The sequence below is a fragment of the Geotrypetes seraphini genome, chromosome 11 (assembly GCF_902459505.1).
Source record: "Geotrypetes seraphini chromosome 11, aGeoSer1.1, whole genome shotgun sequence".
Taxonomy (NCBI): Eukaryota; Metazoa; Chordata; class Amphibia; order Gymnophiona; family Dermophiidae; genus Geotrypetes; species Geotrypetes seraphini.
In genome coordinates, this window is record NC_047094.1 from 47,661,823 (window position 1) to 47,733,911 (window position 72,089).

The following is a 72,089-nucleotide window of genomic DNA, read 5'->3' on the forward strand; positions in this document are numbered from 1 at the left end:
GAACATAAGAATTGCTGCTGCTGGGTCAGACCAGTGGTCCATCGTGCCCAGCAGTCCGCTCACGCAGCGGCCCTTAAGTCAAAGACCAGTGCCCTGAGTCTAGCTTTACCTGCGTACATTCTGGTTCAGCAGGAACTTGTCTAACTTTGTTTTGAATCCCTGGAGGGTGTTTTTCCCTATAACAGCCTCCGGAAAAGCGTTCCAGATTTCTATCACTCTCTGGGTGAAGAAGAACTTCCTTTGTACAGAATCTATCCCCTTTGAACTTTAGAGAGTGCCCTCTCGTTCTCTCTACCTTGGAGAGGGTAAATAGCCTGTCTTTATCTACTAAATCTATTCCCTTCAGTATCTTGAATGTTTCGATCATGTCCCCTCTCGGTCTCCTCTTTTCAAGGGAAAAGAGGCCCAGTTTCTCTTATCTCTCAGTGTACAGCAACTCCTCCAGTCCCTTAACCATTTTAGTCGCTCTTCTCTGGACCCTTTCGAGTAGTACCATGTCCTTCTTCATGTAAGGTGACCATTGTAGTAGGGAGACTCAACTTGCACAATTCCAGTGTCTTTGTGCTGCTCCAGCCCCCCACCCCCCAACATATGTTCTGTCTCTACCTACTACTACTGCCATTATTCTAACCACTACAGCCCTAGGGAGAGATATATATGAAAAATAATGTAGGGAGAAGGAGCCTAGGTTGGGAAAAAGGGGTAGAGGCAGGAGAGGAACATGAATCTGGGAGGTGACTGTGGTTGCTGCAGATCTGTGTGAGAATTGCCTGCTCTTCTTTGTTACCTAGAACAATTTATAGTCTGCTTTGATGCTATATGAATGGTGTTCTTATCAAGTCCCAGAATAAACATAAATCTGATAGGAGGAGGCAGGAACGAACATATGAGTAGCCATACTGGGTCAGACCAATGGTCCATCTGGTCCTGCATCCTCTTTCCAACAGTGGCCAATCCAGGTCACAAGTACCTGACCCAAAGAGCAGCTTCATTCCATGCTGCGAAGCTGAGAAATTGAGATAGGGGTTGATGGAAGGAGAATGGCCTAAGCCATGAAACATAGCATTGGACTCCAATTGCCTAAGCATATTAGACACAGAATGGGAGAAAAGCCTTGGTGAATCCAGCCTGAACTGTGCACAGCTCAATATTGAATGTACAGCAGAGCTAAGGCTAAGTATTGGTGTTCCTGCATTTTGTTCATGAAAGGTAGATTTGTGGTCCACAGCAGCATACCACAACTGTAGTATAAAAGTGCTCTTCTGATCTTCCAGACGCTCAGCATCATTCATCAATTACAGTAATGCAATTTACCTTCAATAACCCAGTGGTAGCTTCTCTTGTAATCTGCCACAACATATAGCTGTGAGTTGTGTCATGAAACCTTAAACACAGTAAAGTGGTATTTTAGGCTATTATGCACAGTGGTGTAGTGAGGGTAGGAGGTGCCCTAGGCAGTGGCGCCCTCCCGCTTGCATCCTCATCTCTGCCCTTCCTGCTCCTTCCCTGCCCCTCCCCCACCCCCGCATGCCACACTCGTACTCTCCCTTCCCCTCCATACCTCTTTAAATCTTCGTTAATGTGAGCAGCTTCTCTGGCCTTCTGCTTGTGCTGGTGTTGGCATTTCCTCTGACATCACTTCCTGGCCCTGAAACCCGGAAATGATTTCAGAGGGAAGCCAGGCTGGTGCGAACAGTAGACCAGAGAGGTTTCTTGTGCTGATGAAGATTTAAAGAGGTATGGGGGAGGGGAAGGGAGGATGCAAGCGTGGCATGGGGGAGTGAAGAGGTGCCAGCACCCCAACCAAGACAACACCTGGGGTGGTCTGCCCCCTCTTCCTCCAACTTCCTTTACTACGCCACTGATTATGCATGTTTATAAACATTGGTCCTGCCAGCGGCAGTGAGCAATTTTTATTTTTATAGCTTTATGCCTAGATGTCGAGGCTCCGGCATTGAATAGCCAGGTATATGTGGACAACTGGCACTTTCCAGTTAAGGTTAATATTCAGCCCTTAAGTGAAATCAGACAAAGAGAGGACGTTGTTTTATGTGGTCCGATTTGTTTGTTTCATAGGCAGTGGAACTCTTTTTTGTTTGGAGAACGGGCCAAAAGCTCTACCCTATCCCAAGCAGGATCCTGCGACATGACGATTCCCCCATCTACCTTCCCCAGTTGCTGTAATTGTAAATTTTGGGGCATCCGCTGCTCAGCATCAACGAGCAGGCCTGCCCCAGAAGTATTCATTCTACAGCAACGTTGAGTAGCAGCTGCTCACAGATTTAAAATTACAGTGGCCGGGAAGAGGTGGGTGGGGGAACAGACCCATAACTGACTCTTCTGACAGCCAGTTTTTGGGGAGGCCGTGGCCCTTCTGTCCTCCCCATTCCGACACCTATGGTCTGGTTATGTTATCTAGATAAGAGCTGAATATCGGCACGTAACCACAGAAGCGCCAACTCTTCTCTATGTCCCCAGACCACCCCCAACATAGGCAGTTTTGGCTTAGGTGGTTAGAGGGGCTATTAGGTGGTACATAAGTGTCATTTGGTAGCCCCGTACAGGCGATGAAAACGGGCAGAAGCATCTCCTTCCCAGTTAAATCACTATTAATATCGACCCACAGCATTTGCAGGCTGCAGAAAATAATGTATGTTGTATGTGGAGAAAATATTAAATGTAGATAATGGCAGTTGGATGTCACTTTAATTTTATGAATGTTTGCTACTTGGAAACCGCTTAGCGCTTAGGCAGTATACAAATTTTTAAATAAATAAATATAACAGGCCAATCTGTTCAGAATTCTGCTGTGTGCCTTGTATTCCGCCAGGATCATTATGCTCATGTTACCCCTCTCCTCAAGTCGCTTCATTGGCTCCCTGTCTCTTTCCGCATACAGTTCAAACTCCTCTTACTGTCCTACAAGGGTACCCACTCTGCGGCTCCTCAATATCTCTCCTCTCTTATCTCTCCCTACATCCCACCCCAGGAGTTCCGTTCTTCGGTCTCTCATTTGTACCCTTCTCCTCTACCGCCAACTCCTGACTCCGCCCCCTTCTGGATTGCTGCGCCGTATGCCTGGAACAACCTGCCTGAATCAGTACGCCGGGCTCCACCTCTGGTGGTCTTCAAATCCAGGCTCATAGCCCACTTTTTTTGAAGCTGTGTTTAGGTTCTAAAGCTTCCAAATGTGCAATACACCACATCTGTTTCTCATTCCCCCTGTAGACCCTAACCTCTCTACCTCTTCATCCCTTTGTATGTCCCTTCATGAGCACCATCTGTTGAGCCACCCTGTGTCCTTTGTGTCTGTCATAATTTAGATTGTAAACTCTTTCGTACAGGGACCGTCTCTTGCGCGTTTAATGTACAGCACTGCATACATCTGGTAACTCTATATAGTAGCAGTAGATGAGCTACATTAATAAAAACAACCAAATACCCTTTGAATATGTACTCATATGTGCTCTTTCAAAATATGGGAATTTCTGCAGCCAGCCTCAACATCTGCAAGGGGAAATCTAGTAAAATCAATATGGCCACTGTGAATGCAGCCGACCCATATACTAATTTTGAAAATCCATATATTTTAAATATATGGTATGTCAGTATATGCATACATAAATAATACCTGTGCATGAATATATTATCTAGGCATTTATCATCTGGACTCTATATTGTTAACATCAGTTATAAATCTCAAAGGGAAGCCTCAGCCCCACCACTCTACCGCAAAGCCGCTTTTCAAATTGCGGGAAGCCTTAAGTATCGCCTCATCATAGGCTGTCACCTTATTGATAATAAACTTTTCTTTGTTCTGTTTTTTATGTGGTGAAATTTTCTAAAAATTTTTTTGTTGCATAATAGCATTTCCTCTAATAAATATATATAAATATAAAGTGCTTAAATAGTGCATTTGTACTTAGCTTATATCACAGCCAAAACCTAGGAGTCTGTGATATAAGCTAAGTACAAATGCACTATTTTAGCACTTTATATTTATATATATTTATTAGAGGAGATGCTATTATGCAACAAAAAGTTTTTTAGATAATTTCACCACATAAAAAGCAGAACAAAGAAAAGTTTACTATCAAGAAGGTGACAGCCAATGATGAGGCACCACGTAAGGCTTCCCGCAATTTGAAAAGCGGCTTTGCGGTGGAGTGGTGGGGCTGAGGCTTCCCTTTGAGATTTATTACTGATATTAACAATATAGAATCCAGATGATAAACGCCTATATGAGATAGTACTGGACTTTAAGGAACATTCTAACTTATGCCACAGTTTATTTGGGCTTCTGAATATATTATCTAGGCATTATTCATACACCATATCGGATGACAATTACAATAAAGATGGCACGAAAAGAGGCAATGCAGATGTCAAAATCAACTGATGGTCACGTGTCCTTTAATAATGAACTTGTAACGTACTGCAATTAGTGCTTGTGATCATGTTGGCGTCTCTACTTTTTTTGGGCGCCTCTTTTGCGAAGTAGAGACGCTGACACGATCACACGCACTAATCGCAGTACGTTACAAGTTCATTATTGTCCCCTGAGGAAGGCGACGTTTGTCGCCGAAACTTAGATCCTAGTCGGGACTTAATTTGTTGTATACTTTTTAGATGTTTTAATTTTATTAAAGGACAAGTGACCATCAGTTGATTTTGACATCTCCATTGTCTCTTTTAGTTGCTTGCTCCATTGTAGTTTGAGGCTTGGTTCCTTCTTTCCTTTTTTCCCCAATAAAGATGACACCAAATATGTACATACATATATTACATATCTACAGATTCATGATTGTCTCTGTCTTCGTATTTAGGTCCTTTCTCTGTCCCTCTTAAATGTCTCTATCTTCCCCATCTACCACCATATCTCTGCTATTCCAAATTTGCTTCAAGTGTGCCTTGGTTTGACTTCCAAATGATTGACTTGTGTATCAGACAGTTGTCTCACTAAGAGAAATAACACAATGAGAGGCATTTGATGCTGCTGGTGCCAATCCCTGGTGCAATTGCTTAGGGTCTAGTTTCTTCTTCAAAGAGACCCCACACCAGATGTGCGGATTCCAGGCTAACTAAACACAATAAAGTTCCTCTGTTGTCTCTTGAATTGTTCTAGGACGCACTGAAACGCCTATACCTAGCGATGGAAAAGGTCTTCGGCTCTTTAGGCAGGATTCTCAAAAAAGCCAACGAAAGTTAGGCGCCTAAATTGCACCTACCTAACTTAAATATTTTAATTGGTTTAAGCGGAGCACCTAGTAATGCCAAAGCCTGGAAGTGGGTGTGTTTAGGGGGCGGCACAAGACTTTGGCATCACTAAACGCCGCTGGCCATGATTTTACAAGGACCCTAGGTGCTGGAAATATAGGCCTGTAAAACCCTGGCCTACGTTTCTGAGGCCTAGGATCCTTGCTAGCTGCAATTCTGTAAGTGGCGTTTGTCCATGATTGACAGGCAGCAGGTGCCACTTTTCTAGGTATCTACTGTGTCAGGTGCCACTTACAAAATGAGCCCCTTTGTGCCCACAGCCTCATGGAAGACTGTATTCCTACTCAGCTTAATGTTTTCTCCCAGTCAAAAGGACACAACAATCGCCAATGCTAAGGGGCAGTCAGAGGTTTGGAGGAGTCAGACGGATTCACTATAGGTCCTGCTCCCAGTTCATGCCTGTTCTGCTTCACGTTCTCCTCTTTCATTTGGGATACCTCTGTGGACACAGCCTCAAAACCTGGCACAGTGTTAGCCACATTGACAGCATGAACCTTGTTGCGGGTTTTCTTCCTCGTGAGACAGCTGAAGACTTTCTTGAAGCCTTTGCGGAAGTGCTTGGAGACCAGAGCATAGACAATGGGGTTGAGGCAGGAGTTTGCATAGGCCATACAATGAGAAAGGAGCCGCAAGGCATATGTAGTCTGATTGAAGGGGAAGTCTCCATAGAGGTAGCACAGAATCACCACATGATAGGGCAGCCAGCAGAGGCAAAAAAGTACAGTCACTATGATGATCATCTTAGTGACCTTGCGCTTCGCTTTTTTAGATTCAGACATGTCTTCTAGAGGATCTACTGCTGTCCATAGGTACTTGATTGTCCGGGTATAAGACAGACTGACAATCAGCACTGGAACCACATAGCCTAGGACAAATGTGCTAGTGTCCATAATCTTACGTTTCCATCCTTCCCAGTTGGGCATGCAGATGTGTCTAGCATTGTAGTCTATAGAGTCATAGTAACTCAGGTAGGGCCCAGCAAATACCAGAGAAAAGCCCCAGATCAAAGCCATGGTGGCTACTGCGTTGCAAGGGGTGCGTAGCTCTCGAGAGCGCAGTGGGTATCGGATGGCCAAGTATCTAGAAAACAAAAAGAAGAACTCAGAAGTGCCGGAAATATAAACCGTGCTCTCAATGCTGTTTTCATTTCTGATGACTAGTACTCACGATTAAGACCTTGGCCAAAGCTTTCTACTCATGTTTCAAATTTTCTTTAAAATTTGATGAATCGCTTAATCGTAATACAAAGCGATGAACAAATCTAAAACATATAATAACACAACTACAAATACAAATACAAGGTTTAAGTATAAATAACATAGACAGAATACTTAACATAAACAGGACCAAAAGGGAAACGGGGGAGGAAATACAGTGAATGACAGTAAATGAGACGCATAAGGGATATTAACGATAGGGAGGGGTAAAAAGATGGAAACTTAAGATCAAGGCTGGAATTAGAAGGTGTCTCTTAGCTATAAAAAAAAAAAAAAGCTGGCGGCCAAAAGCATCTTTAAAAAGAAGGTTCCAACTCTTCACTTAGTGATAATGTGCAATTTGATTTTGTGAGACAGTGGAAGGTAAAGACAGTCAAAGACAATAAGAAAATATCACAAAATACTGAAGAATGCTAGATTGCAAGGCTATACCGATTGATCGTATTTAATATGATTCGGTTCCCAAATAGTTCCCTGAGTGCAATATTTGTTTTCAGCCAAATAGTGATTTAATTTATAACATTTTTATTGAAGAAATCAGTAAATATACAATATTATAATACAATAAAATAGTCATTAAATTAAAATTCATCATATTAATTTCCATCAAATATCTTTCATTTCTTCAAAATATATTTCCAAAATACCCATTACATCTCTCAATACCCTCCCTCTAATTCCTACCCCCCTTCCCTTTTCCTATTGACCTCTCCCCCCTATCCTCCCCCAAAATTTAAATTGCAATGTGAATAATCCAGAGCTCTGCTGTGCTTAATACTACTGAAATAAAACACTTGACCTCTGATTTCATAGTGCTTCTTTTATTATTTGTTATCAGTGGCGTAGTGCATGGGGGGGGGGGCGGTCCACCACGGTGCCATCTTACTAAGGGTGAGGTAACCCCTGCTCCTCTCCTTGCTGTGTGTGTGCACCCCTTGCCTTTTCCCGCACCTTTCTTACTTCCCCGGCGTGAGGTTGCTGCCCGCTTCGGCACTGGCGCTCTCTCTGAAGTCCCTTACAGGACCCATGCTTCAGTAAGGCTTGCGATTTGCTTTTAGATTTTGTTTGCAATGTTGTTTTGCGTTCGTTTCGATTGTGCATGTATTTTCGTTCCTTGCCTAGACTCGCGGATGGGCGGGTCATAAATGATTTCAAATAAAATAAGTGATGGCAAAGGGCAAGCTGACACCGTTGTGGGCATGCTGCTCACGCCGGAGAAGTTAAAAACGTACGGGGGAAGAGAAGGGAGCGCACGTGCAGCAGGAATGGGCAGAGGAAAGGCGCCACTGCCCTGGGCGCTGCTCACCCGTACTATGCCACTTTTTGTTATGCTAAAGCTCAATGCCCATTATTCGTATTTGGTCAAATAATATTTTTCATTTTTTTGTATTTGGCCAAATAGTAAAATTTGCTATTCGGTACAGTAAACTATAGAAGGAGAGTGTGAGGCAGTGGTTAGAGCTACAGCCTCAGCACCCTGAGGTTGTGGGTTCAAATCTCGTGCTACTCCTTGTGATCCTGGGCAAGTCACTTAATCCTCCACTGCCCCAGGTATGTTAGATAGATTGTGAGCCCACTGGGACAGACAGGGGAAAATGTTTGAGTACCTGAATGTAAACCACTTAGATAACATTGAAAGGCGATATATAAATGCCTAATAAATAAATATGGGACTCAGTGGCTTCTGGTGACCCCTCTATTTCCCCAAATTCAGGAAAAAAAATGTGCAAAGCAAATGTTTTAATATTTTGGGGCTGCCATGTGAAAACATTAACCCTTTGATGACTGCTTTCAGCAGTCTTTGCCATACCCGAGTGTAACCCCTCCCTCTTTGAAACTCACTATTTTCAGTCTCTTGAGAGGGAAAAGTTAAACATAAAATCTAAAATTACCTTTAAAAAAAATTACAAGAAATAAGAGTTTTTGTTATTTTATTATTACAATTCTAAAAGATATATATCCAAATAGCTTTAACATAAAATCCCAAATAAACTTTTCCTCGTAGAATTTAGTCCTTTCAAAAGATTTTTCTCACAGATTTCAAATGTAAATTTTCTCACAGGACTCCGTTGTTTATTTTACACCGCCGTTGGGTACCAGCGCTTCTTCTTTCTTCTTTTGAGATTCAGTTCTGATCAACAGCAAACCTACTTCCTAACTTAAAGAAATCAAAGGGAGCAAAACCCTAACACCCTGAAAAATATGCTTGTTGCTTTAATTTTCTCTAACTACCCATAGAAAAGAAAAAATAATTGAAATTCCCTAACTTTTCCAACCCTGATGTATTTTAAACTATTCTCAAACAAACCCCAGACCAACCTGTCTTTCAAACTGAACTCTTCCCAACTCCTTTTTTTTTTTCTCTCTCTCTGGCAGTTATAGAATCCTGACCTGCCCTGCTCACTGATGCAGACATAAACATCCCATAATTCTCACTCTCAGGCAGGCAAATACAGCATTAAATTACCCAGCTAACAAACAAAACTTTTCACTTCAAAATAAAAACTTCTATCAGATCTTCTGCCCTATCAGCTATAACATATTTCAAACTTATTTTTGTAACCCATGGTTACACGAGTATGCACAGTCAGCAACAGTCAAAAAAACTCAGAGCTAGATCTGAATTGCAAGGTTGTAAGCCATACCCAAAATCAGAAGGTACCCACTGTGCTACTCATTGTAGATGCAGTCATCCCAGGAGGTGTGGTACCTTTTATCTTTCACAGTTGTTCCACAAATCCATTCATGTTTCATTTCGGTTAGCCTTTCCTATGCAGCAAAAGGCAACCCACTGCTTAGAAAGAACTAAGTAGAGGGGTCACGTGATGCCGAGCAGTTGATCGGACGTGCCTCTGCACAGCTCTGGGCCATGCTGCCCTGAAACCTGCTAATTTGCACACAATCGAGCTCCAATATTTTCCATCTCCCCTCCACTGTCATCCCGGAGTTATTGGGTGCTATCGCAGCGAATTTTGAGGGGTTTTGTGCAGGGAATGTCGGCGAGAGCACAAAGGGACACCCGTGGGAAGGTGAGGCTCCCTGACTCTAAGATGGCGGAGAGCCACGAGGTGCCGATGTTTACGATACAGGAGGCGGCTATCCAGGAACTCACTAAATCTCTTACCCTCGTCATGGAAGATAAACTGGCGAAAATCCAGACGTTTATGGAAGATTTCAGAGAAACGATCGAAAACCATGCGGGGAGGCTGCAGCGGGTGGAGGACAGAGTAGCCCAGCAAGAGGATCGAACCTCCAGTTTTGAGGAACGCTTACGGGCCCTGGAGACCGCTAAGACCACATGCTTTGAGCGCCTGGATGATCACGAAAACAGGAGCCGCCGAAACAATTTAAGATTTATCGGCCTGCCTAGCAACATCAGAGACGTGGACCTCCGTACAAGCTTGGAAATGTGGCTCTCGTCCGTTATGGAAATGGACGCTTCGGGGGAGAAAGTGCAAATTGAAAGAGCTCACCGGGTGGGGAGTCGGAGAGAAAATGAACAACGGCCCCGTCCTGTCCTTGCACGCTTTCTAAACTTTGCTTTGAAGGAGCGTGTACTCGCTCGATTCCGGCGCGGGGCAGGATTTGTCTACGAGGGGCAGAAGATTCTCGTCTTCCAAGACTTCTCCCCACAGGTGTCCTCTCGGCGCCGGGCAATGGCACCTCACTGTAACACCCTTTATCAACGCAATATAAGGGTGTCTCTGCTTTATCCGGCCAGAGCTCGTGTCTCCTTTAATAACAAAATTCAATACTTTGAGACACCGAACGAACTAGAGCGTTTTATCCAGAGCCTGCCGGCGCCGTTGCGTGAGGAGCCCGGGACTGCATGACTCTCCCTTGGACTGTTTCACAACTTACCTTACTATTACATCTAGCACCCCTGCTTGTTGCTTGTGGCGAGGGGAGCTTACGGATCTTTAATCGCTGGTGGACTGTGGAGACTATGCGGAGCTTCCGACGGGCTTTTTGTTTTGATCTCTGGGGGCTCCCTGCTATATCGGGAGCGTAGCAGGATCGACGTGCCCCAGTCGCCTTTTGAGGAGCACCCTGGATGGTCATTTTGCTGGCTGCAAGGGCAACTGTGGGCCCTGAGATCATCGGCTGTTCCACCTCGCCCTTTGATGAAAAATTATTGCCCTACGGGAGCACAGCGCAGGCCTTCAGGGGGAACGACGGCCTCGGAGAATTTCTCCCGCCTCCCGGTGGGAGGCCAAGTCGGCTGAGCTGCGGTGTTGGGCATAGCTGCGGGTGCGGGTATGACGGCGCCCCCACTGTTTCTGATCTGCTGGGTGGCTGCCCCATCGTTGCGCTGCAGCATACATCTTTGCCCCCGCACGCCCAGAGTTGAGGAGTTGGAGGCATTGGGGCATGCAGGGGGCTGCCTGAGCTACGGGCCCTCACCGGAGGCTACTATTACTATTCTTATTGTTCTCTGACTCTATGTGCTTCACCAGGGACTTGGACATGTTACCAGAGTTTTCTGTGCTATATCTGTTTTGATGTTACTATTCACTAAGGGCATGGCCCGGAGTTGTTTGTTTTCTATTTTCTGTACCGTTGGGTTTTAGCATGGTTTTCCATGCTGGGGTTAGGGGAAAGGGTGGGTTGAGGTGGGAGGGTTGGGGGAGAATGATTGGAGGATTGATTGTGTGTTTGGTTCGGGTTTGTATGAGGAGTTTGTTTGCGGGGCGAATGGATGATTGTCTGAGTTCTCCACTGTTGAGTCAATGTCCTTGTATGAGCAAGATAACTCGGTACTTCATGAGTGGATGGAGGCATTGGCTGGGACGGCCTCTACCGCTCATATTTTGGTTATTTCCTGCATATTTTATGCCTATTTGTAAGTTACATGGTACAATTACATGTTAAATCATTGAACGTAGATGGGATTCACTCACCAATTAAGCGTACTAAAATCTTACCATATCTAAAGCGCGAACACACAGACATAGCATTCCTACAGGAGACCCATTTGAGCTCTGGGGAACATGGGAAACTGCGTAGGGGCTGGGTGGGACAAGTACATTCTGCATCATTTACAACCCGGAAATGTGGGGTGGCTATTCTCATCCATAAGAACATACCCTTCCACTTACACAGCCAAATTGATGATCCCAACGGGAGGTTTCTCATTTTAGTGGGTGAACTATGGGGCAAACCTTTAATTTTATGCAATATATACGCCCCTAACACTTACTCTCATGCTTTCTTTACCTCTGTGGTGGGTCACTTAGCACCCCTCCTGCCTCAACCGGTCATACTAGGAGGTGACTTTAACTTTGTTGCACACCCCCAGTGGGATCGTAGACCGGCTAAGCCAGTACCAAAAGGCCATTTCAATAGAGGGGTCCACTTCCTCGCTAGGGAGTTGGGGCTGTTGGACTCTTGGCGCACGCTGCATCCAACCGAACTCGATTTTTCTTTTTACTCTCACCCCCACTCGCCTCATTCTCGCATTGATTACTTCCTCATTTCAGCTTCTCTATTCCCAAACTTATCGGCAGCGAGCCTTTCACCACCGATAGTGTCTGACCATGCTCTACTAGGCCTTGACTTACATTTTGGGACCACGGTCGCGAGCCGTATCTGGCAGATGTCCCCATTCCTTTACAAAGATGCGGAGTTTCGAGACTTCTTTCAGAAACGATGGGATGAATTCCATAACACTAATTCAGTTACAGATGTAGATCCCGTTGTCTATTGGGAAGCGGCTAAAGCGGTCATGCGAGGCCACATACTGGCTTACACGGCATCCTTGAATAAAAAGCGAGATGGGGAGCTCTTGGCTCTATCACGGGATCTCGCCAGCTTCCGCTCTCTTCATATCTCTCGTCTTGACGATTCCTCCAAACAAGCCATGTACGCCGTTAAGGAAAAAATTAACCTCCTTCTGGAGCAAAGGGCCAGACGTAATATATACTGTTACAAATACAAACTCTATCGCTGGGGGGATAAAACGGGGAGATTGCTGGCTAACTTGGTGTGCCCACACAAAACTCGTCACACTATTACTTCCATTAAAGATAAACGAGGCGTCACGCATGTTACTCATTCGGCCGTCACGGAGCAGTTTGTGCAATTTTACACCGACCTATACGCCGAGCAACCCTATGAAGCAACCGCTAGTGATCGGTTTTTTCAAAACCTCCACCTACCCACCCTGACGGATAATCTATGCCTTGCCCTCAATGGTCCTATCCTGGGAGAGGAGATACAGGTTGCTATCAAAAAGCTCAAACTGGCTAAAGCACCAGGCCCCGACAGCTTCGGCATAGAATTCTATAAATTACTGGACCCCCCGGCTCTAGCCTCCCTACAACAATACTTTATGGGACTCCGCAATACCACTCCCCCCGGGGACACACACAATAGGGCGCATGTTATTATTCTCCCTAAACCTGGGCGCCCACTTGACGCCTTGGGGTCTTACCGCCCCATTTCTCTTCTTAACCAAGATGTAAAAATTTTGGCTAGTATTTTGGCGGCGCACCTCAATAAATTCTTACCTATACTCATCCACGAAGATCAAGTCGGCTTTGTACCCGGTAGGCACGCTTCCATGAATCTTCTACGGGTCCTGGCCAGTGTTCCCTCTAAGCGGGCAGGTGTTGTGAGCAAACTTTTTTCACTGTGAGCTAAAAATATCGGGCGCCAGCAAGTTATGAGCCAAATAAATATGTTGCTTTCTACCACAGAACTTCCTTACGTTTGTATGGAATCTATCCCCTTTCAACTTTAGAGAGTGCCCTCTCGTTCTCCCTGCCTTAGCTACTAAGTCTATTCCCTTCAGTACCTTGAATGTTTCTATCATGTCCCCTCTCAATCTCCTCTGCTCAAGGGAGAAGAGGCCCAGTTTCTCTAATCTTTCGCTGTACGGCAACTCCTCCAGCCCCTTAACCATTTTAGTTGCTCTTCTCTGGATCCTTTCGAGTAGTACCGTGTCCTTCTTAAAGTACCAGTGCTGGACGCAGTACTCCAGGTGAGGGCGTACCATGGCCCGGTACAGCAGCATGATAACCTTCTCTGTCTCTTCAGTCCAGCATCTGCCCCTTCCATTCACTGTCTGTCTTTCCCTGCCATCTCTCCTCCTGCCCCCCCCCACCCCCCAATTTGGTCTAGCATCCATCATCTTCCTTCTGTTCCCCTCATGGTCTGGCATCTCTATCCTTCCCTCCCCCCTGTGGTTTTTAGCATATCTCTCTTCTCATTTCCTCCACTCAGATCTGATCATTCTCTGCTCTCTCTTCCCTTTTCTTCTCTGGTCTTCCTTCTCTATTTTCTGCCTCCATCTAAATTAAATTCTTTCTTACTATTTAGTCCCGTTTCCCTCTTTTCACTGTGTCTACACACAGCTTGTCACCCCTTTCCCTCACCCCTCCATTATCTTACTATTTTCTTCCCCCTTTATTTATCTCCTCCTTCCATCCAGTATGTGTTCTTTCCCCACTTCCATTCAGCATCTGCTCTCCCTTCTCAACTGACATCCATCTGCCTTCTGCTCTCTCTCCCTTCTTCTCACTTCCATCATCTGTCCCCTTCTCTCTCTCTCTCATCTCCTCCATTCCATCATCTGCCCCTTCTCTCTCTCTCTCTCTCCCCCCCCCCAACTTCCATCATCTGCCCCCCTTCCCCTCACCTTTGTGGGTCACTTTCTTTCCCCTGAGGGTGGCTCATGTCACAGGGGAAGCTTTGGCCGAGCAGAACCGCTTGATTGACAGTGGAACTTACTTGATTGATGTCGATGCTGGGGCCCGTTGCCGTTTGAAGGAAAAAAAAAAAGGTGGAAAAAAGGAACCTGTAAAGGCGAGAGGAAGGGAAACCTCCAGGACAGCTGCTTTTTGCCCTCCTTCAGCGGCCCAAGAGTTCAGACCAGCAGCGGCAGCTCTGTATGCTTTTAACTTCGGCACAGAGCTGCCCCTAATCAATAGTTTAGCGCGGTTTCATGAGGCAGCCTCGGGGCCTTTGATAGCCGGCCCGCTTCGATGATGCGATGTGGGCCGGCCTAGCAAAGGCCCCGAGGCTGCCTTATGAAACCGCGCTAAACTATTGATTAGGGGCAGCTCTGTGCCGAAGTTAAAAGCATACACAGCTGCCGCTGCTGGTCTGGAGGTGCGGAGACAAGGCAGGAGGCAAACGCGGTGGAAGGCAGGAGTCCCGGCGAAGGCAGGAGTCCCGGCACAGCGACTGCAACAGGAAGTTGCAAGTCAGCTGACGCCGGCCTTTCGTTGCGGCGGGGACCGAATCCTTCGCGGACCGGCAAGATTTTGTTTGCGGACCGGCGGTTGAAGAACTGTGCTCTACACTGTGTGCGCTGTGACGAGAAACTTGTGCGCTGCGAGGTAATATTTTGTGCGCCAGCGCAGCTTAGCGGGAACACTAGCCTGGATGTAGAAAAAGCGTTCGATATAGTCTCCTGGCACCACCTATTCCGGACGCTTGCACGATTCGGAATCCAGGGGGATTTTCTCGCGTGGTTGATGGCTCTTTATCATCGCCCCACGTCCCAACTCTTGGTGAACGGTGGAATATCTAACCCCTTTCTTTTGGGACGAGGCACGTGTCAAGGATGCCCATTCTCGCCCCTCCTCTTTCTCCTTTCGCTCAAACCTTTGGCAGCTCGAATTCGTCAGGATGTGGGGTTGGAAGGTCTTCGGGTGGGCTCCAATGAATTTCGCATTAGTATGTTCGCTGATGACGTGCTCTTGTATGTTAATAACGCAGACCGGACGATGCCTGCCTTGATGTCCCTCATTCGAACGTATGGAGTATTTTCGGGTTTGAAAATCAATTTTGAAAAAACGGAGGCTCTTTTGTTGGGAGGCTCATCGTCAGAGCCCTGGTGCAGGGACCTCGGAGTGGGTATTGCCCCGGGAAAACTGAAGTATCTAGGTATTATGCTTTATAGAGACCAGCACAAGCTGTACAAGGCTAATATATCTGCTACCATTGGACGGATCAAATCTCTTTGTCTCAAATGGCAATCGCGGCCTATATCGCTCTTGGGACGCGTGGCCCTGGTAAAAATGGTGTTGTTTCCGAAATTGCTCTACCCACTGCAAACTATACCTGTCTGGATTTCCCGTATGGACGAGCGCGCCTATCAGTCCATCATTTGCTCCTTTGTGTGGAGGGGGAGGAGGGCGCGCATTAATTCACTCAAACTCTCTCAGAGCAGGGATCGAGGAGGCTTGGGCCTGCCCGCCCTGCGCATCTATAATGTCGCCGCGCTCCTCCGCTGGATTCATAAACAACTGGTCTCTTCACGGCATTATTCCCCTGATTCTTTGCTTGAGGAATGCTGCCTGCCTTGGTCCTTCTCCTCCTTTATTCATGGGACGGGGAGAGGGGGCGCGCAGCCTCGCTCTGCTGTTCTACCTTTCCTCCTTCCTTTCAGACGGGCATGGCGCTGGTGGCGAGCTCTTCAGAATAGGTTGCCTACTGTATCCCCGTTTCTCTCTCTTCTCAGGAATCCTAACTTTGCTTCCGGAGTGGGAGGTTTGGCGGGACTGAGAGATCGCACTGCACGCAACACGACTGTGGGTGATGTTTTGGATCTGGGAGGGGGGGAATTCCCCTCTTTTGCACAAATGCAGACAGCGTGGCGCCTCCCTCCTGCACATATGTACACTTTTCTGCAAATTCATCACTATTTCCATTCCTTAGTACGTGCTCATGGGGATGGCTGGAGAAATGGCCCTTTGGATCTGATTTTTCTTACCACACCTACTGATTCTAACAAGATTTCGACATGGTACAGGGCGTGGAGAGACCACTTCGGGGAGGGGTGCCTCAGTGTCCTGGGGGGTGAGTGGTCCACGGAGCTTGGCATGCCGGTTTCCGTGGATGACCTTAGGCTCCTTTTTCAGGCACTTTACTTGCATGTGAAGGCCTCGGGCCTGCAAGAAACACAATACAAAATATTGCACCGGTCTTATATCACCAGAGCTAGGGGCTATCATATGGGCTTATGGCGCGATGACACATGCTCTAAATGCAAGTCCCATAGGGGTGATTATGTCCACTCATTCTTTACTTGCCCCAAACTGCATTTCTGGACTTCAGTGAAGCTCCACTTGGCGAAGGTCCTGCAGTGTTCTGTGCCTTGGAACCCACCTGCATTGTTATTGGGAGATGTTACCGATTTTAGTCAGCAAGGCCTGGACTTTCCTGCCCATAAGTATCTCCTACATGCGCTCCTCGTGGGCAAGCAACTCGTCCTGAAGTATTGGGCTACAGAGGAGGTACCAACATATGGTATGTGGACTGCGCGGATGCAACTACAGGCCCGATTTGAAATGGACATCTATGCGTCCCGACCCCAGCCCCACTGGAAACTCTATTGCTCCCTCTGGAGGAAGTCCTTGGCTCAGGATGCTTAGCCACTCTGTAGATTGGTTCCTGCATTGAATGTGTGTGTTTCTGCTTATTTTGTATGCTATCACCTGAAACATATATCCCTCCCTTCGTTCTAAGTACTGCGGATCTCAAGTCAGAGCGTTTGCATAGTGAAGTATCGTTTACCTAAGTTCCACTATGTTCTTGATCGTGTAATTCTTACTAACAGGAACAATAACAGTGTGAGTGTGTGTTTGTTGGGCTGTTTGTGGTGTGAATGGAGGTTGCTTGATTGACTGGGGTGTGTATGATGCGCGGATGTGATGGATCGTTTGGGGATCCTCGTAGTTGCAGTTCCCTCTAATCAGAAATTATAGGCGAGGGGTGCTGGACAGCGCACTGTTCTCTCTTATTGCAAGCTTATTTGTTCTTTGCAGGGGTAAAGTGCCTCCTTCTGCTATACAGTCATTTATCCTTGCTTGTTTTTAACTTTGCACATTGTTCTGCTGTTTGGACTCCAATTTGATATGATCTCATACACACCTGTACTGCTTTTGTTGTGTATTGTAGGGGGGCGGTGGCTGCCCATGTGCTTCTTGTCTTAATAAACATGATATTTAAAAAAAAAAAAAAGAAAGAACTAAGTATAGCCTGAGGTGGCAGCATATTGCTTCAGGCCTTTTTACTCATCAGAAATGGAGGGAATATCTGTCCCTTCTTTTTTTTTTGTCCTATGTTAAGAGATGGAAAATGTTTTGTAAGACACAAAGCTCAATTTTGCACATGTCATCAAGGAGAGATGGCCGCAGCTCGACTCTTATATAGAGCACAACAGTACAGCCATGGTCACCCCATTATTTCTTAGACTACATTAGCTTCTAGTCTCTTTCTGTCTTCGGTTTAAAATTCTATGCCTTACTTATAAACACTGCTCCCTCTAAGCCAGTGGTCTCAAACTCGCGGCCCACTAGGTACTATTTTGAGGCCCTCAGTATGTTTATCATAATCACAAAGGTAAAATAAAACAGTTTCTTGATCATATGTCTCTTTTGCTGTAAATGACAATATTATTATTAAGGCTTAGCCAAAAAGAAAGATTTATAAGCTATAAAGAGTTCTACCACATGCTAAATTGTCATGTCTGTAATAAGACATTAACTATTTTTTCTGAGGCCCTGCAAGTACCTACAAATCCAAAATGTGGCCCTGCAAAGGATCTGAGTTTGAGACCACTGCTCTAAGCTGAGCAGGAGTCCTCCAACTGCATTGCTGCCAGTAGGGGGTGGTGCTTCCATATTGTATTTTCAATCACTAGGTATAGGCAGGCTCCTTGGAGTCTGACAGAGCTTGCCTGTCTCTCATTATTGAAACTGTGACAGTGAAACAGCACCTCCCACTGGCAGAACTGGAGGGGGAGGACTCCTGCTCAGCTTAGAGGGAACAGTGCAAAGCCTACTGCTGAAATGCCCCCCCCCCCCCCACTCTATCTTTCTTCTTTAGTAATTCTATACACCCCCCTCACCTTGTCTCAGAATAGATCCATGGTCTCTCATCATCTAGGGCTGCCGTGCCCTAGTCAGGCCAGATTTGAATCCACATGTGACTCAGTTTTGTACTTTTTCACTCTGTGCCTCGGGAACGATCTATGTTTAAACATCTTTTGAAACCCAACTTTTTAAATTTGGCTTTTGGTGGTTGAGCTGCTGAAGACTAGATGCCCCGCTGAATATATTTGTATAGAGGCAGTCATTGAGTTACAGATGCTCGACTTAAGTATGACTCATACTTAAGAACACGGTTGCAGCTTCATTTGATTTCACCAAGCAGTATTTCCAGTGGCATAGACTCTTACACTTCTCCTTCAGCAGATTCACAAATGACGCATGGCCACATTAAGAACAGTGTGTGGTTGTGCAGGTTGTACCTTAGAGGGAACACTGGGATAGTTGACCCTTTTGTCAGCTGGGAGCAGAGGTAAGCAGCAAGAATCTTAAAATCTACAGGTTCTGAGTTACATACAAATCCGACTTAAGAACAGCTTTAGAAATGTAACTCGTTCTTAACACTGGGACTGCCTGTACACTGGTTTGTAGTTAATTATGTTTCTTCTTTGCCTACTTGTGGTTGATGTACACTTCCCCCTCCGTATTCACGGGGGTTAGGGGCAGAGCCGACCCGTGAATATTAAAAAACCGCGAATAGATCGCTCACAGGAAATGGCTGCCTTGAGCTCCCATAGTCTCTCGAGCCATTTCCTGTGAGCGATCTGCACGGGGCAGGAGCATGGGAAGATCACTCCTGCCCTGAAAACCCGCTAGACCACCAGGTAAGGCTTAAGGAGGGGCTTACAGGGCTTAAAATAGCCCAAAAAATGAAAATAATTTTTTAAATTTAAAACGGCGAATAAGCGAATCCGTAGATACGGAATTTGCGAATATGGAGGGGGAATACTGGCATTCCTTTCCAAATTGTTTTTTCACTGTTACTTAATTTTTAGACTGTGCTTGACTTGTTTGCCAGAAAAAGCAGTATAGAAAGTGTTCAATAAACATAAACAATTACAATCTATGAATTTGGTGAATGGAGTTGTGACCAACCAATAGCCATATAAATATGAAAACTCCACTGACCTGTGTGTCTCTTCTATTATGATGGATACGAAAAAAGCAGAGAAGATAGGGCCATTTAAAAAAAGCAGCAAAATAAATGGGTTTTTTTGCCATTTTCAAAACTGCAAAAGTTTATCTTGTTTTTCCAAAATAGCCATTTTTCAGATGTGCATCTATCTTTTTGACACAACAACAAGAGATCAAAACCTTGCTAAGCAAAACCAAACAAAACAGATGTCAATCTATCTGAAATGGAAGGAAAAATAGCCTCAGAGGTCCAGAGGTGAACAGCTGTATAATCATATAGAACAACACCCCCATATATGGACTCAATATCTTTCATAGGCACAAAAAAAACATTTTCGAAAAAACAAAACATGGCCAAAAGAAAAACGCACAGAACAAGCCATTAGTGAACTTCACATGAATGGTCCCAGATATATACAGTGGAACCTTGGTTTACGAGCATAATTCATTCCAGAAGCATGCTCGTAAACCAAAATACTTGTATATCAAAGCGAGTTTCCCCATAGGAAATAATGGAAACTCGCTTTGATACGTTCCCACCCCCCACCCCCGAGGCCAACGGAGCTGCTCCCCCCCCCCCGCTCGCAAAGGCCCCCCGCTCGAATCGGCACCCCCCCCCCCCGCACGAACCATCTACTGTCCACCCTCTCTGCCCCTTCCATTCAATGCCCACCCTCTCTCTCTTCCATATGGCATCTTCCCTCTTTCTATGTCCCTTCAATAAACCGTATATCCTGTGCCCCTTCTCTCCTTTGTATATGATTCATTTCAGCTTCACCCCTTCTTCATTTTTCTGTCTCCACCCCCTCCCCTATGCTCTAGCATCTCTATCTTCTCCTTTCCTTCCTTCCTTCCCTCTCCACACCATGGTCTGGCATCTCTATCTGCTTCCCTCCCCCCATGCCCTGGCATCTCCCTCCGTCCATGCTCTGGCACCTCCTCTCCCTCCTTTCCCTCTAGTCTGGCATTTGTCTCCTTAGTTTCTCTTCCCTCACCCCATGCCCTGGCATCTCTCTCCTCTCATTCCAACTCCCCCTCCATTATCTGGCATATCCTCTTCCTCCTTTCTCTCCCTCTCTCCTTCCTTCCTTTCCCCTGGTCTGGCATCTGTCTCTTTCCCTCCCCCTCCATGGTCTGGTATCTCCTTTCCTTCTTTCTTTTCCCTCCCTCCCATGGACTTGGCATCTCTTGTTCCTCTCCCTTGTCTTCCTTCTCCTTCCTTCCTTCTCTCTCCCCAATTGGGTGCTGCAGCAGCAGCATTTCTTTTCTCCTCCCCCTTCCCTGTGCAGCAGCAGCATTTCTTTACCACATCCCCCCTGCTCCGTTTCACTTCCCTTCCCTGTGCAGCAGCAGCATTTCTGGTCAGTTCCTTGTTACAGCCGGTTTTCTATTCAAAGCCATGGGCGTCAACACCTCACGCGATCCACGGCTGAGTTGGAAGCCTTCTCTCTGATGTCATGACATCAGAGGGAACGCTTCCGAGGCAGCCATGGATTGCGCGAGCTGCTGACGCCCGCGACTTTGAGCGGAAAAACCACTGCAGCAGGGGAGCCAGCCAGAAGATAAACACCCGCCAGAGGGAGCACAAGCTGGGCTGTGGACACCCCTGATTTAAAGTTTACTGCTGCTGCTGCTGCTGCTGGTTAAGGAAAGCAGCAGCGGCAGAATAGGGAGGGCGGCCTGCTGTGCACCCCCGCCTCCCCTTGGTAGGCCATTATCCAATCCTACATCAGCTGAGATCATTTTCCTGCACCTTTTCTGACATCATGCGCAATTTGTTCCTTAAATTAGTCACCCTCATTTTCTATCTATCTACTAGTAACTTCTCCTGTTACTTTCTTATTTACTTGTAGAGAATGACACGGTGACAAAATTCATCACCATTCCCATCCTCACACATAACCTGGGAAACCATCTCTATGTCATTCTTTAAGGAAAGAGGGAAGAATCAGAGTATGACTGAGCACAACCACTGACCCTCAAGCCTTTGCATTGAAGAATGCTGGTATAGAAGGACTGAGGTTGAGATAGACACTAGAGAATGACAGTCTCTGGTATCCAGAGCAGATATTGTGATGTCATAATGCCTCGTTCCACCAATGCCTAAGAGCCAATCACATCAGTGATTTCACAATGGCTTCATTATCCTATGAATCAAAGTATGAATGGGCACAACCACTGACCCTCAAGCCTTTGCATTGAAGAATGCTGGTGCAGAAGGACTGAAGTTAAGACAGACACTAAAGAATGACATGGGATTGTTTCCCTCGCTTATCCACGGGGACGGGAACGGTGATGAATTTTGTCACCATGTCATTCTTTACTTTGTGAGTTCCACCTCTGCTTATACCCTATGCTATCTATTAAGATGTTTTAATGTGTATTGTGTTGACATTTTAAGTAGCATACTATGCTATGTACTATTATTTGAATGTGTTTACTGCTCTAATTGTCTATTACCTATGTTTGGCTTATTCTTCCTGTACGTTTCCTTGGATTAATTTTGTCAGTTGGTCAGTCAGTTCTATGTATAGGTAGATATGTCCTGCTACTGATGCCCTCATGGACAGAGCACCCAAGAAAGCTACACTACCCATCACTCTCAATCCAAGCACAGGCCAGAAAGTAGCTTGCTGGTCAACTGCTGGGACTCTTTTCAACAGGAAACATAAGATGGACGGATACAATGGATGCCAAACTACGCACTGCAGTTAACTGAAGAGCTCAACAGATGTCTACAATTTCTTAATGGTATATAATGCTTTCAGCTTATTCTGCTCTTCATACCTGTCCACAGAAACAGCAGCCAGGGTGAAGCTGCTGGCATACATAGTGAGATAAATAAAGAAATGGACAGCCTTGCACATGAAGGAGCCAAAGAGCCAGACTTCCAGAGAGTAGATGGTGGCTTGGAAGGGCACACAGAAGATGATGAAGGAAAAGTCAGCCACGCTCAGGTTCAGGATGAAGAGGTTGGTGGTGTTGTGATTCATCTGTCCATTGCGCAGCAAGACTGCCAATACCAGGCTGTTCCCCACTGTTCCCAGCAGAAAGATAAGGGAGAAGACAACTGGAACAATTATTCTGTCTGGGCCAAATTGGTAAATGTCTGAGAAATTCCAGTACCCAACCAGGCTGGAAAGGTCTTCGAGTTCTGTCATTGGTTCCATCAGAGATCTTGAGAAGGCAAAGAGAAACAGAAAATTAATCTTGATGCAATTGAGTATTGGACAGAATGAGACAAAACAGAGAGAGAACATGACTAAGCATCCCTAGCTTTACCCACTTTATGTATGGACTTGAAATCAGAACTGCAAACCCATGTAATCTGGATAATATGAGTCCGCTTTCTAATCCTTTTAAAGATTAAGCTCGATGTTGAGATGAAAAGATGCAGAACAGGAACAAAAAATGTCAGTTGTGCCTCTAAATCGGAGGATCCCACAATGTAAATCAGGACTTTTCAAACTGTGACTCATGACCCTAAATAGGGGTTGCAAAACTCTCATTTGGGGTCATGGCAACATCTACACAAGAAAGAAGGAAGAAAGCACATAGAGTTGGCACTACAACAAGCTCGTGCCTTTCTGAGTCTCATGTGTGGGGTGGTAAGAGCTCAGAACCAGTTGCTCTCCTTTGCCACTTTCCCATTCCTCCCCTCTCCCTCCAGTGCCCAGTGTGTCTGGCATAGTAAGAGCTCTGGAGTGTGTAATACTGGGACAACCACTGCTGCCATTGCAGACCAATGCTGAGTGTGCCAATTTCCACCTCCTGCCCCAGCCTCTCCAGGCTGATCACTTCTTACAGCATAGGAATCAACTTTTCAAAATAATTAGGGGTGCTAAACCCAAAGGAAATTGTTCCTCCTTGCATACTGTCAAGCAGTTTGCTCAGTGTTAGAATTACTCAAGCACCCCAGAGCTGGCACCTATATCTTACAGCCTAGGCCTCACCTCCTTGCCTATCTCGGCTCTCTCCCTCACCTTCCCACCCTCTCCACCATTACTGAAATCACTAGAGTAGAGATACAAATAGAGCAAGGGGAGAAGTTGGCCTGTGACACCCCCAGGGTCGTCCTATTCCTTCTGCTGATACTGATCAAACAGAAATTATAATTTGAAAGGGGGGCTAAAAAGGGAATGGAGGGGCTCTGGAAGAGACAGGGGTGATTTTGAGATGGACAGAGTAGAAAAGAAAGCCTGAAGAAGGGGAGTAGAAGACTGTCTTTGGAGAAAAAGTGAGAGTGTAAGTCTGGAAATCAGACAGATGGGATGATAGAGACAGGGAAGTAACTGAGTCTGGGGCTGATTTATGGGGCTGGAAGGTAAGAAAGAATGAGCCTGAGAGGACAGAGAGAAGGAATGAACTCTGAACAGGGGACAGAGAATGTCTGAATCTCAGTGAGGAGAAGGGGTTGAGACAGAAAAAAGCAAGTCTATGATGGTGATTGAAAGAAAAAAGCAAGTCTATGATGGTGATTGAAAGGCAGGGAATTTTTCAGGCAAGAAATGAGAAAGAAGGCGTGTTAAAGGATCAGGTGAGCATGATGGTATGAGGCTAAAAGAGTGATTCTGGGGATGTGAGAGAGAAGACGCAAGTTGGAGGGGGCAGAGAGATTGTGGTGGGACAATGAAAAATTTTGGAGGATGCAAAGGGAAGATAGGCAAGAGGTTGAGAAGAGACAAAAGGGGGAGAGGAGAGAGCCTGTAGTTTGGCAGTGAAAGCAAAGGGGGGAAGGGAGCAAAGAGGTTAAAACACAGAGGGAAACGAAGGAAGGGAGGGTTGCAATGTGAGAGTGGATGGAAAGGAAGAATAGAGGGGAACAGGACAGAAGAGGGAAATAGCTGTCTCACACACTGCATCCAACCTCAAAAAACCATACAAAGATTTACATTCCTTTAATTCAACATTTGTTGTTTCCAGATAATTCCATTTTCTTCTTGCTGTTCCAATATTTTTTTATTGAATATTAAACAAATGCAACAAAGGGCAAATGACATTACTGTAAAATAGTAAATAAGAAAATTGTACTAGATAATTCTATTTTCTTATTATTGTTCCAATGTTTTTATTGAATATCTAAAAAATGCAACAAAGGAAATTATACAGGAACATTCTTGGAAATAGTAAACAAGAAAAAGAAAGAAAAGGGATCTATGGATAAAAAAGTGCAAGAAAACATTATATTACAAATTATTGGGTTTGCATGTTATCACTGTATAAATATTTTATAAATCAGTTAATCAGTATTAGGCTATGTGCATACATTGGACAGATCAGCAATATTTTTCATGTTAGTTTGTGTCATTTTTAACCTGAAATGACAGGAAAATGATAGAATTTCGGGGAGTTTGCTTAAGGGACAAACCAGTTAAATAGAGCCATTTTTTTGTGGTTCAACTCCACTGTGAGTTTAATCCTTCAATTTATATCATCACTCACTTGTGAAATGATGTTAGTCTGAGATGTTCCTCTACAGCCACTTCACATTTATCGTTCACAGCAGGAGGTAAATAAAATTCCTTCAGCCATCACCTTTTAACTTTGAAGATTCAGAAAATAAATGTTTCCTATGAGCCTGGTATTCCAAAGATTTATCTCCTAACTTGGGAGTTATGTTCTTAAATTGGCCTCTTTGAAATTGTGCTAGGCCTAAGTGCATAGATTTATACTCAAACTGGTCAATATTCAGCTGGCAGCAGTCAGCAGATAGCAGTTTTTAAGTGTTAACTAACACATACGGAATTAAGCTCCAATATTCTATGTCGGGCTGAATATTCCCCAGGACCCAAATAAGGGGATGAGTCAGGTGTCTAAGTGTTGGGCCCCTTCCATTCTGAGACTGATTTCCCCCAAGAGCCCTCTCCAGAAACCTCTCCCTCCCCAATGTCCTCCTATGTAATACTGTGAGTCTACCATTAGAGGTTGTAGCATCATGGGCAGGAGAGATTGGGGATTGTTCTTGACTTGACAAACCACCTTAGACCACCAGGCATAGTAAAGCAGGCATTAGAGGCCTACAGTTGAGTGAGAGGAAGAATTAGGGTCACCATATTTGAAGACAGAGAAACACTGATTCATGGCCCCACCCCATTATGCCCCAGCCCCGTTCCGCCTCCAGCCCCGCCCTGTTCTGCATCTAGCCCTGCCCCCAAAAGTCACATCTCTTTTTTTCCAACCTCCAGGCTTCGTCTGGAGGGCTTCCAGCATGCGTGGAAGTGTGTAATGTCATCCACACATGCTTCTGAAGGCTCTCCAGACACGGCCGGAGCTTGGGGCTTTCTAAAACTTGGACAAACTGCTGGGTTTTGGAAAGTGCATCCACTTGACTGAGTAGCTAACGTCAGTTCTTGCTAGTCCAGCACATGCGTCAGGATCGCTCTGCAGCGATCCGTGGGGGTCGGTGAGGGGCGTGCCTCCAATCGCGTTAATTTGCATAAGGACTCGTAGTGAATCGGTAGCCCGGCCACGGATCGGATCGGTGAGCTTAGTGAATCTAGCCCTTTGGCTCTTCTCTCTATTCTATCAATGTAGTTCCCTCTGTTTTTCAATCAATTCACCCTCTTTGTCTCCTATTATCTAGCAACTCATATATACAAGTGATATGTAAACTGCATTAATGCACTGTGCACTGCGGTATATCAAGATTAAAATAAACTTGAAATTATGCTAGCTCAAGACTGGTGTAGATGCCTATGCCTAACTGTGCACACAAGTCCTGGGCATGCTCATGCCTTTCCCCAGTTCATGCTCTCTTGCAGCTGCATACTTTGGATTTGGGGTGCACATGTTATAGAACACTGACTTAGGTCAGTTGTAAGTTTAATTGGTACCAATCTAATGCCAGTTATTGCTGGTTATCAGCTCATATTATTTTAAGCTATGTGTGCATCTGACCTAGGTCTATAACTTGCAGTACAATTTTGTACACTAAGTATAAAATTAATTTGGAGATGTCTGTATAATTGCATGTTATAACTAGGGAAGCAGCTATGATCAACCCTGCGGGGTCATAGGGTTGTGTTTTTTTTTTTTTTTGGGGGGGGGGGCTGGGAGTGGGGTGTCTGCTATGCTGTGGACATGTTTTGATTACAATCAGACTCTGAAATTTTGCTGAAGTGAAAACCATATTGTGACCTTCAGTTTCTGAGTATCTTTAGGGCCGTGAAAATTGTGTGTGTGTGTTTGGGGGTGGGAGGGGGGGGGGAGACAGTGTTATATTTCTGCTTTGTCAAATTGGGGGATTTTTTTTTATGCTGGCTGTTGATTCTTTCTTTGTTCCACTAGTCAAACTTATTTCCTAGACCTCATTTCCCAGATTATTCAGCACTATGCATGGCTTTTTATCCCTGTTTATTGTAATGGCATCATTCCCCTTATGTATTCTGCACAACCTGGGGAATTTCTCTTCTCTGTATGTATGAACAAATACCAAATCTCCATTGCTTGGTAACTGGCAGATTGAAAGGGCAGTCGCTCTGGCATTGTGCTTCACACTGTGGTCTCACTCTGCCACAGGACTCTTGGCACACGGCTGAGATAAAGAATGTTAAGCGTCGTGGGTCCTGTGCACAGCCGGATCCATCAGCATACAAGTCACAGCTTTGCTACAGCCTGAGGGTCTCTGAGTCACTGCTGCCCTCACCTGGGAGAGAGAAGCAACTGCACAGCAGCACTAAAACCATTATCCAAACTAGAATTCTTACTGAGTGTGCCAGTGAGAGAGTGTTAAGGGACACGTGACATGAAAAGGGACAAAGAAACTCCATGTGGTTCACTGGTAAAGGAGAGGGGCAAAGTATATGATGGAGATGAACAAAGCAGGATGTGCAAAAGAGTAGATGAGCTGAAAGAAGAGCACGGTGATGTTACCTGTGGAGAACCAGGGGTGTGACAGGAGTCACGTAGAAGGAGGGAAAAGTATGAAGGAGATGGGCACAGGGGGTCCGTGGCATGAAGAGACGTGAACAAAGATGAGCTTGCAGTAAATGGAGAGAATACAAATATACAAGCTATGGATGTGAAACAGAAATATAGATTAATAAGTTTTCAGACATCTTCAGCAAGATGTGAGGGGCAGGTACTGTATATCTCCTGGATTGAAGATCTTTTTCTGGGCTTGACCTTCCTTCTTCCCATTGTCTGCCTGGGTAACTTCCTATTTTCCAATCATCAAGGTAGGGCTCGGGCATGCCCAGTGGGGCCCGGGCACTGCACGTGCTCAGAGAGAGAGAAGAAAAAATCTCTCTGAGCTATTGGAGAGCTTATCCGCAAATTGGGAGCTGTTGGGACAACACCAATATGTGTGGCTGACTCATCCTGCTTGTCCTAGGAGAAATCAGAATTACCTGCTCTACAGAATAACTCTTAGTGTCATTAATGATTCATTCTGTTTATCACGGCAGACAGCTTTGCAAAGAAATGTGAAGAGATGGCCATCATGAATACAGAAATGTGATGGGAAAAGTCAGCTGGGGGTTGAGTGGCAACAAAAAGGTAAAGTGAGCACAGATTAAATGCAGCCGAGCCCTTCGAGCTCCACAGGAAGGTCAGATGCTAAAATATACAATTCGTGGCCGTGGCACGAGACTGAGGGGCTGATGCACAGAACTCTGCAAATTGGTGCAAAACACCGATTTACTTTTACTGGATGAGGCTCAGCACAAACGACATGCAAATTATATGCACACTGTTTGTGTTGAGGATCGGCAGTAAAAAAGGCGGGGAAAACGCCTAGCGCCTGTACACAAGAGCTAAGTGGTGCGCACAGCTTTTGTGTGCAAGCCCAGTCAGTGACATAGCGAGGATGAGAGGCGCCCCTCCCCCACCTTCTTCTCTGTCCCCAACCCCACTCCCACCCACTCTTTCCCGCCCCCTCCTGCCACGCGCGCTCTTTCCCTTCCCCGTACCTCTTTAACATTCTGAGGTGCAAGCAGCAACCCCAACCTACTGCTCACACCAGCGTCAGCTCTTCCTCTGATGTCACTTCCTAGGCGTGGGGCCAGAAAGTGACTTTAGAAGAAGGGCCAACGCTGGCACGAGCATGCCTGGAACATTATAGAGGTATGGGGGAAGGGAAGGGGCACGTGTGTGTGGTAGTGAGAGGGTGAGGAAGGAGCAAAGGATGGGTGTCGGCACCCGGGGCGGACACCCCCCCTGCCCCCACTTACCACGCCACTGGGCCCAGTAGAGTGCAGATTCGTGATCGCTGAAGTTCCGAACAAGCAACAGCAAGGGCAAAAAATAAAACCCTGCAGTTGAAGCCTCTTTGCTACAGTGAGTTCAGGAGTCTTTTTTGTTATGTTATACCTTGGTTTGCAAGCATAATTCATTCCAGAAACATGCTTGTAATCCAAAGCACTCATATATCAAAGCGAATTTCCCCATAGGAAATAATGGAAATGCAGACAATTCGTTCCACAATCCAAAACCTAATACAAAATAGTATATGTACTTGTATTGCAAGACCTCGCTCGTTTAGAACAGTCACTACACTCCCGCAGGGTCAGAGAGAGAAGAACCATCGGCTCAGTTGTGATGTGTGTATACTGTACGTACTTGTATTGCAAGACATCGCTTGTATATCAAGTTAAAATTTAATCAAATGTTTTGCTTGTCTTGCAAAACACTTGCCAACCAAGTTACTTGCAATCCAAGGTTTTACTGTACTTCTGTTCCGCCTTTCCCTATTTAGTTTAAGTTGAATTAAAGAAATTGTTAGTTGACCCAGGAATTACAGCAAATGATGGGAGTTATACAGACATGATGCAGCACATTTCTTAAATAAACTACGAATTAGTTTGTGGTCGATTCCTTTTCTTGGAACAGAAGAGATCTTTGCAGTTTTCTGGATCTGAGGTAGCGGTCGCACAAACATACGTTCAGCGGGAGTCGGTTACACAGGTCGTGTGTGTTTGTATTCCACGATGATTCTAAATGCAGCTGTTACATGCGGTTATAAGGCATGGGACACAGATGAACACAAATCGCACGTATGGCCACTGACTTTAAAATTCAGGTGAAATGTTCCTACCTTCATGCTACCGACAGCTCCAACCTGCGGAAATGTTTGCATGCTAAAAAGTAGTCAACCCTTGCTGTGCATTACAGGGCGTGTTCATTTTAATACTAATGAGTTTGCATAGGATTGTTGGTGGCTGCTCCCGCTGACAGTAAAAGCTGCCGAGAACCCGTTTGTGCATTGGAGGCTAAACTAACTCACGAGCTAGACTGGCTACAGCCAACCTTACTCAGATAGTATGCTTTTGAACATCTGTCCCTGAGACTGGAAGAGCATGAAGTCTCTGCTGCAAGGATGTGATTTTATTTTTTCAGTCTTGACCTGTCTCCCTCAGTCCTTGCCAGGGATAACAGAAATCCCCTGAAGATGTTAGTATTGTTCAATAAATAAATAAAACTGCCACGTTTGTGTAAAGCAGGTGAAAACAAGTGGATTTAGAAAGGAGTCAGACCCTAGCTAAATGGAATCCTGTCTTGTTTAAGAGGCAAACAAAAGTCGAGTTGAAATAATTACAGTTTTAGCCAATGGAACAAACTCACGGTCCTTGAGCACATACTGCAGCTTTCTCAAGAACCAGTCAGGAATGAAGCTGAATTAAGGCTGTGGGATCCCACTGTCAGCTGGACGACTCTTTGTTGTAACTTGGCTCCCTTTTAGCTTAAACCCACCTCACTGCTGAGTCCTGGAATACTGACACGCTTGCCTCTGGATACATGCTCCTTTAAATGGATAACATCATTAAGAATGGCATCAGACCGGTCCTGCGTCTGTGCCACTTTAAGACAGCACAGAAGGTTAATGAGGAGCTGGCTGGATCCTGACACTTCAGCAAAGGCATATGTCCAGGGCAAGAGGTTCTGCAGAATCAGCATGGGTACCCTAGTGTAGTTTCATTTCATATGCTTGCTGGACTGCTTTTCAAATTATAGATCACTGTGCTTTTACATCACCAGAGTAGATGGGGTGAATCAAAGGTTAAAGTCATAGAAATCAGAAGAGGAAAATAACGGCTGCAAGGCAGCTGCTAGCATAAGCATAAGAACATAAGATTTGCCGCTGCTGGGTCAGACCAGTGGTCCATCGTGCCCAGCAGTCCACGTGGTGGCCCTTAGGTCAAAGACCAGTGCCCTTTTTGAGTCTAGCCTTACCTGCGGGTCCAGCAGGAACTTATCCAACCCTTTCTTGAATCCCTGAAGGGTGCTTTCCCCTATAACGGCCTCTGGAAGAGTGTTCCAGATTTCTATAACAGATCAAAGAGCCTTTTTTCAGGCTAGATTTGAAGACCATATAAGTAAGGTGTGCTCTCATGTGAATATTTGTGATTTCATCCTTGGGAATGGATTCAAAAGGCCCAGAACTATTGTCAAACGAAGGGGGAAGGCTGTGACTGTCAAAAGAAAAGAACGAGAATTTGGGCTATAAGTTGATGCCTTCGTTGGTGGTCTCCACGGAGGTGTCTCCAGTGAAGGACTGAAGTATATTGGCAGGGCTGAGGGGAAGAACTTTGCACTGCAGCTACCTATACTTTGCTTACTCTGTAGTGGGAGGGGGGGGAGAGAGAAGAGAATTTACACTGTCATTGCCTGTGCAAAGAGCAGGTGAGAGAAGCATTCATCACATTTCTCAGCTGTTCTGCAGTGGGGCAGTGAGGTCAAAATAGAGCATGACACGGTGACAAAATTCATCACCATTCCCATCCCCATGTCATTCTTTAAGGAGAGAGGGACGAATTGGAGTATGAATGGGCACAACCACTGACCATCAAGCCTAGCATTGAAGAATGCAGGTGTAGAACATTGGTCTCCAACATGCGGCCAGGGGGCCACATGCGGCCCGCCAGGTCCTATTTTGAGGCCCTCAGTATGTTTATCATAATCACAAAAGTAAAATAAAACAGTTTCTTGATCATATGTCTCTTTAGCTATAAATTACAATATTATTATTATTATTAAGACTTAGCCAAAAGGAAAGATTTATAAACTATAAAGAGTTTTACCTCAAGCAAAATTGTCATTTCTTTAATAAGACATAAACTATTTTTTTTCTGAGGCCCTCCAAGTATCTACAAATCCAAAATGTGGCCCTGCAAAGGGTTTGAGTTTGAGACCACTGGTGTAGAAGGACTGAAGATGAGATAGACACTATAAGAATGACACGAGATTGTTTGCCACGGTTATCCGCGGGGAAAAAGAACAGTCTAGGGCAGTGGTCTCAAACTCAAACCCTTTGCAGGGCCACATTTGGGATTTATAGGTACTTGGAGAGCCTCAAAAAAATAGTCAATGTCTTATTAAAGAAATGACAATTTTGCATAAGGTAAAACTCTTTATAGTTTATAAATCTTTCCTTTTGGCTATCTTAATAATAATATTGTAATTTATAGCTAAAGAGACATATGATCAAGAAACTGTTTCATTTTACTTTTGTGATTTATGATAAGCATACCGAGGGCCTCAAAATAGTACCTGGCGGGCCGCATGTGGTCCCCGGGCCACAAGTTTGAGACCACTGGTCTAGGGTTACCAGACGTCCGGATTTCCCCAGGCACGGCCTCCTTTGTCCACTTTATCCGGGTTTTAAAAAGCTTCCCGATAAAATCGCGCCTGGAAGGGGCATCCGTGCATGCACGGGCACAACCTGGTGACATCACTTCCATGCACAGATGCTGTCTGGGGGGCGGTGCTGTGGCGAACTGGGCATGACAGAGGCAGATCTGGGCGGTCCCGGGGGGCATGGCCAAAGGAAACCCTAGAACTCTCACCGTGTCAAGGTGCCTGCATTCTTTCCTTTTTCTGTGGCTAGAAGGAGAACAGTTTGTCTATCAGCCATGACTCAAATTCCTCCACCGTATGATGGATGATGAACCAGCCTCTTTGTCACAGGGTCACATTATAAGGCTGAATTCTGAATGATTCTCAGGAAGTTGATGCGTCCGTAGTTTTCTGCCCTGGAACCATCCTGTTTCTCTGTATGTCATTGCCGCCACCACTATAAAATCCACCAGCCACATACTCCAGTGTAGCAGTACAGAACGCACAGTGGTATCGGTGCTCCCTCTGTGCTTCAAGTACTTTGCTTTCAGTGTGGAAAGCTAATGATTTCAGTTCTCATTCCAGATATCAAAATCCCACAAGCATTCGATGCGCCACTGACAAGTGGATGCTGAAGTCTGGCAAAAGATTTCCAATTAAGAGATAAGCAGTCCTTGTGGATTTTAAAAACAGCAACAATTATTTAGCTTATGTAGTGTATAAGGACGCTATCAGGAAAGTTCTATTTACGATGCCTAACATTAGAGGCTACTTCCGCGCCACGTTTTCAGCACACAAATTCTAATGGATTGAAAGTGCCGAAACAGGGTGCAAATGGTCAGTGGCGTAGCGAGGGTGAGAGGTGCCGGGGCGGTTTTGCCCTCCTCCTGCCCTTTTCTCCCCTGCTCCTTCCCTGTCCCCCCTCCCCCACCATGTGCATGCACCCCTTCCCTACCGCTTCTCACTTTTAACTTCCCCCTCGCTGTCGGCATCGTCTCTCTCTCTGACATCACTTCCTAGGTCTGGGACCCGTCAAAGGGAGAGCTGGTGCGAGTAGCAGATTGGCGTTACTGCTCGCACCAGCAAAGAGATAGAGGTACTGTTGGGGGGAGGATGTGAAGGCGTGCATGTGGCGGAGTGAAGGAATGGGAAGGAGGGAGCCAGAGAGGAGGAGGGGGTGCCAGTGCCCGGGGCGGACCGCCTTCCCCTTACTATGCCACTGCACATGGCAGATCCACATGAAAACACACGTACACAACCTACTTAAAGAACAGCACATAACATGTTCCCTGTAAGCTGAGTGGGTATCCTCCAGCTGCATTGCTACCAGTGCTTCAATATGTTTTCAATTTTTAGGTTCTCTGGAGTCCTGCAGAGCTTGCCTGCCCCTCACTACTAAAAATGTGATAGTGAAATAGCACCACCCACTGGCAGGATTGAAGGTGGATTCCCACTCAGCTCAGTGGTGCCCAAGTATTCCTATGAAGATCTGTGAAGGGTGCATAATGATAGCAGGCACATGGGCGGGTCAGGTAGGGTTACCAGATGTCCAGATATACCCAAACATGTCCTCTTTTTAGATGGCATGTCCGGGCGTCCGGATGACTTTTCAAAATCTGGCACTTTTTTAAAAAAGCAAATCGCTTTAGGAGGTGCATCTGCGCATACACGGATGCCCTCCCAACAGAGACGAGCAGGCTGTAGAAGGCAGGACTATGGGCGAGGCTGGGGCGTGGTGTGGGTGTAATGGGACATGCATGGGCGTAATGGGGTGAGGATGAGTGGAACTGGGTGGGCCTGGGGGCGGGTCTAGGGAGGGGGGGTCCATATTTTACATAGGTAAAATCTGGTAACCCTAGGGTCGGGAGCGTTTCCTTAAGATGCATAGAATAGTGTGGATCTGCACTTAACTTGCAAGATTGGAATTTACAGCTGGTTTCAGTTGGCATAAATCCTCATGCCCAAAGTTCAGCATGGATCCAGGCGCTTCGCGCTATTCTATAAAGGGCACCAATCCCAGAACTCGCTTTATAGAATACCGTTCAGCGCTGGGGGGTTTTAAGCGCTGATTTTTTAGTGCCATTTACTGAATCCAGCCCTCTGTAGGGGAAAGGGGCGCGCAGCTGAAATAATAAGCAAAGTGAGTTGCTGATAGGAATTTCTTAGCGAGTCCTACAAAATTTACACACACACACACACACACACCCTTTCTACTAAGCTGCGGTAGAGGTTTCTACCATGGCCTGGGGCGCTAAATGCTCGGACACTGCTCCGATGCTCATAGAGATTCTATGAGCGTCAGGACAGACAGGGAAAAATGCTTGAGTACCTGAATAAATTAATGTAAACCGTTCTGAGCTCCCTTGGGAGAACGGTATAGAAAATTGAATGAATAAATAAATTCAGGCTGAGGTAGAAATCTCTATCACTGCTTAGTAAAAGGAGGGGGTTAATGTGTGCAAAATCAATTTCACACTGATTAACCTACAAATTAACAAGCACATAATTGATTTACACACATTAAAAAGTTCTAATGCTTATTAAGATCATTTTATTAAAATGAATTTCTGGAACTTAACATTAAAAAGCCCAAACATTAAGAAAAATCTGAGAAATTCAAATCTAAACTGACAATTTTTGCTTGTACACTTTCGTACTTGCTTGGGCACAGTTTAAAGCAATGATTCCCAACCCTGTCCTGGAGGAATACCAGGCCAATCGGGTTTTCAGGCTAGCCCTAATGAATATGCATGAGAGAGATTTGCATATGATGGAAGTGATAGGCATGCAAATTTGCTTCATGCATATTCATTAGGGCTAGCCTGAAAACCCAATTGGCCTGGTGTTCCTCCAGGACAGGGTTGGGAACCACTGCTTTAAAGAACTGACTTTCTCACACAAACAATGAGACATCAGCCAGGATATTCGAGAATAACTTGCTCTATATGTTGACGCTATGTAAACTTGGAAAAGCAGGTATTCCAAAAGACCCAATGTTTGTCAATCTGGGCCTTCCCAGACCAATTGCATTCTGAGTTGGAGAGGTTTCTTTCTTTTAAATCAGTGGTTCTCAACCCTGTCCTGGGGACCCGCCAGCCAGTCGGGTTTTCAAGATATCCCTAATGAATATGCATGAGAGAGATTTGCATACCTGTCACTTCTATTATATCAGGGGTGTCCAATGTCAGTCCTCGAGGGCCGCAATCCAGTTGGGTTTTCAGGATTTCCCCAATGAATATGCATTGAAAGCAGTGCATGCACACAGATCTCATGCATATTCATTGGGGAAATCCTGAAAACCCGACTGGATTGCAGCCCTCGAGGACCGACATTGGACACCCCTGTATTATATGCAAATCTCTCTCATGCAAATTCATTAGGGATATCTTGAAAACCCGACTGGCTAGGGGGTCCCCAGGATAGGGTTGAGAACAACTGTTTTAGCTCATGTTTAATCACTGTTTTCAATGGAAGCTCAAGGTAAGTTACATTCAGGAATACAAGGTATTTCCCTGTTCCCAAAACCTTACAGTGTAAAGAGAAAAAACTCTATATGGGGGTGCTTAGATGTAGGTGCCCCAACACAGCAAGGTGAGTGTATAACCCAGGGGTCCCCAAAGTCCCTCCTTGAGGGCCGAATCCAGTCAGGTTTTCAGGATTTCCCCAATGAATATGCATTGAAAGCAGTGCATGCACATAGATCTCATGCATATTCATTGGGGAAATTCTGAAAACCCGACTGGATTCGGCCCTCAAGGAGGGACTTTGGGGACCACTGGTCTATCCCAGGGGTGAGCAACTCCAGTTCTCGAGGGCCGGAATCTAGTCGGGTTTTCAGGATTTCCCCAATGAATATGCATTGAAAGCAGTGCATGCAAATAGATCTCATGCATATTCATTGGGGAAATCCTGAAAACCCGACTGGATTCCGGCCCTCGAGGACCGGAGTTGCCCATCCCTGGTCTAACCCATAACAGCGCCTTGGCACCCAAATTTTACCATAGAATACTTGTGTAAACCTGTGTCTACCCTCACCAGGTCTATGGTAGCTGTAAATGGGTGTGTCTATGTGAGGTAAGCAGTGCTTGCAAATTACAGAATTCTATAAGTTATGTACATAAGTGGGAGACACACTCATGCTCTGCCCATGTGGTACACCCATAGACACGCCCCTATAGAATAGCTTTTAGGGTGCTTGTGCTTGTAAGTGGCTCTTTGGGCTGCATTTACTGCAGGCATGTCATTGTAGAATTCCTGTTAAGATTGTACCCGAGGCAACGGAGGGCAAAGGAGTCTTTTCACCGTTTCATTATCACTATAGGAATCCCAAAATTGCAAATCACCAAATGCAAAGTCCTAGATTCGTTTTGCTTCTGCGCTCTTATGTTTTCTGGCAAGTTTCCATCCGTTGGGGCCAGCTGAGGACTTTGACTGAGCAGTTATTGCCAAATTGATGGAAGACTTAAGAACCCATCAAGCAAAAGACTGCATCTTGCTTGACGGGTTAAGATTCCATAAAATGAGTTGTCTTGAATTCTTCCATCTCTGCGATGATCCCAGCAGCTCCTTCAACTGCCAGCGCAGCCCTGCAATTGCACGAGAGCCATACTATAACTAGACCAAAACTGACCATCAGAACTTCAGGAGAACCAGAAATAATGGAACAGAGTCAAGAGCCAGAACAGCAATAAAACCCTAAATAAATACAGTAAAACCTTGGATTGTAAGTAACTTGGTTTGCAAGCCTTTTGCAAGAAAAGCAAGACATTTTATTAAATTTTAACTTGATAAACAAGCAAGGTCTTGCAATACGAGTACCTACGGTATACACGCGTCACATCATCACAACTGAGCCGATGGTTCTTCTCTCTCCGACACTGCGGGAGTATATTGACTGTTCTAAATGAGTGAGGTCTTGCAATACAAGTACATACAGTATTTTGTATTAAAGTTTTTGGATTGTGAAACGAATCGTCTGAGTTTCCATTATTTCTTATAGGGAAATTTGTTTTGATATACGAGTGTTTTGGATTACAAGTATGATTTTGGAACAAATTATGCTTGTAAACCACGGTTATACTGTATGAGAAAAAGATCAAAAACCATAGCAGGAAGAGAAACCGGAGCCACTATTATCCCAGAGCACCAGCGCTAAACACAATCACAGCCTGACCTGGAACTAAAATTGAAGCAGAACTCAAATCAAACAAAAAATGATCCAGACCTGAAACAAATCAAGATTTTTTTTTTTAAAAAAAACAACCTGTTACCAGAACCAGAATTGCAAATGGATTTTAGTTTAAATCCAGTCCTATATCAGAACAGAATCAACAGGAACCAGAACCACTGCTTTTAAAGGACTGGCTTGAAGTCTTAGGATAATGTGAAGCCCATGTGTGCTCATTGTTGGGGGAACCTTGTGCACCTGGCCTTGACACTGTCGGGCTTAAAAAGACACCAGGGATCTTAGAAAAGAGGATCTAAAGTGAAATCTGAATCCTTGATTCAGTCTTATGGTGGTTAGAACAAATCCTTCTTATTCAAATAAGATATTGCAATTAAACCCATGTCCCAGGAAGCCTGAGACAGAAGGCTGGTTAGCATCCTCAGACAGTGTAACCCATTGTGGAACTGGCACTAGACACCTGTCTTTGCCTGACATTTCTACCTTGCGCAGAACTTTTCTTTCCACTTGCAGTGTTGATCTACGGCTCTTGCCCTAGGCAGGAAGCAGAGAAACCGCAAAGATGTGGAAGTCTGCTCTATGCCATAGGGCAGTGGATCTCAATGTCCTTAATTGATCTACAGCAGAATCACAGTACACTGCATACAAAGTGCATAAAAAGTGCTTCATCATGACCCAAATCAGTTTGTGCCTGTACTGTTTTCACAGAACCGTGGTGTGGATATTTGAAATCTTCAGACCTGGCTTCTTTTTATTGTTGAGTTTCCCCATCACTGGACCATCAGTTTGTCAACCACATCAGAGTCTTGAAGGAGCCAGGGGTGGATCCAGACCCAGCATTTTGGAACCATCATCATAGTGGATTAGAAATGGCCGGTGAGGGGTGAGGGTGGGGGAAAGGTGCAGTAATGCCCTACTCACTCACTTTTTCTGTTTGGGGATGTGTAAGAGAAATTGAAGCAGCTCATTGGCTCAGGCACTGAAAATTCAAAGTCTTCACTGCAACCAGTTCTCTGCACACAAAGCTTAAACAGACTGATTGTCTCAGGGAGGAGCTGGTAACAGCATTCCCCTTCAGTTTTGTTCCCTGCACCAGTCCTATCCCATATTGAATACCATCTCATGCTTCTTACTGGGGGCTCCACAGGGTCCAGTCCAAATGTTTCAAATCTGGTCTTTCTGGTTGTCATTTTGGACCATTATAATATCTCCAGGCTTACTAAAAATTGATCAGTAAACCTAGACATGCCTGGTCTGTGTGCTTCCAGTAATTCAAGCCCCTTGCTTTCCAGCCAAGCCCTTCCACAGGGAGGTGCGGCATCCCAAATCCTCGCTCTTTTGAGACAAATGTCCAGACACTACTGCAGAACCGGCACAAAAATGCCCTTAACTCTATCTCCCATCAAACATAAGCAGCACAAACTTGACCCTCACTGCCAAAAAAAAAAAAAAAAAGAAGAAACGGGAATGGAAATCCTACCTTTCCTGGGATGAGAAGTGACTGAGCCACACCTGGTCCTGTCCCTCCCTTACAGAGACTCTGTTTTCACTAGTTTGGTGACTTTGCAAGGCAGAGATTCCGGAAAGGCTGCACTCTCTCCCGCATTGTGCCAAGTGTCAGCCCCAGCTGCTGACTGCATCTTCCCTCTCCTAGAACTGTGCTCAGCCTCTCCCTCTCTCCCTCCACCCCCATCCTGCCTCTCGGTGCTCCACCTCTTTCTGCCTAGGAAAACAGCCCCTTTCTCTTCTGTTGTACGTCTCCCAGCAGGTATCCTATAGTCAGAGGAGAGATGGCACTGGAGTGCATGTCTAATCGCTTTACACCCAAGCATATTCCATACCAGACCCTGACAGTGTTGAAACAGCATCCCAATCTCAAATGCTTAACAAGTATGTGTCTTCTCTGGTTTTGAGCTTCTCCCTGTCTTTCTATGTTATCATCAGTTTATACTGAATTTTAATTCTGCACTTGGCTGTATAGTAAACACAGTAAAGAGCTATCATGAGTGCGAAATAACGGTATATAAAGTTCATAATAATCAATAAATTATTTCTAATCCTACATGTTCATAGTATTACAGCAGTAGTCTTGTCCTTTGCTCTGTGCCATCTTGGTCTACTGGATTATCTTTCCTATCATATACTGTAGGTCTATTTCTCACCCCACCCCCACCCCCACCTTCCCCTGTCTTATGACGGGAAGGGGTAAAACGCGGACCTGATGGACCTCACAGAGCTAAACCCGCACGTCCTTAAAAATCTAAGGTCCATGCCACTTGTAGTTAGTTTCTGGCTCTGACAGACCTCGATGACAATTTAGCGCTGACGGATCCATCTCAGCATAGGGAGGGAAAAATATTAGGATCCGTCAGCGCTAAAATGTCACCGAGGTCTGTCAGAGCCAGAGACTAAAACCATTCCCCTTAATGAAGTTTTGCAGAAAATCTCTCCTGCAAAAGATACCAGTGGCGGGGACCGGCTCAACCGTCCGGGCTCTATAAACATTCAATTATTGCCAGCAAAGTAGCCGCGCCACTTTTAGTCTCTGGCTGTGACAGACCTCGGTGACATTTTAGCGCTGACGGATCCTAATACTTTTCCCTCCCTATGCTGAGATGGATCCGTCAGTGCTAAATTTTCATCAAGGTCTGTCAGAGCCAGAAACTAACTACAAGTGGCACGGACCTCAGATTTTTAAGGATGTGCGGGTTTAGATCTGTGAGGTCCATCAGGTCCGTGAGATCTGCGTTTTACTCCTTCCCTCTTACGACTATGTTATCACTTCCTTTTTTTCTCAGATTTCCCCATTTAGAATTGTAAACCACTCAGACAAACTTCTTCATCGGCGGGATAGCAAGCAGGCAGTCCCCAGGCTAAGAACGAGTTACAATTTTCAAGCTGTTCTTAAGTTGGATTTGTATGTAACTCAGAACTCGTAGATTTTAAGATTCTTGCTGCTTACCTCTGCTCCCAGCTGTCCCTTACCAATGTTCCCTCTAAGGTACAGCATGCACAACCACAGTCTATTCTTAATGTGGCCATGCGTCATTCCTGAATCTGCTGCAAAAGTGTAGGAGTCTGTGCCACTGGAAATACTGCGCAGTGAAATCAAATGAAGCTGCAACCACGTTCTTAAGACTGAGTCGTACTTAGGTCGGGCGTCTGTAACTCGGGGACTGCCTGTACTGAATAAACATGGACACTTACAAGTGTGCAGCCTGTGCTGTGTCATTTCCTGTATCTTTCCTTTGTATGCACATTTATTGGGAGGGGGGAAGGTTCTTTCATTTTGTTATTATGGGAGCACACTCTTTCATAAAGAGCAAGCACTCTTTTGGAAACAGTGCACATTTTTCTGAAAAGAGGACACTGTTAACAGAGCAGGTCCTACTGTATTTGCAAACAGTGAAACAGTGCACACTCTCTCGTAAAGCATGTACACTCTATCTCAGCAATGTGTGCATATGTAGTGGGTTCATGTACTATTGGGGAAGAGTTGTGCACTATTCACAGATTGTGTCATATCTGCAAACAATGTGCACTCTCTCATAAAGTGTGTACAATCTTTCTCAGGAGCGTGTGCATGTGCAATGGTCCATGCACTATTGGGAAAGAGTTGTGCACTATTCACAGATTGTGTCATATCTGCAAACAATATGCACTCTCTCATAAAGTGTGTACAATCTTTCTCAGGAGCGTGTGCATGTGCAATGGTCCATGCACTATTGGGAAAGAGTTGTCACTATTCACAGATTGTGTCATATCTGCAAACAATGTGCACTCTCTCATAAAGTGTGTACAATCTTTCTCAGGAGCGTGTGCATGTGCAATGGTCCATGCACTATTGGGAAAGAGTTGTGCACTATTCACAGATTGTGTCATATCTGCAAACAATATGCACTCTCTCATAAAGTGTGTACAATCTTTCTCAGGAGCGTGTGCATGTGCAATGGTCCATGCACTATTGGGAAAGAGTTGTGCACTATTCACAGATTGTGTCATATCTGCAAACAATATGCACTCTCTCATAAAGTGTGTACAATCTTTCTCAGGAGCGTGTGCATGTGCAATGGTCCATGCACTATTGGGAAAGAGTTGTGCACTATTCACAGTGTGTCCTATCTGCAAGCACTACGCACTGTCTCAGAAAGTGTGCACACTCTTTCCCAGGAACATGTGCATGTGAAATGGTCTATGCCCTATTGGGAAAGAGTGTGCACTATTTGCAAACAGTGCACACACTCTCATAAAGTGCAGTGTGTGAATATGCAATAGTTCATGCACTATTGCAATGGTTCATGCACTATTGGGAAAGAGTTGTGCATTATTCACAGTGTGTCCAGTCTGCAAACAGTGCACACTTTCTCAGAAAGTGTGCACTGTTTGCAGACTGGACACACTCTGTGCCTCAGAAAGTGTGCACACTCTTTCCCAGCAATGTGTGTATGTGCAATAGGATTTGGGATGCAGAACCTAAGGTGAGAGGCGATAGGTGTTCAAAGCACTCTCAAAGAGAGGGGCTTTTAACTGGGCCTTGAACACTGCCAGAGATGGAGCCTGCCATATGGATTCAGGCAGTTTGTTCCAGGCATACAGTGCAGCAAGATAGAAGGACGGAGTCTGGAGTTGGTAGAGTGGGAGAAGGGCACAGACAGGAGGGAGTATATAAAAGAGTTCTCCTAGGACAAGCAGGATGAGTCAGCCTCATATGGGTGTTGTCTCAACAGCTCCCAATTTGCAGATAAGCTCTCCAATAGCTCAGAGAGATTTTTTTTTCTCTCTCTCTCTCTCTCTCTCTCTCTCTCTGAGCATGTGCAGTGCCCAGGCCCCACTGGGCATGCCCGAGCCCTACCCATTTCACCCTGCTTCGCCCTAATCCCCAGTCTTTAGTTTCCGCCTGTTCCCATCAGTCGGATTTTCTACAGCTCTCCATTACAACTTTTCTACTCATCACCTTGAAGATGCCTGAATCATCAAAAGAAATGACTGGGATGCAGGAGAAGAATGAATGCACTGGATCCTCATGAATTGTGCGTCCACTGATTGGATCCAGCGCTTTCAACTTTTAACCGAAACTCCAATAATTATCTGCAGTCCTTAGCTGAGCAGGTAAATTGTTCCAAATTGCAATAGCTGCATAAACAAAAGAGATGGTAAACTGATGTTTATACCATACACCTCTAATTTGGATAATACAAAAAAAATCTAGTAGAAAAATAATGCAGCTGAGAAAAGAGTAAAGTCAAATTGTCTGAAGGATTCATTTGCAAAACATGATAAATCAGGCAATTAGATGACCAGTGAAGATCCACACACAGTGAGGAGTGTGTGGCGCAGTGGTTGGATCTACAGCCTCAGCACCCTGGGGTTGTGGGTTCAAACCCCGCGCTGCTCCTTGTGACCCTGGGCAAGTCACTTAATCCTCCATAGCCCCAGGTACGTTAGATAGATTGTGAGCCCACCGGGACAGAGAGGGAAAAATGCTTGAGTACCTGATTATAAAACCGCTTAGATAATCTTAATAAACTTAACTTAAGATTGTTATAAGCTACAGTGACGCCAACATTTGAACTGAAAAGCAAAATGATGTTCAAAGCAATAAGCTTTACTAATCTAAGCTGTCTCATGATATATAATATCTTCCTTCCTAAATCAGCAATCCTATTTAAAGACGGCTTAAGAGGATCTTTATAGGTTTTTCTGCCATACTAAAGCTGGCAGGCTGAACTACAGTACTAGTACCAGAAAACTGAAGCTGGAGAAAGTTCAGGGCTGGCACCTAATGATATGGATCCTGGCCAACCTCTAGTCGCATTAATGGCCCAGGGCATCCTAAATGACTACTACTGACCTCACAATCACATAGGCCTGAGATAAATTAGCGTGGGCTATGTCTCCAACCTATGCAAATACGTCTCATGCATATTCATTGGTTATCCTGACGACTGGCTGTGGGGTCAGCAAGACAGATTTGGCAAGCCGTGCAGTAACTGATTGCCTTTCATTCTCAGCATTTGGTCTCCACACCACACTAACACCCAAAAAAAGCACATCTAATCCAAGGTGTGCCCAAAACTGGGACTGTGGTTGACCACTCTGCCTAAAAGGTCATGTTACTGCTTTGGGGAGAGGGGCAGGGAGGCTTCTCTTCCAAAATTTGTCTGTTGCAGTATCCTTACTTATCTGGTGTTAATTAAGGGAGAGGAGAACGAGGAGCAAGACAAATAATCTGTTTTGGAGTTGTTTGTTTTTTTTAAATCCTCCTCTTGAGCCCACAGGAATATAATAAAACAGTGACTAGGGAGAGAGTGGGGGGGTGTAAATTTGGGTGTCAGGTCAAAACCGCGGAAGACAAAGGCGCGCGCTGACAACTGAGCGCAGTGCGGAGGCGCGCGCCGAAGAAAATAACTGTTTTTAGGGGCTCCGATGGGGGTGTGGGGGGGGAACCCCCCCCACTTTACTTTACACAGATCGCGCCACGTTGTGGGGGCGTTGGGGGGTGTTCCCGCTAAGCTGCGCTGGGGTGCGCTGACGCACAAAATATTACCTCGCAGCGCACAAGTTTCTCGTCACAGCGCACACAGTGTAGAGCACAGTTCTTCAACCGCCGGTCCGCAAACAAAATCTTGCCGGTCCGCGAAGGATTCGGTCCCCGCCGCAACGAAAGGCCGGCGTCAGCTGACTTGCAACTTCCTGTTGCAGTCGCTGTGCCGGGACTCCTGCCTTCGCCGGGACTCCTGCCTTCCACCGCGTTTGCCTCCTGCCTTGTCTCCGCACCTCCAGACCAGCAGCGGCAGCTATGTATGCTTTTAACTTCGGCACAGAGCTGCCCCTAATCAATAGTTTAGCGCGGTTTCATAAGGCAGCCTCGGGGCCTTTGCTAGGCCGGCCCACATCGCATCATCGAAGCGGGCCGGCTATCAAAGGCCCCGAGGCTGCCTCATGAAACCGCGCTAAACTATTGATTAGGGGCAGCTCTGTGCCGAAGTTAAAAGCATACAGAGCTGCCGCTGCTGGTCTGAACTCTTGGGCCGCTGAAGGAGGGCAAAAAGCAGCTGTCCTGGAGGTTTCCCTTCCTCTCGCCTTTACAGGTTCCTTTTTTCCACCTTTTTTTTTTTCCTTCAAACGGCAACGGGCCCCAGCATCGACATCAATCAAGTAAGTTCCACTGTCAATCAAGCGGTTCTGCTCGGCCAAAGCTTCCCCTGTGACATGAGCCACCCTCAGGGGAAAGAAAGTGACCCACAAAGGTGAGGGGAAGGGGGGCAGATGATGGAAGTTGGGGGGGGGAGAGAGAGAGAGAGAGGGAAGGGGCAGATGATGGAATGGAGGAGATGAGAGAGAGAGAGAAGGGGACAGATGATGGAAGTGAGAAGAAGGGAGAGAGAGCAGAAGGCAGATGGATGTCAGTTGAGAAGGGAGAGCAGATGCTGAATGGAAGTGGGGAAAGAACACATACTGGATGGAAGGAGGAGATAAATAAAGGGGGAAGAAAATAGTAAGATAATGGAGGGGTGAGGGAAAGGGGTGACAAGCTGTGTGTAGACACAGTGAAAAGAGGGAAACGGGACTAAATAGTAAGAAAGAATTTAATTTAGATGGAGGCAGAAAATAGAGAAGGAAGACCAGAGAAGAAAAGGGAAGAGAGAGCAGAGAATGATCAGATCTGAGTGGAGGAAATGAGAAGAGAGATATGCTAAAAACCACAGGGGGGAGGGAAGGATAGAGATGCCAGACCATGAGGGGAACAGAAGGAAGATGATGGATGCTAGACCAAATTGGGGGGTGGGGGGGGGGGCAGGAGGAGAGATGGCAGGGAAAGACAGACAGTGAATGGAAGGGGCAGATGCTGGACTGAAGAGACAGAGAAGGTTATCATGCTGCTGTACCGGGCCATGGTACGCCCTCACCTGGAGTACTGCGTCCAGCACTGGTACTTTAAGAAGGACACGGTACTACTCGAAAGGATCCAGAGAAGAGCAACTAAAATGGTTAAGGGGCTGGAGGAGTTGCCGTACAGCGAAAGATTAGAGAAACTGGGCCTCTTCTCCCTTGAGCAGAGGAGATTGAGAGGGGACATGATAGAAACATTCAAGGTACTGAAGGGAATAGACTTAGTAGCTAAGGCAGGGAGAACGAGAGGGCACTCTCTAAAGTTGAAAGGGGATAGATTCCATACAAACGTAAGGAAGTTCTGTGGTAGAAAGCAACATATTTATTTGGCTCATAACTTGCTGGCGCCCGATATTTTTAGCTCACAGTGAAAAAAGTTTGCTCACAACACCCGCCCGCTTAGAGGGAACACTGGTTATAACCCCCCACATTTTACTGAAAACTTCACTTTTTCCCTAAAAACAGGAAAAAAGTTAAGTTTACAGTATAATGAGGGGGGTTACAACCCCCCAAACCACCCACAACGCCGCCGCGATCTGTATTAAGTAAAGTGGGGGGGCTCCCCAACAAAACCCCCCGTCGGAGCCCCTAAAAATTGTCATTTTCTTCGGCGCGCGCCTCCGGCTTGCGCTCAGTTGTCGGCGCGCACCTTTGTCTTCCACAGTTTTGTCTATGAATCGTAAATTTGTTCTTGCTCTAATTTTAATAATTTTGATATTGTTGATGAGATTGTTAAATCTGAGGGACTTATTCTAAACTAACTAACTAAACTACAGGCAGGCAGCAAAACTAGACCACCAACTCTCCAATCTACTAATCGTGACCCCAGACTACAAAACTTTCAGAAAAGAAATAAAAGCTGAAGAATTGGAAGAACTGGGATAGGTTGAATTATACTTTCTGGTGGGAATCTCTGTTATATTTTCAAAATGGAACATTCAATGGCCATACAAAAGGCACGGTACAAGAAATTTATGGATGTTTGGGAACCATTGGCTAAGTATTGTAAGGAATGATAATTTATGTTATTTTGTTGACCTTTCAGAATACACATCCAGGGTGGGGGGGGGGGGGAGGAGGAAGGGTTTGTATTGGAGTTTAAGCCAGGGGACATATGGATAGTTTCTTGTAGGTATCTTCTTTCTGATTATTTGGTGGGGGGTGGGGGGAAAATAATTGTTCATTAATGTCTATAAGTTTAATGCGCTTTCTTGTAATATTATGTATTTTGAAATTGTTTGTTTGCACAATGTTAGTTTGGAAAATTAATAAAGATTAAAAAAAAAAGAAAAGAAATAAAAACCCGCTCTACTCTGTAACACCTCTGGACAAGTCCAGAAATCCTCTTCTGTAATCCGCCTTGAACCGCAAGGTAATAAAGAACATAAGAAATGGCTTCGTCGGATCAGACCCTAGGTCCATCCAGTCCGGCGACCCGTACTCGCGGAGGCCAAGCCAGGTGTTCCCTGCTGAGAAACCTTGTTTACTCGTATCCCCCAATGTGATTTGCGAGAAGGTGTGCATCCAACTTGCCCTTGAATCCCAGACTGTTGGTCTCCATCACGACCTCCTCCGGGAGAGCGTTCCAAGCATCCACCACTCGTTGTGCGAAACAGAATTTCCTGATATTTGTCCTGGGCCTGGTGCCCCTCAGTTTCAGTCCATGACCTCTTGTCCGAGTCACATTTGACAATGTTTGAATAACGGTGTTTCTTGCTCTATTTTGTCGAATCCTTTTAGTATTTTAAATGTCTCTATCATGTCCCCTCGCAGTCTTCTCTTCTTGAGGGTGAACAATCCCAGTTTTCCGAGGCGTTCTTTGTAGCTCAAATTCTCGATACCTTTAACTAGGCTCGTGGTGGAATAAAAATCACTTAATTTTATAGACCAGGTCATCAACCAGAAGAAGCTCGACTCAGTTAACAATAATGTAAAACATAATACATAAACATAACAAAAGAAATGTAAACTAGAATAGTTAGTTTCCAAAGTGTTTAGCAAACAAGAAAGTTTTCAGGGCTTTCCGGAATAGAGCGAAGGAACCTAAACTTCTTAATGCAAGCAGTAAAGCATTTCAGAATTCTGTTAGTTTAAAAGCGAAAGAATGACTGAATCTCCTGAAAGTTCTGTTTTAAATGTGAGTTTTACTTTTTGAGAACTTCTGGCGAGATGAGATCTATGCAGTTAAATTGAATTCTGAGATACACTGGAAGCCAATGCAATTCCTTGATCAGAAGGGTTACGTGATTGAATTTACTCTTACCGAAAAATGAGCTTAGCAGCAGAGTCTCTGCAAACTGACCTTTGAAATACCCAAGTACATTGAATTACAATAATCCAACCTTGACAAAATGATTGATTGAACCATATTTTTCTCTGGGAAGCCCTGGACACAGGACCACGCCCCATTCCACCTCCAGACCCACCCATTCTGCCCAGTTCCGCCTCCAGCCCCGCCCAGTTCTGCCCCAAGCCTCGCCCCAACAAAGCCTCCTCTCTTCTTCCACACGAGCTCCAGCCATATCTGGAGGGCCTGAGCATGCGCGGATGTGTGTGACGTCATTCATGCATGCTCAGAGGCCCTCCAGATGAGGCTGGAGCTCGTCGGGGCTTTCTAAAACCCGAACAAATGCCAGGTTTTGGACAGTCCTCTAAAAAGAGAACATGTTCGGGTTTTCCTGGACGCCTGGTAACCCTATTCGTGCAGAATGTGGCCAATGCTATTGGTGTAGATTTACAATACAGGGGATGGTGTGGGTAGATCCCCAAACGAGTACTAAAATTAGAGTGAGAACAAATACACGTACCAGCTCACAGGTGGTATATTTTATTTTATGCCCTTATAATCTATTATACGTGGGTAGCAGTAGTAGTTGGGCCTGATTCCATAAATGACACCTAACCGTGCCTAATATTTAGGCGCTGATCTGTGTGGTTGTCAATCAACTGTTAGGTGTCCTTTATAGAACCAAATACAAAAAATTATTGAAGGGCATTTCTCCTTGAGTGCAAAACGTATGCCCAATATATATATATATATATATATATATGTAATAATGTAAATCCTCAGTGTGAGGTAGTAACCCATAAGGGAAAGCTCCAATGCTTTCCTAGGCCTACTTAGACAGTGAGCAAATTTTACCCACTCTTTGGCTGCGGTTCATAGTCTGTCGCGCGTGAGACACCAGCATGCCGACAAGCCAGCGCTGACAATACAGCACAAGAAAGAAGCACGCCATGGAAAAACTTAATTTTAAAGAGCTCCAAAGTGGGGTGTGAGTAGGGAATCCTTCCCCCCAAATTACTGCATAGTGTTTGCGCTGTTGTTGGGGGGAGGGGGGGTTGGTGGATTGGAACCCTCCATTATAGAGAAAACGGAACTTTTTCTGATTTTTTTTTCAGGAAAGTTCCATTTTCTATATAATGTTCGGGGGTTGCACAACCAGGGCCGCCATCAGGGCAGTACTACCAGTCCTGCATTCAGGGGCCCAGAGGTGACAGGGGGCCCGGGCTCCCCCAGGGTCCTAGGCAGTGTTCCCTCTAAGGCAGCGTGTGGCTCTCCAGGTTTTATTTGTGGCCCGCAGTCTGGAGGCGATCATTCTCTTCCTTTTGGAGCAGCAGCCGGCTCGTTCGTTCAAAGCCGCGGGTTGGCGGCTCCTTGCGCTATCCACTCCTGCATCGGAAGCCTCTCTGATGTCACACCATCAGAGAGGCTTCAGACGCAGGCGCGGATCTCGCAAGGAGCTGCCACCCGCGGCTTTGAACGAACGAGCCGGTCAGACACTCTGCTGCTCTAGTGGCGTACCAATGGGGGGGGCGGTCAACTGTTCTCCTTAGCGTGCGGCTCGTCTAGAGCAGTGGTGCCCAACCTGCTTCCCTTCCCTTCTCACTGCTGCCATCGGGGATCAGGCCGGCACCGTATCTTTGATCTCCCTGCTTCTCTTCCCTGCTGGGCCGACCAACTCTCGCGGCAGCCCGACGTCAATTCTGACGTCGAGAGGACATTCTGGCTAGCCAATCGCTGCCTGGCTGCCCGGTACGTCCTTTCCGACGTTAGAATTGACGTCGAGCGGCGAGAGTTGATCGGCCCCATGCAGAAGAGAAACAGGGACATTTTGGCCTGTTCCCGATTGCGGCAGCAGCCTATTCCGCGGCGGTGGTGGCATGGGGGAGGCAGGAAGGAAGAAAGAAAGAAGGTGTGTGTGTGGGGTGGGGGGGACAGGGAGCCAGAAACAAAGCAAAAAAATGGGGCACAGAATCAGAGAAAGACAGACATAGAGAAAGAAAGAAAAAGTTGGGGGAGGGAATGAGGTCTGGAGGAGAGGAAGCATACAGTCAGAATAATAAAGTGCAACCAGATGAAATTACCAAACAAAGGTAGGAAAATGATTTTATTTTCAATTTAGTGATCAAAATGTGTCTGAATTTATATATGCTGTCTATATTTTGCACTATGGCCCCCTTTTACTAAATCGCAATAGTGTTTTTTAGTGCAGGGAGCCTATGAGCATCGAGAGCAGCGCTGGGCATTTAGCGCAGTTCCCTGCGCTAAAAACTGCTATTGTAGTTTAATAAAAAGGATGGGGGGTATATTTGTCTATTTTTGTATGGTTGTTACTGAGGTGACAATGCATAGAGTCATCTGCCTTGACCTCTTTGAAAAAACCCAGAATAGGAATGATAATTAACATTTTCTCAGCGTATAGTGTGCTTTGTGTTTTTTTATTTTATTTTTGGTAGATCATTTTGACTTGGTCATTTTAAAGTAGCTCGCAAGCCCAAAAAGTTTGGGCATCTCTGAGCTAGAGCGTTGAAACTGTGTATTTCTATTTTATCCCCCCTTTTACAAAACTGTGGAGCGTTTTTTAGCGCCAGCCGTGGTGGTAGCAGCTCTGATGCTCAGAATTCTATGAGCGTCAGGGCTTTTACCACCGTGGCTAAAATCCACACTACAGTTTTGTAAAAGGGGGAGGGGTTTGTTTGTGATGACATATTCCATACTAGGCAAAGGTGTTTTCTGTGTTCTTTGTGTTTGAAAGACATGGTTTTCTGTTAGGATTGACGATGTAGGATTGATCTGTGCTGGTCTGGCTTGTTTAGTTTTACAATGGGTGTATTGATGTACTGCTCACTGCAATATGTAAGATGCTGCCTTTTCCTAGGTACTCATGTGTGACGTGTGGTTTGTTACTAAAAATCATGTTTTTTCTTACAGATGGGGGGGGGTGCCAAAAAATGATGGGCCCCGGGTGTTACATATGCTAGATACGCCACTCTATGTAAAGATATCAGAAAGCTGGCGTAGCAAAAACTTTAAGTAAATTGTTATTCTTCTAAGTTTTGAGTATTTAACCCTCCCACAATCTCACGGGCACTCGTTTCAAGTTTCAAGTTTATTGAGATTTTGATTTAAATGCAATATCAAATATTTTCAATGCGTATAACAAAAATAAATTTGGGGAAATAAATAAAACCATTTGAACAATAAACATACAAACATATCCATAGATGATTAAAAATACATAAGGAGTACAAGGATAAACTACATTTTTTTAAAAATGCGTCCTCCGTGCCTGCTCATAAATTTGTGGAGTATGTAACTTGTCGCTCATGCATATTTTTTTTTGCATACACCTCATCAATCCTTAGAGGAAACATTGGTCCTAGGCCACCATAGCACAAATTCCTGTATTATGCTTCTGCTGTGCACAACAATAAACACTGCTGTCATACTTTTTTTTGTCCCCTGCCGATTTCCTGATAGCACCCCCCCAGACAAAAGGGGGGGGAAGGGGTGCGTGGGGGGGGGCCAATAGGATTGCTCAGTAAGGGGCCCAGAAATTTCTGATGGCGGCCCTGTGCACAACAGCGCGAACACAATGCAGTAAAGTAGGGGGATCCCACCCACACCCCCGGTCAGAGTCTTTAAAACGAAGTTTTCCCACGGCGTGCTTCTTTCTTGCGCTGAATTGTCAGCGCTGGCTTGTCGGCGTGCTGATGTCTGGCACGCGATTATCCCGTCACCTTTGGCCACACACCATCATAGGAATTCACTTCTCTGCAGGTGATAATGTTAAATAAACTGTGCAGTGAGTAAATCAAACAAAAAAAATCATAACTCAGCTGCTTTCAAACTGTCTACAATCATGAGGAAAGTTCTCCCCCCCCCCCCGAAAATCAGTCAAAAGAAAATAAGAGAAATGGTAGGCAACAATTTCAAACGGGGCTAAATTTAGCGTAATTAGAAGGCATGTCCATGATTTCACAGCATAAAACCTGTGTTCTTCATTGTGCCTCGTGTCTCCTTGGATTAATCAATCAATTCCGGTTCAACCTAGCTTGGTTTCAGGGAAGGTAGGGATACCAGATGGACGGATTTCCCCAGACTGCTTTTGGAATCATGCCTAGTGGCACCTAGGTGGACTTAGGTGTTGCTAAGTGTCACCGAGATAGGCGCCAGTGTTTGCCTAATTTACCTGCACCTAACTCACAAGCCTAGCAATGCCTAAGTTTGCCACACCTATACTCTGCCCATAATCATGCCGACTTTTGAGGTAGGCATCGTTAGGCAGCAGAGGGCACTTCGACTTAGGCGTTGCTAAGCACTGCACATATATCCGCGCACAAGTTTAATTGATAATAAAAAAAATATTTCTGAATTGCTTTTTTAATGGCATGGTCAATTAACACCCCATTTAACCGATTAAAAAACAATATAGTTGTGCAGAAATTTAAGTTAGACGTCGCCAGGTGTCCACGATTAGGGCACCCAGCGGTACCTAACCTTGGCGCAATTTATAGAATCAGACCCACTGAGCATAAGTCCTGTGTTACTACTTAAAATCTGCAAAACCCTTTAATTTAACATTGGCTTGATAAACAACATACAATTGATGAAATCAAATGACAATCATTGATCAAATTTTAGAAGAGTAGGGGGTGGTCATTATGAAAGATTTCTAAATTATAAAGAGCCGAGATGAATATATTCATTGAATAAAGAGTCACCTTTCGGTCTTAATGCTGAGATCAAGTGGATGATATTGGTTTAAATTTCTTCTGCTCTGTGATTGGCTGGCTCTGATCATATGATGAGGGAGATTTAAAAGAGAGCTGAGAAATGCTACTGCCATCTTGGAGAAAGCAGAATGCAGGATAAGGAGCATGCAGTTATAAGATATGAGATATCTGGTTGGACTAGTTGAGTTATTTTTTTTTTTTTAATAGGATAAAAAAGATAATTATGAGAGTAGTAAATCTAAATGTTGCTCTTGCAGGAGACAATCCTTGATACTGCTTGTGGCGAAATATGATTTCATGTTGTCCCAAAACGACACTTAAGATGAGTATTTAGCAGTCCTGGGAGAGGGGAGGAAGGATGGTAAGATAAGGGAGGAGGGGTTATTTATATTTTAAAATGGTATTGATACAAGATTCCAAATTTATTTACAGTTTAATATACTGACCATCAAACAAATATCTGGACGGTTACAATGTTTATATTTATAATGATTGAATTGTCGTAATATTTGTATTATTGCAATGTTGTATTGTTACAATGTTTATGTTTACATTTGAAAACTAATAATAAAATAAAATAAAGATGAGCATTTAAATTAAATTGCGAAATGCATGAAGAATCAGAGAAGCTTTTTATATGCAAAAGATAAACAATTCACCCCCCCCTCCTCTACTAACGCATAGCTTGGGTTTTAGCGCCGGAATTCTATGAGCGTCAGATCAGTTACCGCCACTGCCGGCGCTAAAACCTGCACTACGTGTTAATAAAGGAGGGGGTTAGTAAGAATATTTGGATCGATGAAGCGGTGAGCTTACTATAGCTCAGTAAACAAACTTTGATTTTCTGAGTTGAACCGCTGAGGTCCAACAATCAGCTATTATGAGGCAAGCCAAATAAGTAGTAGAGATCATTGGAAGGCTCTTCCAATACAAATACTGACAACTCCAGAGATAAAAACCAAGGATCCAAAAGTTTATTGACGCACCAAATGTTTAGAAAAGCAATAAAAACATACCTCTTCACCTAAACCCCTACCCTTGTATAATAGACTACAAAGAGATGTACCAGAACCAGTATGTGTCACGTAAGGATAACTTGTATCATACACTGTAACTTTCAATCGAATTAGGTTCAACTTGCATTGTAAAAACAACCCTAGCAAATTGTAACTAGTAAACAGTATATTATCATTAGCCCCTAACATGTATCAAGTTAGGATAAAAACCTTGTAAACTTGTACAGAAATTTTGTATGTTAAACCTGTAACCCAGTAGAAAACGAATTAAATAAATAAATGCCAAAACCAAACTAAAAGACTCGACCCAGTGCTGTGTTTCGGTGTGGAACGCCTGCTTCAGGAGTCACAAAATCCATTTTCAAACACATGTGCATACACATAAGGTTAGTCTAGCGCACTGTTCTTCAACCGCCGGTCCGCAGGAAATTTCTGCCGGTCCACGCAGGGCCGGCAAGATTAAGGTCCAGGGACAGCGATCATTTCCTGTCCCTACCTGTCGCGCAAAAAAAAAAAAAAAAAAGCCTCCCTCCTTCCTTTCCCTGGGTCGGCTGCTATCTTACCGCCCTGCTGCTGCTGCTAAAGCCAACAGGAAGTCTTCTTTCGGAGAGAATGTTCTGGGCCAGCTAATCGCTACCTGGCTGGCCCAGAACGTCTTCTCCGATGTCAGAATTGATGTCGGAAAGAAGACTTTGTGTCAGCTTTAGCAGTAGCAGCAGCAGGGCGGTAAGATAGCAGCCGACCCGAGGAAAGGAAGGAGGGAGGCTTTATTTTGTGACAGGGAGGGAAGGAGGTAGGCAGGCAAACAGGCTGGCTTTGGCCAGGGAGGGAGGGAGAGAGGTAGGCAGGCAGGCAAGCTGGCTTTGGGGGTGGGGGTAGGACAAAGTGTGGAAGGCAGTGAGAGGGACATAGGAAGGAGGCACTGGGGGCACTAAAGACAGGAAGGGGCACTAAGGACATGGGAAGGAGGCACTGGGGCACTAAAGACATGGGAAGGAGGCACCGGGGGCACTAAGGACATAGGAAGGAAAGAGGGAGGAAATAGAAAGGGACAATTCTTGGGTCTGAGTGCAGAAAGAAAGAAATGAAAGAAAGGACAGACAGAAAGAAATGCAACCAGAGACTCATGAAATCACCAGACAGCAAAGGTAGGAAAAATGATTTTATTTTCAATTTAGTGATCAAAACATGTTAGTTTTGAGAATTTATATCTGCTTTCTATATTTTGCACTATATTTGTCTATTTTTCTATAGTTACTGAGGTGACCGAGCTCGCGGAGATGGGGCGGAAACGGGGTTTTTAAATTTTAGTCCTAGTAGTTTGCCGGTCCACAAAATAATTCTTTTATTTCTGCCAGTCCACGGGTGAAAAAAGGTTAAAAAACACTGGTCTAGCGGTACGGCTCTGTTTGTCTCACTCCTCCTGTTTGCTGCGCTGTCTTCCCTCCAAGTTTGCTGACGTGTTTGCTCTGCTTTCAAAGAGCCAACCATTTCTCTCACACACCCCTTCTCTCTGAAAATACTGTGTCTGCTCTCTGCTAACAAACCAATTTGGCTCACATGTACTGCACTCTTGTACTTCTTACACGGATTGCAAGAAGCGACTAAACCAGGGCTGCCCAAGTCCGGTCCTCGAGATCTACTGGCAGGCCAGGTTTTCAGGATATCCACAATGAATATGCATGAGAGAGATTTGCATACCAAGAAGGTAGTGCAGGCAAATCTCTCTCATGCATATTCATTGTGGATATCCTGAAAACCTGGCCTGCCAGTAGATCTCAAGGACCGGACTTGGGCAGCCCTGGACTAAACCCTCTCTCCAGTCTTTGAAATGATTACCTTCTATTATATTCGATTGCCTTTATGTCGTTACTATTGGTATATTGAGGGGGGGGGGGTTCTGTACAAGCGAATTTGTTTGGTCTTTAAGCTGTAATTTAAATGCTAATAAAAATAAAATTTAAAAAAATATGAAACGGTTTCAGTCGGTGAATTACTGATTCTCACGATATGGATTTTTTGAGATATACATTATCAATGTTTTTCAGCATCTGCTTTGTGTGACTGGAATCATAAACATCTTTTTTCAGAATTTATGAAACATTAAAACTTTCTCCCTCAGGCAGCTCTTTTTCACCAAAGCATGGTCCATGGTGAAGGGTGTTGTTTTTTTTTTTAAATATTTTGAAGAAGTTTCCACAATGAGAAAACCAGGCCAATAGAAGGAAGAGTTCAATGTAATAACAAGAAGCTTCACCCTTCACCAAGTACTGATAAACATTGATTGGAACCTTTTTCATTTTATAAGAAAAAGCTTGTATTAATTATCGGTCTAATTCTATATATGGTGCTAATAATTGTGCACAGAAATTTGGGTGCATGCCCAATTTCTGTGTGCAATTTAATTGGATAACAAGCCAATGAGCGTTGATAACTGGCATCAATTAAAATTTATGTGTGCATTTTTAGGTGCCGGGATCTGTGCATAAATTCCTGCAATGTATACATGATTTTTTTTTAATTATTTATTTATAAATTTTTACATTTTATCAAAATTAAACATTTTGTACAGAAAGATTGAGGGTTCCTTTTACTAAGCCGCGTTAAGGTCTAGTGCGTGCGGCAATTTAGCACGTGCTATTCCGCGCGTTAAAGCCCTAACGCGGGTTAGTAAAAGGAGCCCTGAACGTTTACTTTACATTTAAGGAAAACAATTTTTTATGAAATCAAATATAATTTCAAACAATCTCAAAAAATCTCAAGTCCTCATTTTTGATCCAAGAATAAACTTGAGTGTTAATAATAAAGAAGATTTATAAAATTCTCAAAGGGGAAATGAAAGGTGTCAGATGACTGTTTTCAAGGAGCCTAATTCCTATTCCTAACATGAAGTTCTTTCCCTTTCCAGGCGTTTCAACGTCAGGAAAGAAGTGAGTTGAGCCAGTTCAAAAAACGTATATTTGTTCCCCCCACAACGTACAATGCATTTGCAAGGAAATCGTAAAAAATATATACCACCTAACTGAATGACACCTGGCTTCAACATAAGAAATTGTCGCCTACGATTTTGTGTTTCCTTACAGACATCCGGAAACACTAGTATTTTCAAGCCTAGAAACTCTTTATAACATGATTTTATAGAATAAGGGGGATCTGCTTATAATTTAGGGGTGAGGATGTATTCCAGGGTTTAGTTCATGTAAATCCTTGCAACTAAACTCCCCCATTTACAAAACCGCAAAAGCAGTTTTTAGCGCTGGCCAGTGCGCTGAATGCTCTGTGCTGCTCCTGATACTCATAGAGTTCCTATGAGCGTTGGGAGCCGCAGAGCATTTGGCGTGCCAGCCTGTGCAAAAAACCACTTCCACGGTTTTGTAAACGGGGGGAAGTTAGGAGCAAGATCCCAGCGCTAAGCGCTATCTTATCAAAAGTGTTTAACTTTAAAGTGCTAGATGCACTAAAGTCAGTCGGTAATACCGACGGGATCACTGTTGGCTGATTCTCTGGTCGATTGTGGAACAGTGACTGATGCGCTATCAATTTTGCAGCCATATGATCTACGCGGAGGTGCAAATCATTTACATGCAAACCCGACAGATCAATCGCTTGGTGAGCGATTGACACATGTGCAGAGCCCAAACAGCAGTGACAAGGGAAGCAGTCTCCTGTCACTGCTGTTAGGGCTTCTCTTTTTTTAATGGCACAGATGTTATGAATGAACCAGTACCGCGACCTCCCCCTCCCCCCCCCATGGCAGCAAAAATGACAAGAGGGATGCCTACTCCCTCTGCCTAGCTGAAAGCCCCCATGCCAATGACCCCTCCCCCCCACCATCCCCTACCCACCCCTTCCTCCTGAAAAAAAAGGCAGGAAGGATGCTCTCCTGCCCACTCTCTCCTGCCACTGGATGTTCCCCTGAATCCTACCTCCAACTCCCCCATACCTTTGCTAGATGTTGGGAGCTAGAGAGAAGCACGTCATTCCGGCTCCAAGCCCTGCCCATGGAAAATGACAGATGATTAGTTACCAACCGAAAAGATCATTGCGCTGTGAAAATTCAGCGCTGCTGAAAGCGAAATGCTAAACCAACATACGTGAAAACCAATGTAATGACCTTTTGTTGTGCAGGGGTAAGACTATGGAACTCCCTTGTTGGGCAAATACAGAAATGTAGTGATAGGAGTACATTTGGAAAACTACTTAAAACCCAACTGTTTATAAACGCTTTTCCTTAAGTAATGATTTTCCCAGGTCGCTGATTTTCCAAAGGATTTGATTATTTGTGTTTATCTGTTTTATTTGTTGTAAAATTTTATGTATGTAACATCTTGAAAACTGTTTTGGCTTTAAACGGTATAGAAATTTTTAAAACAAATAATACTGTATCACGGTTTTGTACAACCTGCAAAAGCTTGTAGCTAGGTTTGGCACTCTAAATATTCAGTCCTTTCCAGGAACCTAGGATACTCAGAGGTATTGGCATAGGGTTAGGGTTATTCATTATGCTCCCCCATTAATGCGGTGCTCTTGAAGAATAAGCAAGCTTTAACTAACAGGGTCTCCCTTCCTTAATGTTTTTCCCCTAATTGTTCCTTTTCTTTGAAATTTGTAGTTCTACCCCTCTCTCCCTCCCATTCAAGTATGACGTCTGTAGTTAGTCCATAGGAACATAGAAACATAGAAATTGACGGCAGATAAGGGCCACGGCCCATCTAGTCTGCCCACCCTAATGTCCCTCCCCTACCTTCGCCCTGTGAATCGATCCCATGTGACGATCCCATTTGGCCTTAAAATCAGGCACGCTGCTGGCCTCGATTACATGCAGTGGAAGACTATTCCAGCGATCAACCACCCTTTCTGTGAAAAAGAATTTCCTGGTGTCAGCTCGTAGTTTCCCTCCCCTAATTTTCCACAGATGCTCTCTTGTTGTCGTGGGACCCTTGAAAAAGATATCTTCCTCCGCCTCTATGCGGCCCGTGAGATACTTGAACGTCTCGATCATGTCCCCCTTCTCTCTGCGCTCCTCGAGTGAGTATAGCTGCAATTTGCTTTTTATGTGACAAATTTTAATGTACATTGCTTTGAATTTATTATAAAAGCATTTTATCAAATTGTAATAAAAACATGAAACTTGATAGGATGTGGCAGTTACGAGCAGTTCAGACTTCTGTAGCTGATAGATGGTTATTTTGTTCAGATGTAGTTCCTGGTCTTTTAATACCGTGTTTCCCTTAAAATAAGACAGTGTCATATTAATTTTGGGTCAAAAAAATGCACTAGGGCTTATTTTTGGGGATGTCTTATTTTTTCATGTACAACAATCATCTCTCCCTTCCTCTCCTCCACCCCAATTCTTCCTCTTTCCTTTCTCCCCTCCCCATGTGTAGCATCATTCCTCCCTTCTCACCCATCCCCTTGTGCAGCAGAACCCCACCGACCCTCCCACCGTGAGACTGACATACCTTCGCTCCCGAGGCCTCCTAAAGCAGCAAGGGTGGGGTTGCTGAATCGATGAGTCTGATTTTTGTCAGTAAATCAGGCAGCACTAGTGTCAAGGATGGAGTCAGGGAATGTCGGGGACATTTGGGGGTGCTTCGGGGGTTAATCTTAACTAGGGCTTATTTTCGGGATAGGCCTTATTTTCAGGGAAACAGGGTAGTAGTACAGGGACCTGCTAACCAGCTAAATTACTTTTGAAATTCTACCCCTACCCTCCATGGAACAGCATACATTTTGCACCAATATATCTCTGATTCCCAGGTCTTTGGTCGGGCCCCGCGTTAATGGAGTCAACATTGCCTGTGATCTGCCACAGACCAGTGAGTTTGACCTCGGTTCCGGGAAAACTGACGGAAGCACTGATTAAAGAACACATCGATGAACATCTGGAAAGAAACGAACTTTTGAAAACAACCCAACATGGTTTCTGCAGGGGGAGATCGTGCCTAACGAACTTATTGCACTTCTTCGAAGGAATTAACAAACGGATGGACAGAGGAGACCCCATAGACATCATATACCTTGATTTCCAAAAAGCCTTTGACAAGGTGCCTCACGAACGTCTACTCCGGAAACTGAAGAACCATGGAGTGGACGGAGACGTACATAGATGGATCAGAAACTGGTTGGCGGGTAGGAAACAGAGGGTAGGGGTGAAGGGCCACTACTCGGACTGGATGGGGGTCACGAGTGGTGTTCCGCAGGGCTCAGTGCTAGGGCCGCTGCTATTTAATATATTCATAAATGATCTAGAAACAGGCACAAAGTGTGAGATAATAAAATTTGCGGACGATACAAAACTATTTAGTGGAGCTGGGACTAAAGAGGAATGCGAAGAATTGCAAAGGGACTTGAACAAATTGGGGGAATGGGCGGCGAGATGGCAGATGAAGTTCAACGTTGAGAAATGTAAAGTATTGCATGTTGGAAACAGAAACCCGAGGTACAACTATACGATGGGAGGGATATTATTGAATGAGAGCAACCAAGAAAGGGACTTGGGGGTAATGGTGGACATGACAATGAAGCCGACGGCACAGTGCGCAACAGCCGCTAAGAAAGCAAATAGAATGCTAGGCATAATCAAGAAGGGTATTACAACAAGAACAAAAGAAGTTATCCTGCCATTGTATCGGGCGATGGTGCGCCCGCATCTGGAATACTGCGTCCAATATTGGTCTCCGTACCTTAGGAAGGATATGGCGTTACTAGAGAGGGTTCAGAGGAGAGCGACACGCTTGATAAAAGGGATGGAAAACCTCTCATACGCTGAGAGATTGGAGAAACTGGGTCTCTTTTCCCTGGAGAAGAGGAGACTTAGAGGGGATATGATAGAGACTTATAAAATCATGAAGGGCATAGAGAGAGTAGAGAAGGACAGATTCTTCAAACTTTCGAAAAATAAAAGAACAAGAGGACACTTGGAAAAGTTGAAAGGGGACAGATTTAAAACGAATGCTAGGAAGTTCTTCTTTACCCAACGAGTGGTGGACACCTGGAATGCGCTTCCAGAGGGAGTAATAGGGCAGAGTACAGTACAGGGGTTTAAGAAAGGATTGGACAATTTCCTGCTGGAAAAGGGGATAGAGGGGTATAAATAGAGGATTACTGCACAGGTCCTGGACCTGTTGGGCCGCCGCGTGAGCGGACTGCTGGGCATGATGGACCTCAGGTCTGACCCAGCAGAGGCATTGCTTATGTTCTTATGTTCTTATGTGAATACTAATAATTGTATCTTTTTCATATCACTACATTCTACAGCAATCTACAGTGATGATAAGTAATCAGGTTTCAATATGTCTCTCTCCCAGAAGAGCTTGAAATCTAATCTGGTACTTGAGGCGACAGGAGATACTGCGATTTCTCAAAGTCACAAGTAGTGACACTGATAGAAGCAGAATTTGAATCCCAGCCTCCCTGGCATCTCGCTTGGAATTCTAAGCTGCTTCCTTCTCACCTCAGATTTGCCAGAGCACGTCACTTCCACCCTGCAGCACCATCCATACCCCAGCTAGTCCAGTGCTGAGACCCATCTGTCTATACAGAACACCTCCTGTCATGCACCGCTCTCTTCTGTCTCATTAGAGATCCCACCCCTGAATACACACACACACACAGCTCTGCCACTGAGCCTTTATAAAGCCAAGCGGCAAACACACATTAATTAAAATTAGCAATTCCATTTAAAAGAATGCCAAACAGAACTGGGAATGGTACAAAGAAGGGCAACAGACAAACGACCTTTTATTTTTATAAACTCAAAATAGCTTAACACATGAATAAAAACACATATATAACAAGTACTACAAACTTGATGTCCTTATATTGAAAGGATCCAGTAGATGGCCTGACACGGTCCATGTTTTCGGCCCCCCCGGATGGAGGCCTGCCTCAGGGGTATGTCTAATGGTCTGAAAAGAATATACTACTAGGCGTCACTCCAGCGCTGGGAATACAGATTATAAAATAATCTTTAAAAAGACTGTAAATATATAGATTGTTCCTAAGAAAGTCCGAAAGACTCAAAACAACAGGGTACACTAAAGTCTCCCTATGCAAATAATATTGTTATCGTCATTCCCATTTCATCTGCTCAACCCATTCTCAGGACATACCCAACCTTGCAGTTTTCAGAATACCCACGATAAATATGCATGAGATAAATTGGACTGCACTGCCTCCATGTATGCAAATCTGTCTCGTGCATATTCATTGTGGATTTCTTGAAAATCTGTGAGAATCCCTGGTTTTAAAATGAATCAAAGCACTGATTATGAGTTTAATTATAGAGGGATTTGGTTCTGCCTCCCTCCCCGTCTCCAGTAAAAGTTTTATTTCCAATGTATCACCTTTTACTATCAACAAACAGTCAGCAAAAGACCTGGTCCATTATGTAAAAGTGGTCACTCTTGCTAGAATGATCTCTCTTTGATTTAAACTACCAAATGCTAAACACGTTTATCATTCAGAGGATTGGTTTTTCTGATGCAATGCAAACAAAACATGTATGACCCAAAATTATTAGGGTTAATGCTTCATCTTGTTACAAAATTGATGATTTTGATTACACTGTTTTTATCAGCACTGAACAAATTAGATATTTTTGCTGTAAAAGCCCAGATTAGGTAATTGAGAAGTGTACTCACCTCTCAGGGAAAGAGTGATAAAATGGATGGATTGAGGATTTTCAATCTGAGTAAAAACAAGAAAAAAAGAAAAGGAAGCCTTTTTCTCTTTATTGAGAGTGGTAGATGTCTGCCATCCTCTTTCAATGCAGGGGTAGTAACACAAGACGGTAAAATTTGGATTTGCCTGTTAATTTCCTTTTCTTGAGCTCTGCCAGACCAGTCAGGATGAGTGAGTTATGACCCCTGTCAGCAGATGGAGCCAAAGAAAAATAGCTCAGAGCTGACTTGGTTACAAAAGACAACCATACTCTTAAACCAAAATTCAAGTCTTCAGAATCCAAGAGCTAAAGTGTCAAAAGGTCAAGTGCATCAAAAGCCAAAGAGCACATTGATTCAGGACTCTCCAACAGGGGAGGGAACCTAGATACTGACTATTATGGACTACAAGAAGAAGAAGAGGTAGACTCAATCGGAGTAATGATGGTAGTGCTTGCTATGCCCTGTTCCCTTGTGGCCCTGGAGTGGTCTTGGCAATTCAGAATAATGGATAGGGTCCTAAGTGCCCTGGGAATGTCTTATCCTCTACCATTGGGTAAGGGGCCCCTGGTAAAAGCAGGCACTCACCCTATTAATGATGAGATGAGGGGGAGGGTATGTGGCAGATTAAAGGATTTTCCCTCACCCATATGAATATTATACACCTGGGCAGCAGGGGAGTACTAATCAGAAAGAAAAAACTACAAATCCCAGGATACACTGGGCTCAGCAGCTAGAGTTGAGTTACCTCAGAGGAAGTGGAACAGTTGCTGAGTCACAGGGGCGGGACCCAAACAGAGAGGGATACTTCTGTTCCAGACTGGATTCATTTTAGGGAGGTCCCTGAGGGAAAAAGAGGAACTCTCCAGTTTTCCCTAGATACAGGCAGAGGTAGACCTTGGGGAAATAGATTGATGCCTGTAGCAGCTGGCTGAGGTAAGCCATAGCTATATCTTTGATTGGTGTGAGGCAAACAATAAAGCAAAGTGTTTTTGTTTCTATGAAAAGTGTTTGTGTGTTAATTGCTCCTAGCAAGCCAGGCTAGTTTGCCAAACCAGGCTAGTCCACCACAAACTATTTCACTTCATGATTTAAACCCTGCAGCTGTACAGTATCTTGGTTGTGGATCCACCACTGTTCTCTTAAATTAATTGGTGAATTCTGTTGCCACCAAACTAAAGGCTTCTTTCACAAAGCTGCGATAGTGGCTGCTCTGACGTCCATAGGAATTTAATGGACGTCGGAACATTTGCTGCTTGGCAGCCGCTACCGCAGCTTTGTAAAATGGGGGGGGTGTAAGAGGGGGAAATTCAAGCAACAAATTGCCATCTGCAATGCTAGGTATTAATAAAATGAGACACCATGGTTGCCAAAAAAAAAAGGCATACCGGTAAGCTAAATCCAAAATCCCTTCCTGTTTTCTTACGTCTGTCTTTTAAAGAACAATATATTATCTATTACCTTTCTCACCAAGTAATATGACATTTGGAGTAGAGTATAGATTTAGTGACAGGAAATCCATTCTTTCCTGCTGGGACAAGGAAAGAAGTAAGGAGAAAATGTGATATACCAGCCTGGTGATCTTGTATTGCAATTATTATTTTCCCCTTATTGATCATTTCTAGAATTAAGTGGGAATAATGATTTTATATAATTATTCATGATATGGAACATTCTAAATATAGTGTGCGAAAGATGCCCTTTGTAAGTGAAGAGAACTGGAATTGGGGCACAATTTCCTAAGTTTTATTCCCACAGAAAGAGAGAAAAGGCTTTAAAAATCAGACATTTGCAAACCATAAATTGGAATCTTTTCATGTGCATGAATATTTAATTTGCAAACCAGTTATTTTAAAAGTCAAAAGGTCTCCGTCACCTTGTATCACTGATCCCCCCCGACACAGACACATGCTTTCATGGACAGTACAGGTTTTTCTCTGGTTTCATCAGATTCACTCTCCTTATTTTATCTCCACTTCCTGTTCTCAAGCTTGTTTCTCTCTCTTCCAAGTTCACCACCATTCAGTCCCATCCCATCCCCTCTATTTTATGCCTTTTGCTTTTGCCTTCTTTGTGATTTCAAAGACACCTTTAGAGAAACAGAAGAACAAAATGTTCTGCAGAAAACAGAAACAGCAAAAAACAGAGACAGACAAGGGGATAATGATGTCACTGGATCCACACTTGAGTTAATAATATTGATGACACAACATGGCCCTGTTTCGGCAAGTGTTTGCATCAGTCCATAAGCCTCTAATTAGTTGATCTAATGATAAAACAGCACGGGGTGGGAATGGCCATCCATATCATCCAGTTGCAATGTAAATAAATTATTTTATTGGTCAAACATTCAATCGCAAAGGCACACATAAACTTGATTGAAGAGAAACCCTAATTGGGCCATATTTCAGTTGATCAACCTTCATTAGGAGTCAATGAAATATGTACATAGGGCTGGAATGTAAACGAAGAAAGAAATGTAAAAACAAAACATTCAGCCGCAAGTCAGTGCATCCTTGGCGTCTTTGCGGCTGAACATTTTGAGGCAAATTCTATAAGAGATGCTTAATGTTAGATGCCTAAATAAGCACCAAAATAAATAGGCGCCTAACTTAATCAATAAACTGGCTTGAATTTTGAGCTTTAACAAACTCATTATTGAAAAAAATAAAAATTAATTGGACAATAGGCGCCTATCTTCTTATGCGCGATTCTACAAAAGATTGGCGCCAAGCACTGCCTAATGCCGAAGTGTTTAGGAGCAGTAAAGGATTTAGGCACCACTAGTCATGATTCTCTAAAGCAGTGGTTCCCAACCCTGTCCTGGAGGACCACCAGGCCAGTCAGGTTTTCAGGATAGCCCTAATGAATATGCATGGAGCAGATTTGCATGCCTGGCACATCCATTATATGCAGATCTCTCTCATGCATATTCATTAGGGCTATCATGAAAACCCGACTGGCCTGGTGGTCCTCCAGGAGAGGGTTGGGAACCACTGCTCTAAAGCAAACTTTTTAAGCTGGCACACTATTCTTGGGGCTGCGGCTGGTGGTCAAGATTCAAGTTTAAAAGTTTGTTGTACACGCAATATCAAATACTTCAATGCGTATGACAATTTAAAATTAGGAGACAAAAATAAAACAATTTATACAAATAAACATACAATGTATGTGCACAAGTAATGTACACCCGGAAATGCACGGATGTCCTCCGGCCAAGGCCCTGAGCCTCCTATTACCATTGGTGGGGGAAGGGGGGTGCTACAGAAGGAGAAGTGAGGAGAAGGAGCAGAGGCTCCGGCAAGGAAGAGAGGTGCAGGCATCGGCTGACTTACAGGACATGTGTCTCCCCATGAGAGGCATGTCCTGTAAGCAGTCAGCCGGCGTCGGTGCCTCTCCTCATCACCAGCATCTCGGGGCACACCTGGAATCTTCCGGGGCACACAGTTTCCGATGCGCTGCTCTAAAGGATTTAGGGCCAGATTCTACAACGGCCACTGAAAGTTAGGCGGCGGTAGACGCCCATCTGGCTCCTAACTTAATCGGTTTGAGTTTAAGTGGTGCAATAATTGGTCACACCTTTAAAACCCAATTAAACCCTTATTAAAAAAAATAAATAGCTGCCAGTACACGGCCTTGGGACTGGCGCCTAGGTTCCTTGTGGCTAGCGGTGCATAGTGAGGCCGAATCCCAGAAGAGGCGTAGTTAGGAGTGGCACCAGACTTCAGCAGCACTAAGCGCCACTGATCTCAATTCAGGAAAGACCCTGGGTGCCAGGAATGTAGGTCTGTAAAACTCTGGCCTACTTTACAGGCACCTAAGTTTTAATTTAGGTGCCATTCTGTAAATTGACACACGATAAGCACCTGCATTCTAGGTGCCTATCTTTTTAGATGCCGTTTACAGAAATTTCCCCTTTGTTCTTACTTTTCTTCCTTCAATGCCATACCAGTCCCATGTGCATATTTATACACTGTTTCATAGACTCCTGATGAAGGTTGATTAATTGAAACAGGGCCTACTTAGGGTTCATCTTCAATCAAGTTTACCATGTTTCCCTGAAAATAAGACTTACCCCAAAAATAAGCCCTAGCATGATTTTTGGGGTAGGTCTTAATATAAGCCCTAGTTGCCGGCAGCAGCAGTAGCACCCCCCCCAACCCATCTCTCCCTCCCATTCAAACTTCAAGGTAGAAATACGTACCTTATAACAAACCGGCAGCGTCGGCAGCAATCTAGACAAGCTGCTTCACGGCCTTCTATCACCCGGCCATTCCTCTGCCTCATCACTGATGACATCAGCAGCAGCAGCAGCAGCGCAGCAGAGGAACGGCCGGGTGATAGAAGGCCGCGAAGCAGCTTGTCTAGATTGCTGCCGACGCTGCCAGTTTGTTATAAGGTATGTATTTCTGTCTCACGGTTCGGATGGGAGGAAGAGATGGGTCGAGGGGGGTGCTGAAAGGAAGGGAGGGATAGAAGCTGCAAGGGTTCTGCTGCACAAGGGATGGGAGGGAGGGATAGAAAGATACTGCACAAGAGGATGGGTGAGAGGGGAGGAAAGATGCTATACATGTGGGGGAGAGAAAGGAAATAGGAAGAATTAGGGTGGAGGAGAGGAAGGGAGAGATGATCATTGTACATGAAAAAAATAAGACATCTCCGAATATAAGACCTAGTGCTTTTTTTGGCTCCAAAATTAATATAAGACAGTGTCTTATTTTCGGGGAAACATGGTATGTGTGTCTTTGGGACTGAATGTTTGACCAATTAAAGAACTTATTTATATTACAACTGGATCATCTGGTTGGCCATTCTCAGCCCTTGCTGCTTTATCATTAGTTGACCTAACAAAGTTAACTGCTATACCAGTGGCGTAGTGAGGATGGGAGGCGCCAGGGATGGTGGCGCCCCTGCCCTCTTCTCCACCTCCTCCACTCCTTCCCTGCCCCCCTCCCGCCATGTGCGCGCACCCCTTCCCCCTTGCAAGAGAAAGGTTTCATTTCAGGCTCTCATATAATCCAACAAAGATATTGCTACGCCTTTTAGTTTTAACACTATTTTGAAAGGTTCACCAGTATCTTTGGTTGGATCAACTGATTAAATGAGAAGCTCAAGAACTCCTGATGCAAGCCCTTGTCAAAACATTGCTGTCGGGTCACCAATTATTAATCTGAATGTGGCTCCAGTGACACCATTATCCCCTGGCCATCTCCACTTTTTGCTACTTCTGTTTCTATATTCTTTTACCATTTTATATCTCTGCTGCCTCTTCTCTGAAGCCTGCAATTAGCTTGAAATTACACACCCACTGAGAGACATCGCTGCAATTGAGTGAACCCTGCAAAATGCCCAGGGCCGCCCAGTGGTAGGGGCTGCCTGCATCTGAACCCTCCATTGCGCACGTCAAGGTCCAGCACCTCCCCATCACCCTCCCCTCCACACACACACACACACGCTCAACCACTTTCCCACCCAGTGGGGGCTCCATAGCTACAGTATCAGAGACAATGCTAAAGGCTGCTTCTCTGGCCTGCAGGACCTATCCTTTGTCACATCCCACTGCCTTGATGCAACTTCCTGTGCATGGGACACAGTAGAAGAAAGGTTCTGCTGAGCAGAAAGGCAGGCCTTTAACACTGTCTCTGACACTGTAGCTGTGGAAGACTTAGCAGGCAGCTTTATAGCTGAGCGTAGGGGGAGAGGTGCCAGATCTGGCAAGGGTGCTAGACCCAGGAGGAGCCCATCTCGGTTCTCTCATCCAGGGCCCACTGAGTCCCAGCTACACCACTGCACCCACCCTTATCTGGTGGGGTAAGGATTTCATTTATTCCCAGACTCCTCTTATACCTTAGTTTTCATGCCCCTTATCTCTCGAAGCCCAGTCCTTCCTTTCTGTCTATATATGTGAAGCTCTATCCACGTCAGAATGGGCTGTGAGCCGAAGTTATTTAATATGGAAATGGAATTACACCATCAGCAGTTTCTTCCCTTCTTTGGAATTGCTTTTGTTTCCCCCAATGATGTATTCAATTTAAATGTAATGTAATGCGATTTGTCACTTGTATACAGCCAATTCCCTAAATGGTTCAAAGCAGATAACAACAAGAATAAAGAAAAAGAAAATTGAATATTTCTTAAACAAATAAGTCTTTAAACATTTGTGAAAAGAAAGATTTGACTTCAACGGTCTTAATTATTTTGGTCAAGAGGACCAGATGTAAATGGCCTGATAGCTAACTGAATTTTCTAGAATCTTCTTACAGCAAATTCCCGACACTGAAGGAAAATACGTATATTAAAAAAGAGCTGCCAGCTTTAGAAGACCTGATGCTATTAGGAAATGAAAATAAACAGAGTGCTTTCTTCAAAAATTTTTATATATCATATATGCTAGCATGAAACTAATGCGAGCCTGCAATGGCAAATCACTGTAAGTGGTTTAAAGGGGAAGGAATTACCTAAAAAAAATTTTAAAAATGAAGTATTTCACTGCAGTATTTTGTAACATCTAAAGCTTAGTCTGAAGTTTAACCATTATAGCTGAATACAAGCTGGTATTCAAGAAGAAAAAATGTCATTTATTCTAATGGAATAATACACCACAAAAAAGAGATTCATATTGTTACCCACACTGTATACTATGGGGCTCATAATCGAGAGAAAAAAATAAAAATACATCTAAAACCTGCCCAAGTCGGCACTTGGACAACCTAAAAGAAAGGTCATCCAAGTGCCGATAATTGTAACAGTTTTTTTTTTTACATATCCAGAGACTTTTTATGCCTCTAATCCCTCTGTGCGCCCAGAGTTGAAAGGGGCATTTTTGAAGGCGTGGTTAGGGCGGGATGTGGGCCGGCCTAGACTTAGTCGTCCAGCAAGGATAATCAAAAGTTTGACAAGACTGCCTAGACAGAACTTATATTTTGTGACTTAGGCGATCTAAAAACAGGTCTACGTGCACGGAAAGTATCCAAAGTGACCAGATACCACTGCAGACATGAAGTACAGACCCCTACATACTCCCCCAGTGATCACCGACCCCCCTCCCCCTACACACACACCACCATAAAAATCGGAATAAAAACGTACATACCTGTCTCCAGAACATCAGCACCTAGCATAGGAAAGACTAGTAGAGCTGCACAAAGGTGTCTTATGTAGTCTGGGGGTGGGCTAGTTAACCATAGAGAGGAAGACCCAGGTTCATAAGCCACTCTGACCATTGCATTCATGGTGAAAAAGGTGAGTCCACCAAAAAAAACCCTAAAACCTACTGTACTACCATATAGGTGGCACCTGCAGCCTTAAGGGCTACTGGGGTTTTAGACAAGTGGGTATAGTAGGTTTTGGGAGTGTTTGTGGGGGGGGCCTCACCATGGCCTATAAGGGAGTTCTGGTGAGATGTTTATGGTGAAATCTGTTTTTATTAACAAGAAACCAACAAATGCAACATAGCAGACAAGAAATTGAAAGTTACAAGAGAGGGACCCCCCCAAGAGGACTGGACTCTGATGTCCTCCTGGGTTACAGAGACGTCCCTACCCCCCAACTCCCCCGGCAGACCATCCCCAACTTACCCTCCCCCCTCCTCCCAAATCCAAGTACAAAGAAGGAACCAAGGTCAGTCAGGTGGGGTAGGAATGCAGCAGGAATTGAACTGCTACATATTGGACCACGTCTGTTCCTCTGCTGGCCTAGACCAGATGGAGAGGAAATAGTTTACTTCCTGCTCCTCTAGTAGCCTGATTTTATTTCTAAAATTTCTAGACCGCCTATAACTAAGCGGTTAACAATTAGAACATTTCACAATAGTTCAAGGCAGTACAGTTGCAAAATACTTTCAATTACAGTACAATAACATAATAATTTAGACCACTTAAAACAACGTCAAAAGCTGGAGGAAATTATATGTTGTCCATCCTCACTAAATATAGTGCAATAATCACAGTTCAGTTTCTTATTAAATATAAGCACAACAGTCAAAACTGAAGACTAATATAAAGCAAAGTTCTTGCTCATATCGCTATACCGCTCTCAGAAACCTGTGAAGGTTAAACACAGCTGTGTTCTAAAACCATTTTGACAGGTAATAGGTGTCATTCATTGAGCCGGTATGTATATATTGTATATTTTTGTGCAAATTACTGCAACCAACTATACAGCTTCTATAAAGTGCAACGTGTAATAAATATTTAAAACGTATATGAAAAATATGTATCAAAAATTTTTTATTTAAACATTGCACTTATCTCATATAAGCTGATTTTTGATACATATTTTTCATATACGTTTTAAATATTTATTACACGTTGCACTTTATAGAAGCTGTATAGTTGGTTGCAGTAATTTGCACAAAAATATACAATATATACATACCGGCTCAATGAATGACACCTATTACCTGTCAAAATGGTTTTAGAACACAGCTGTGTTTAACCTTCACAGGTTTCTGAGAGCGGTATAGCGATATGAGCAAGAACTTTGCTTTATATTAGTCTTCAGTTTTGACTGTTGTGCTTGTTTTTGACAAAGAAGACTTTGCCTACTTTAGCCATTGAGTATTTCTTATTAAATATGCCTACTAGCAAAGTTTCAGAGATAAGCCTCCACATTCAGTTGGGTCTTCAACATTTTTCTAAATCATAAACGGTCAGAACAGGTTCTCAGAATACCAGGGAGGGAATTCCATAATTTTACTCCTGACACAGACAACATTGCCATTCAAGATTTAGGGTTAGGGTTAGGGTTACCGAACAGTTTTCTCCTTCATAGAAATCAATCTCATAGTACCCTCAGACCTCAGATTCCTCCTCGGCCGGCACACGTCCCACAGAGATTGAAAATTCAATGGAACAGATCCATGCAGACTGATGTGCTACTGATAACATCTTAAAGCAAACCCTTTGTGCCACTGGAAGAGAACAGCTGATGCTGGTGGTTGAATGTGTACCAAGGGGATGAGAGGTGGTCAGACAAGGTGAGTGTGCCATGAGGATGGAGGGAGGGGAAGGTGAGTATGTACCATGAGGGTGGTGGGGGATGTACATAGAAACATAGAAACATAGAAATAGACGGCAGATAAGGGCCCACGGCCCATCCACTCTGCCCACCTTAATGTCCCTCCCCTACCTTTGCCCTGTGAATAGATCCCATGTGCCGATCCCATTTGGCCTTAAAATCAGGCACGCTGCTGGCCTCAATCACCTGTAGTGGCAGACTATTCCAGCGATCAACCACTCTTTCAGTGAAAAAGAATTTCCTGGTATCACCTCGTAGTTTCCCGCCCCTGATTTTCAACGGATGCCCTCTTGTTGTCGTGGGACCCTTGAAAAAGAAGATATCTTCCTCCGCCTCGATGCGGCCCGTAAGATACTTGAACGTCTCGATCATGTCCCCCCTCTCTCTGCGCTCCTCGAGCGAGTATAACTGTAATTTGTCAAGCCGTTTTTCGTATGGTAGATCCTTGAGTCCCGAGACCATCCGGGTGACCATTCTTTGCACCGACTCCAGTCTCAGCACATCCTTGCGATAATGCGGCCTCCAGAATTGCACACAGTATTCCAGGTGGGGCCTCACCATGGATCTATACAATGGCATAATGACGTCCGCCTTACGACTGACGAAACCCCTTCGTATGCAGCCCATGATTTGTCTTGCTTTGGACGAAGCCTGCTCCACTTGATTGGCAGACTTCATGTCCTCACTGACGATTACCCCCAAGTCTCGTTCTGCTACCGTTTTTGCTAGGATCTCGCCATTAAGGGTATAAGACTTGCATGGATTCTGGCTGCCCAGGTGCATAACTTTGCATTTTTTGGCATTGAAGTTGAGTTGCCATGTCCTAGACCATCGCTCCAGTAGGAGTAGGTCGTGCATCATGTTGTCGGGCACTGAATCTTCGTCTGTTGTGCATTTGCCCACTACATTACTCAGTTTGGCGTCATCGGCGAATAATGTTATTTTACCTCGTAGCCCTTCTGCCAAGTCTCTTATAAAGATGTTGAATAGGATTGGGCCCAAGACTGAGCCCTGTGGTACTCCACTAATCACCTCCGTCATTTCGGAGAGCAAGCTGAGTGGGCCACTGGTGTTTGGAGGGGGATCAAGCTTGAGGGTTTGTCATGGGGGAGGATAGGGGGGAGATAGACTTTGGGGACAGACAGAATTAGGGGTTTGCTGGCAGAATGGGATGACTCATCATGGCTGTTTCAGCGCAGGACATTTCAATGTGGCCACGCTGAAATGGCCATGTTGAATTGGCATCTTCACCTCTCCTTATCACTGTTGGTGCC

At 44.7% G+C, this 72,089-nt stretch overlaps 1 protein-coding gene across 1 annotated transcript; it reads right to left on the reverse strand.

Moving 5' to 3' along the window:
- Nucleotides 1-5,300: 5,300 nt before the first annotated feature.
- Nucleotides 5,301-38,818, reverse strand: LOC117368910 (galanin receptor type 2-like). The gene is made up of 3 exons (XM_033962675.1): nt 38,686-38,818; nt 22,256-22,645; nt 5,301-6,357 (listed from the first exon to the last, which is right to left on the reverse strand). The coding sequence occupies exons 2-3, from the start codon at nt 22,636-22,638 to the stop codon at nt 5,610-5,612; spliced, it is 1,131 nt and encodes a 376-aa protein (XP_033818566.1). The 5' UTR covers nt 22,639-22,645; nt 38,686-38,818; the 3' UTR covers nt 5,301-5,609.
- Nucleotides 38,819-72,089: the final 33,271 nt, after the last annotated feature.

Coding starts and splice junctions, on each gene's coding strand:
- LOC117368910 (XM_033962675.1), bottom strand. CDS start 22,638: ATGGAACCAATGACAGAACTCGAAGACCTTTCCAGCCTGGTTGGGTAC. Junction 6,358..22,255: donor GCTGCTGTTTCTGTGGACAG/GTATGAAGAGCA, acceptor TTTGTTTTCTAG/ATACTTGGCCATCCGATACC.